Source organism: Salmo trutta, chromosome 31 (assembly GCF_901001165.1).
Source record: "Salmo trutta chromosome 31, fSalTru1.1, whole genome shotgun sequence".
Classification (NCBI taxonomy): domain Eukaryota; kingdom Metazoa; phylum Chordata; class Actinopteri; order Salmoniformes; family Salmonidae; genus Salmo; species Salmo trutta.
Window position 1 is genome coordinate 8705692 of NC_042987.1, and position 60948 is coordinate 8766639.

Here is a 60948-nt window from a genome sequence, read left to right on the forward strand (position 1 = left end):
TCTCTCTCTCTCTCTCTCTCTCTCTCTCTCTCTCTCTCTCTCTCTCTCTCTCTCTCTCTCTCTCTCTCTCTCTCTCTCTCTCTCTCCTCTCTCTCTCTCTCCTCTCTCTCTCTCTCTCTCTCTCCTCTCTCTCTCTCTCTCTCTCTCACACACACACAGCCAATCTGTCAACATATACTGTGTGTAACGACTCAAATTCATAAGAAGTACTATGGGCGAAAGCACAGACTTATTTTAACTTTGTCTATTTAACCCATTCTTCAATCTTGACTGTGATATATATTTTAGTTGACACGCCTGTGTGATGTGTCTGACATACATTAATAAAAATGTATTAACCCAGGACATGAGACTTACACTGATTTTAAACCTTTTGAACTGTAGGATTATTTTATGAGAGTTGTTATTTTCTGTTTCACTGTTGGTTAGTTAAAAAAGTGTGGAATCAGTTGTTTGGAATGGTAATAGTTATTGAGTATTTACCTAGCAGCCACCTTGCTGTTTTGTGATTGGTGGAATGTGAGTTTATTGAAAAAGAGAGAACAGGAAGTAGCAGAGTTTATACATGGCTGTATCTGTGTGCAGTTGATGATTTAAATATACAAATTATTAATCAGTCTCCATCCAGTTTATGTTCACGTAATCATCCATCCACCATTGAAAGAACCATCAAACTACAGAATTATAAGACTCTAAGTGCTATCAGGATGTTGAAGTCAACACAGAAGTAAAAAAAAAAAAAAAGTGAAGACCAATGTGCCAAACACACTATGAAAAAGTTATTGTTTTGTAATAAAACAATTGAAACATTTAAATGAGTTTATACAAAACTTTATTGCATTTGGTCATCCCCAAAATCGAAAGGGTTAGATCGTTGCATCCTTCCTCAGCGAAGTGACTGCCGAAAGCTGAAAACGGCTCCAGAGTTCCTCTGTGGAGATGGGAGAATCTTCCAGAAGGATAACCATCTCTGCATCACTCCACCAATCACGCCTTTATGGTAGAGTGGCCAGACAGAAGCCACTCCTCAATAAAAGGCACATGACAACCCACTTGGAGTTTACCAAAAGTTCCTAAAGACTCTCAGACCATGAGAGAGAAGATTCTCTGGTCTGATGAAACCAAGATTGAACTCTTTGCCCTGAATGCCAAGCTGGAGGAAATCTGGCACCATCCCTACGGTGAAGCATGGTGGTGGCAGCATCATGCTATGGGGATGTTTTTCAGCGGCAGTGACTGGGAGACTAGTCAGGATCGAGGGAAAGATGAACGGAGCAAAGTAAAGAGAGATCCTTGAAGAAAACCTGCTCCAGAGGGCTCAGGACTTCAGACTGGGGCAAAGGTTCACATTCCAACAGGACAACAACCCTAAGCACACAGACAAGACAACACAGGAGTGGCTTCGGGACAAGTCTCTGAATGTCCTTGAGTGGCCCAGCCAGATTCCGGACTTGAAGTCGATCGAACATCTCTGGAAAGACCTGAAAAACAGCAGCCAGCCATCCAACCTGACAGAGTTTGAGAGGATCTGCAGAGAAGAATGGGAGAAACTCCCCAAATACAGGTGTGCCAAGCTTGTAGCATCATACCCAAGAAGACTCTAGGCTGTAATCGGTGCCCAATGTGCTTTATCTAAGTAATAAGTAAAGGGTCTGTATACTTATGTAAATGTAACATTATTATAATTTTTTTCTATAAATTTGCCCAAAAATTCTTAAAACCTGTTTATCGCTTTGTCATTATGGGGTATTGTGTGTAAATTGTTGAGAGGAAAAAAACGATATAATATATTTTTTAATAAGGCTGTAACGTAGCAAAGTGTGGAAAAAGTCAAGGGTTCTGAATACTTTTCAAATGTACTGTACTATTATGAGTGGAGTTTACAGTACTTAACCCTCTAACCACAGTATCTGCCCGGGAGTTACTCCAATATTATACAAGTGTATGGTCCATAGGGCTTCTCCACTATGTGAGTGGAGTGTTAGTACTCTTCATACTCTTGTAAAGGAAAACAATAATATCAAGACTTACTGACACTGAGGGCTCCATGTTCCTGCTTGCAGTAAGCTTCAACCTGGATGCAGATAAATATCCTGCCTTGTAGAATTGAGTACCACAGTATGAGTCATAATACCCATAAAACCTAGTGGTAAAATTCGGAAATGGTTCCAATCGTTTTTCCACCATACATTTTTCCATAGGGGATTTTAGAACTACTTCATATAAGATCGGTGTTACATGTAGGCTTACCCTGGCGTGAAGCTTTAATAACTGCACAAATCTCTCTCGGACAAGGTAACTTTTATCAATATATTCACCTGTAATTATCCCCCCAAAAAAAGTAAATGCTAATTTGCCGCTAATGTGGCTATCATACAGAACTACACATCCTGTCACAAACTTTGACGTATCACTCAAGGCGCAGGGTGGGAAAAACCTCCACATTTCTCCATGCAAACTCTCATCAACAAGTAGCAAGTAACATAACAAGTAGATATTTTAGCCTTTTTAGTTTCTCGTGTAAATTGATATCATGTATTTCTCGTGTGTATTCTTGTTTAGCATTTTTCTAATTACCTAGCTAGCTATGTTAGCATTTTTTTATGACTATATATTTTTTATTACGCTGGCCTTTGTAGCTAACTAGCTAACCGGAGGTCTCTCTGTCGATCAGAATCAGGGAGGGTTCTGTGCTATGTACCTGACTGTAACCACTACTCTGATAAGCACACATGCATGTTATCGTTTTCTGACCTCTGTAAGGTTTTGCTGGAGCTGTGTGATAAGGTAAACCTGTTTGCTAGCTGCAAACAAGCTCTTTGGGTTAGGTCAAAGATCTGTGGTTAGCTAGATGCTTATGAACATTTGCTAGATAACCACTGACTGTAGTTGTGTACAACACACGTTACCTTCCTTGCAAGTAAAAAGAAAACCAGCATAGGCTAGCATGATGACTGTTGCGAACTTTTATTATTGACAAGTCCTTTGTGAGCTAGCCAGCTAGTTAACGTTAGCTCACGGTTTATGTAGTCCTACTTTTTCACGTGGTGACATGCTAGCTAACATTAACCCACCAGGGGAGGGATATAGCTAGCTAAATATCGAGCTAGCTAGTTATGCACCTTGGTTGGCTAATTGGCTACATTAGCTAGCTAATGTTGTACCATATCTCACCGTGGTGTAGTCAGACTTTCCCAACAGGCAGTGATATGCTAGTGAATATGACTCACGTTAGTGATTAGTGCTAACTATCTAACATTAAATATCCCTGCCCTGGTGGACTAGTTAGCATGTCACCAACAGTGGGGTCTGGGGAAAAGGTTGAATACACGAACGATGAGCTAACGTATCTAGCTAACTAAACGTTAGATAAATATCCCTGCCCTAGTGGGCTAACATTAGATAGCATGTCACCACGTAGAAAAGTTTGACTACACGAACGGTGAGCTAATGTTAACTAGCTGGCTAGCTCATAAAGGACTTGTGGGCTCAATGTTTTCCCATACAAAACACAAACGGTTTTGTTCCACAAGTGCATCTGTTGTACATGACTAAACAAACTGCCAAACATACCCTCGTAAAACTGACCATCCTACCGATCCTGGACTTCAGTGATGTCGTCTATAAAATAGCCTCCAACACTCTACTCAACAAACTGGATGCAGTCTATCACAGTGCCATCTGTTTTGTCACCAAAGCCCCATACACTACCCACCATTGCGACTTGTACGCTCTCGTTGGTTGGCCCTCGCTTCATACTCATCGCCAAACCCACTGGCTACAGGTTATCTACAAGTCTTTGCTAGGTAAAGTCCCCCCTTATCTCAGCTCACTGGTCACCATAGCAGCACCCACTCGTAGCACGCGCTCCAGCAGGTATATCTCACTGGTCACCCCCAAAGCCAATTCCTCCTTTCGTCGTCTTTCCTTCCAGTTCTCTGCTGCCAATGACTGGAACGAACTGCAAAAATCTCTGAAGCTGGAGACTCATATCTCCCTCACTAGCTTTAATCACCAGCTGTCAGAGCAGCTCACAGATCACTGCACCTGTACATATCCCATCTATAAACAGCCCATCTATCTACCTACCTCATCCCCATACTGTATTTATTTGTTTATCTTGCTCCTTTGCACCCCAGTATCTCTACTTGCACATTCATCTTCTGCACATCTACCATTCCAGTGTTTAATTGCTATATTGTAATTACTTCGCCACCATGGCCTATTTATTGCCTTACCTCATTTGCACTCACTGTATATAGACTTTTTGTTTTCTTTTGTTCTACTGTATTATTGACTATCTTTTGTTTATTCCATGTGTAACTCTGTGTTGTTGTATGTGTCGAATTGCTATGCTTTATCTTGGCCAGGTCGCAGTTGCAAATGAGAACTTGTTCTCAACTAGCCTACCTGGTTAAATAAAGGTGAAATTAAAAAGAAATGCTCTTTCCTTGTAGAATGTTGATGTCACGAGATGGATAAGTGGGTGGCGGGGCTGGTGTGATCAGACGCACCTGCAGCGAGTTGGCTAATCAGACAGGTAGCTGGGAATTGGCTGTAATTTTTAAAAGCCTGGTGTTTGGGCCTGGGCGTTGAGGGGAGAATGTCTCTCCTTGGGTCCCCTATGCAAGTGTTCATGTCTTGTCTGTTTTGGGTGATTGCGCGAGACCAAAAGTCTTACTGGTGAATTTGAGTGAGGATGTGGATGGCTGTGCTAACAAGGAACTGGGGCTGTGGAGTTGAGTAGGAATCTGAAAGCAGAGAACCGAGAGAGGCATTGGTACAACACACATCTAGGAGCTTTAGCTCCGCCAAGTAAGGGACGTGATTCTTCCTGTGTTCCCCTTACATTACTCTTTCTCTCTGGGCTGTTTTGCCACACAACTTTACGGCACTTTTGTTGGCAGGTTTTTATGCTGTCTGTATTCCTCTGTATTCCTCATCGGTGACGTCGTCAAGCAGAGTCTCAGACCGGGCTCGTTCCAGGAGAGGGAGCTGTGCTGATCTGGATATCGCCACAGATGCTTTTATTTTGGTTCTCGTCGGGTCCTAGACATCGAGAACCTATCCCCAACCTTTAGTAAGAATATTTAAAGATAAATACACAATGCAGATAACTAAAGATCAATGGAACTAGTTGTTTTTCAGTTCAACATCTGTTTAGAATCTGGGTAGGGGTTCCAGTCCGGGACTCATAGCTACATGTGGCAAGTTCTCATTGGTCCAAATTGTCTATTCATTGAGCATGAAATGGGATACTAGGTATTTGGCCATTGGCACAGTTTTACTGCAAGGAATTCTAATTGGTCAACCACAGGCTAGGTTTTGGTATAAACTACATCCTGTCTCTTTGTTCAGTGGAGAAACAACGAGAACGGGGAAGAATTCAAATCTACCATCCACTTTCCAACAACTTTGATTTGTTCTCTTTGAATAACTATATCTTTCTTTGGGGTCTGTGTTATTGAAGAATAATATCAACTGCTAACACTTTCTATATTTGTTTTGTCTGTCTTTCCCCCTCCCTATTTCGTCCCATAGCAGTAGAGTCCATTAGAGGAGTAGAGCAGGGCCAAGGGTGGGTCCCATATTATGTAAAGCACCAGAGCACGATTGTAGTGCCTTTCACCCTATTGTCTGTAGCGCCTTCTGTTAGAATACTTTTCTTGTTGCAGTGCCATATCAGAAAAATTCAGTGTGCAGTGTGTTGCAGTGTCACTTTTGCATGCCGACATATTACTTGAGGGAGTCAGGGGAGGGTAACCTACCTGAGGGGAGTGTAAGGGGTGCGTAACTGGTGGCAGTGAAGTCAGACACAGGAGAGCAGAACTAGGCAATAGCCGGAGCAGTTTAATTCCAAAACCAACGGCATAAAGAAATAACCGACATGGGTACAAAACCCGACGCGCACCAGTACACATGTGCACAAGCACTTACAAACAAACAATTCCACACAAAGACATGGGGGGAACAGAGGGTTAAATACACAACACTTAATGAGGGAAATGAGAACCAGGTGTGTAGGAAAACAAGACAAAATAAATGGAAAATGAAAAGTGGATCGACGATGGCTAGAAGACCGGTGATGCCGACCGCCGCCCAAACAAGGAGAGGAACTGACTTCGGTTGAAGTCGTGACATTACCCCACCCCTTGACGCGCGCCGACACCGGCCTCGAGGATGACCCGGAGGGCAAGGTGCAGGGCGATCCGGACGGAGACGGTGGAACTCCCGCAGCATTGAAGGGTCCAACACGTCCTCTACCGGAACCCAGCATCTCTCCTCCGGACCGTACCTCTCCCAGTCCACGAGGTACTAAAGGCCCCTCGCTAGACGCCTCAAATCCAATATGGATCGAACGGAGTACGCTGGGGCCCCCTCGATGTCCAGCGGGGGCGGAGGAACCTTCCGCACCTCAGACTCCTGGAGCGGGCCAGCCACCACAGGCCTGAGGAGAGACACATGGAACGAGGGGTTAATACGGTAATCAGGGGGAAGCTGTAACCTGTAACTCACCTCGTTCAGTCTCCTCAGGACTTTAAATGGCCCCAGAAACTGTGGACCCAGCTTCCCGGCAGGGCAGGCGGAGGGGCAGGTTTCGGGTCGAGAGCCAGACCCGGTGCGAACACTGGGGCCTCACTGCGGTAACGGTCTGCGCTGGCTTTCTGGCGCAGCACGGCGCGCTGAAGGTGAACATGAGCGGCGTCCCATGTCTCCTCCGCACGCCGGAACCAGTCGTCGACCGCAGGAGCCTCGGTCTGACTCTGATGCCAAGGAGCCAGAACCGGCTGATACCCCAGTATGCACTGGAAGGGGGAGAGGTTAGTGGAGGAGTGGCGGAGCGAGTTCTGGGCCATCTCTGCCCAGGGCACAAATGCCACCCACTCCCCCGGCCGGTCCTGGCAATAAGACCTCAGAAACCTACCCACATCCTGGTTAACTCTCTCCACCTGCCCGTTACTCTCGGGGTGAAAACCCGAGGCAAGGCTGATCAAGACGTTCCATGAACGCCCTCCAGACCCTTGAAGGGAACTGGGGACCCCGATCAGACACTATATCCTCAGGCACTCCGTAGTGCCGGAAGACGTGCGTAAACAAGGCCTCCGCAGTCTGTAGGGCCGTAGGGAGACCGGGCAGAGGAAGGAGACGGCAGGACTTAGAGAAATGATCCACAACAACCAGAATTGTGATGTTTCCCTGTGATGGGGGAGATCGATCAGGAAATCGATCGACAGGTGCGACCATGGCTGTTGTGGAACGGGTAAGGGGTGTAGCTTACCTCTGGGCAGGTGCCTAGGAGCCTTGCACTGGGCGCACACCGAGCAGGAGGAAACATAAACCCTCACGTCCTTGGCCAAAGTGGGCCACCAGTACTTCCCACTCAGACAGCGCACCATCCGACCAATGCCTGGATGACCAGAGGAAGGTGGCGTGTGGGCCCAATAGATCAGCCAATCATGGACAGCAGACGGAACGTACAGACGTCCAGCGGGACACTGGAGGGGAGCGGGCTCTGCACGTAACGCTTGCTCAATGTCCGCGTCCAGCTCCCATACTACTGATGCCACCAGGCAGGAGGCCGGGAGTATGGGGGTGGGATCCATGGGCCGCTCCTCTGTGTCATACAGCCGGGACAGTACTTCTGCCTTCATGTTCTGGGAACCTGGTCTGTAAGAAAGTGTGAAAACAAAACGGGTGAAAAACATGGCCCACCTTGCCTGGCGAGGGTTCAGTCTCCTCGCTGCCCGGATGTACTCCAGATTGCGGTGGTCAGTCCAGATGAGAAAAGGGTGTTTAGCCCCCTCAAGCCAATGACTCCACACCTTCAGAGCCTTGACGACAGCCAACAGCTCCCGGTCCCCCACGTCATAGTTTCGCTCCGCCGGGCTGAGCTTCCTCGAGAAGAAGGCACAGGGGCGGAGCTTCGGTGGTGTACCCGAGCGCTGAGAGAGCACGGCTCCTATCCCAGCCTCGGACGTGTCCACCTCCACTATGAACACCAAAGAGGGATCCGGATGGGCCAGCACGGGAGCCGAGATAAACAGAGCCCTCAGGTGACCAAAAGCCCTGTCTGCCTCAGCCGACCACTGCAAACGTACCGGTCCCCCCTTCAGCAGTGAGGTAATGGGAGCCGCTACCTGACCAAAACCCCGGATAAACCTCCGGTAGTAATTGGCAAACCCTAGAAACCGCTGTACCTCCTTTACCATGGTGGGAATCGGCCAATTATGCACGGCTGAAATGCGGTCACTCTCCATCTCCACCCCTGAGGTGGAAATGCGGTACCCTAGGAAGGAGACGGACTGTTGGAAGAACAGACATTTCTCAGCCTTAACGTACAGGTCATGCTCCAACAGTCGACCAAGCACCCTGCGCACCAGGGACACATGCTCGGCGCGTGTAGCGGAGTATATCAGAATGTCATCAATATACACCACTACACCCTGCCCGTGCAGGTCCCTGAAAATCTTGTCTACAAAGGCTTGGAATACTGATGGAGCATTCATCAACCCGTACGGCATGACGAGGTACTCATAATGCCCTGAGGTCGTACTGAACGCCGTCTTCCACTCATCTACCTCCCTGATACGCACCAGGTTGTAAGCGCTCCTGAGATCTAGTTTGGTGAAGAAGCGCGTCCCGTACATTGACTCAATCGCCGTGGCGATAAGAGGTAGTGGTAACTGTACCTCACCGTGATCTGATTTAGGCCTCGGTAGTCAATAGACGGGTGCAGACCTCCCTCCTTCTTCTTGACAAAAAAGAAACTCGAGGAGGCGGGTGAAGTGGAGGACAGAATGTACCCCTGACGCAGGGATTCAGAGACATTTGTTTCCATAGCCGCCGTCTCTGCCTGTGACAGGGGATACACATGACTCCTGGGAAGTGCAGTGTCTACCAGGAGATTTATCGCACAATCCCCCTGGTCTGGACTTTTCACCGTATTAGCACCAATGGAAACCCCTAAACACCTCCCTGAGCACTCTCACGACCACCCCGTGAGAGCCCTCTGTTGCCATGAAATGGAGGGGTCATGACGAGCTAACCAGGGAAGGCCTAGTACCATCGGAAACGCAGGAGAGTCAATGAGGAAGAGACTGATTCTCTCCTCGTGACCCCCCTGCGTCACCAAGCAGCGGGTGAAACTCCGTGAAGTCGTCCAACGCCGCATCTCCTTCTCCCCACACGGCGTTAGCCCACTCCAGAGCTCTGAGCCCTGAGAGGCATAAGATGAGGGCGGACACCCTCTCCCTTCCCGAGGGAGCCGGGTAAATGGTGCCCAGGAATAGGTCCAGCTGTAGCAGGAACCCCTGGCACTGTACCGCCGTCCCATCATACTCCCCGGGAAGAGCGAGACGCATCCCACTGGGACCGGGTACAGGAGGGACGAGTAGTGGGAACCCCTGTTGTGCTGGTGGAGGCGCTGGAGGGACTCCCTGTCTCTCCCAGCGGTCCACGGTCTGGATGACGTGGTCCATCGCGACGCCGAGATGTTGTAGCATTGCCGCGTGTTCTCTGACACGCTCCTCGACTCATACAACCAGGGTACCTGCTCCTGCTGACTCCATGGTGAGGTGTGGAATTCTGTAAGGGGTGCGTAACTGGTGGCAGTGAAGTCAGACACAGGAGAGCAGAACTAGGCAATAGCCGGAGCAGTTTAATTCAAAAACCAACAGCATAAAGAAATAACCGACATGGGTACAAAACCCGACGCGCACCAGTACACATGTGCACAAGCACTTACAAACAAACAATTCCACACAAAGACATGGGGGGAACAGAGGGTTAAATACACAACACTTAATGAGGGAAATGAGAACCAGGTGTGTAGGAAAACAAGACAAAACAAATGGAAAATGAAAAGTGGATCGACGATAGCTAGAAGACTGGTGACGGCGACCGCCGAACGCCGCCCGAACAAGGAGAGAAACCGACTTTGGTGGAAGTCGTGACAGGGAGGCTCTATTGTGTCGACACAGTCTGGGAAATCATGCAGTTTGCTGTGGGAGGTGGGGAAACGTGTCCGATCAATGTTAAAATAAAACTTACCTTGAGCATACTTCCATGTCCTGGTCTTCTGTGTTGGCGTTGTGTGCTGGTGTTACAAAGTGAAAATGTAGAGTTCCCATCAACCTCACGTGCGCTGCGCACAATGTAAATATCACAGAACACCGCAGTTCACAAGCAGAGTAGTGGGTGAAACCATTCACTTCAGAAAAAGGTGTGATATTAATAAAGTTTCCTTTCATTTTGTGTTATCGAATTCATACAAATATTTACTGCCATTGTAGTAAGTTTGGCAATATGAGAGGTCTCAAGACTTAATTTTTTCTTGATTTTCCTTCAAAGAACAACTAGTAGGTTGAGTGCTTCTCGACTATTTGGAAAGTTGGTCAACCTGTTCTTCAGTCTGAGAGAAATATTCTGAGAGCAGGTTAGTGTTTCCTTCCTCTGTACATAAAAACTGTTTAAAACTGTATAACACAATAGTGTCTTTTGAAAACTGGTTCATATATCCCAAAGTCAATAGTGAATGAGACTATGAAAATATTTATGTTGCCGTTAATATATTTCAAGCCTATTTCAGCAAGTTAACCAAGTGTTTGCTGTCTTAGCTAGCCATGTTAATGACGAGCTAATTAGAACCGTCAGTCAGTGCACTATAATGTCACGCTGACTATTGCTTCTTTAATGAAATATTAAGTGAATGTTATTTTCGTACTAGTGTCATGACTCTCCTGGTCTAGGATCCAAGGCCTCAGATCCAAGGCCTCAGTTTTATGACACCTCACGCCAATCGTAAATCTTATGCAGCAGAGAACCCTCTCCTGCTCTCTAGTATCAAGATTGGAATGTCTTTGTTGCAGAGATATTTTGCAACAATATTTCTAAGATAGGAACGTTAAAAATGGTCAGTGGGGATCTAAGGAATAATCATGTCATACTACTGGTCGTTTTTAAAAACTGTATGAACCAAATACTGTAACTTAGGAAGGAAACCCCCTTTGGCTGTTATGTTTCCATCCAATATGATGTTAATACAATATGAAGAATGATTAAACTTTTTTTGTAAAGATAAGAATGTGATTTTTGTTTTCTAACGAGATCATAGTTTTCTTGTCCGTTTCACATTAACTAAGCCACTCCCCGAATGAGGTCAGAAGAACATGTCAGTGTGATAGTACTGGCCTTTTCAACCAGAGTGCTTAAAAGGACTGCTAAGAATTAACATGCAGACCAGTAGACGTGAAGCATGAGCTAGACGTTACAAATCGTTGAAACTCCCAGACCATAAAGCGTGCAGCTGTGGCTACACGTTGAAATGGTTGGAAACTCTGAAACTCAAAACGAGGTGAAGAAGAGAAACTCACTAGACCAGAACATTTGACAGTCTGCAGCTGTGTGTGTAAAGTGATCTAGAACTTTGACTTGAGGAAAGAGGCAAGAAGTTCACCTCAGACAATCATGACTGCATCTAAGTAGCTGCTCTGAAAACACTCCACTACAAGACCAAGACAACTACGAAGGACATAGTGACCTCTGGTGGACAACCAGAGCCTTACACACATCAAGCCCTTCCCATAGAAGGATTGATTGGTTGCAACAGAGAGACGACGGACAAAGACATCTACACATAAATACATTACATTTCTTACCCAGATGGGCGGTGGTTCATGTGCAAGGTATTTGATTAATGTGAGAATAGTTATAGAATGTATCCACGATAAATGTCTCTTTCTCTATCTCTCTCTTCCCCCACCCCATCTCCATTGTGTAACAAGTTGTCATATCTTGTCAGTCCACTAGGGACTTTTGTCTCATGTAAGTGTGTATGTGTACTCTGTGTTATTATTTAGTTAGTTAGTAAATAAATAATGAAATCAATTTGTGTAGTACTGAATAATCAGAAAAGGCTGGGGTTGTTGCAGATCCAGGAAGGTTACGACTGTTCAGAATGAGACTGATATGAGGTAATGATTAATAAGTGACTGTTATCAATATATTACTTATATATCTTCTAGAGTTTATTTTGAGAGATGGTAACTCGTTAAACAACTTCTTCCGTGGTGCCCCAAATTCCAAATTAGTTAATTGTTACATGATTAATTGAATCTGGTAACAATTGAACATAGTAGGTAATGATTCACTAAATAACAGTCATCACATTAAGGAAAGTTACCTTAAAAGGTTTATATAAAAAGGGTTGTACTTGTGCTCTTTATGGATTGATTTCACTTCACATTAAGGGCATGATCATTACTGTTGCTCCTATCTAAAAGATATCTCGTGTCCTACCTAACCAGTGAACGTGTGGCTGTGACCGTCCTGTCAATGCCTGCCATTACGGTTTGATATCTTTTACTGCAGGTATGTCTTACTGTATTTTTGTTTTTTTCTAAACACAACGCATTTATACTATACGATCACTTTGTGCATTAAGTCTGAGAGAGATATTCTGAGAGCAGTGAACGTGTGGCTGTGACCGTCCTGTCAATGCCTGTCATCACTGTTTGATATCTTTTACTGCAGATGAAAACCAAGTCAACCTGAAGTGTGCCTTCCTTCTGGGTGGCTATATGAAGTAGGTTACACTGGAGAACATTGATCCTGTGTTGGATGGAGTAAAAACGGGTTCACACTAAACTGTATTGAACACATTGTATTGCTAAGACGCTCAAACGTAACTTAATAGCTACACTCACCGACACAGGATAGACTGTATACCTCATGCTCGCCCTGACCAGACCGGTAAGTTGCCCCTCTATAGCTGCACTTCTCCACATGTCCAGACTTATAGTGGTCTTCTCCCCTTTAAATGCTCTTATGCTCATCCTTGAAAAATGACATTATGCTCATCCTTGAAAAATGACATAAGGTCTGAAATAGACACCAAAGTCGACATACTGTACAAACAATTATCTAGGCTAAGTAAAACTAAATTATTTTTTGATCTACTGCTCTACTGCTCTGCTGGCGACGGAAGAAGTTCAACACTTTATTCTATTCATTTTCAATACAGCACATAGATTCATCTTGGATTGGGCACAGGTCTCTGATTGCGCTGTTGAACGGTATCTGAAGGTGTTGGCTAGAGAGGATGTGCAGGAGCTTCCTGCAGGACGTTGTAGTCTTGCTGAGGTCTTCTCTGTTGCTAATTTAGCATTTCAAATTGAGAGTAAATTGAGGCGAATATATTGTTAAATCTCACCTTGTCTGAGAGAGAATTACATGGTTTTCCACTGTGGGGCTCTATGGTGGCATCCAGCTCCACCAGGCTCCAAGAAATCAGATGAGAAACCTGCAGAGATTAACAAAAGAAAATGTTACCTGCATTTAGGATTCATGTCTGTAAATGACATCAATAGAGCTGATTTAAAAAATATGATATGTGTCATGGAGATTATAATCAATAATGAGGAGAGACAAGGTCAATCACCAATCAGGATATGACTTTATTCAAAACGTATGAATGAAGAGCAGGTCACACCACACACACAAGTGAATAGAGTGAGTGCTCTGCAATAATGAGGCTGGTCGACCCAACATTCTTGAGTGTTGGGCCGAGAGCTCTGACATACAAAGAATACAAAGATATTTTATAGTAAAGATACACCCTCTTAGTCTACATGACAAACAACAGATGTGTGGAAAGGTTCAAAAGGTTAGGATTTGTAAGAAAGAAATGAATAATTCACAGCAGATAAAGACTGTTCTCATGTATGGAACCCAGGGTTTGGCCCCCAAGATGAGGTTCTTCTTATCAGCTACTCATAACAGATCTCGTCCCTGGTACCTTACAGACACCAATTCAGTCTATGAAATGCAGGCTCAGTCAGACCGGAGACATCTCTCTCATATGCACCACTAATCATAGAATGGAATGTGGCTGGTTTTATCACATAGCCATCACTTAATCAGTTGCCAGCCCAAGCTTCAGAGGCTCCTCTCAGTTCACACAGACATAGATGAGAGAGTTCTAAAAACCCTATTCTATTGCATAAAACAACCACTCGATGCATAAACAGTATAAACATAATCTTGTAATTTTTCTATCACATATGCCAACCAAGTTTATTATATTATGGCACCACCTCTCATCTCACTAACAATTGCTATCTCGCCTTATTCCATAATGACATCATGCTCCTCCTTATTTTACTGGCTACACCTGCGAGTTACATCTGTAGGCTATAGCTAGATAGCTAATATAATATAGCTGGCGTGAAGTAGCTAGTCAACATGCACTGCTTCAGATGCACGCCACAATCTTTGCTTTACAAATGACAGATATACAGTTGAAGTCAGAAGTTTACATACACCTTAGCCAAATACATTTAAACTCAGTTTTTCACAATTCCTGATATTTAATCAGGGTAAAAATTCCCTGTCTTAGGTCAGTTAGGATCACCACTTTATTTTAAGAATGTGAAATGTCAGAATAATAGTAGAAAGCATGATTTATTTCAGCTTTTATTTCTTTCATCTCATTCCCAGTGGGTCAGAAGTTTACATACACTCAATTAGTATTTGGTAGCATTGCCTTTAAATTGTTTAACTTGGGTTAAACGTTCCGGGTAGCCTTCCACAAGCTTCCCACAATAAGTTGGGTGACTTTTGGCCCATTCCTCCAGACAGAGCTGGTGTAACTGAGTCCGGTTTGTAGGCCTCCTTGACCTGTCATTTGCCTGCTCCCTGTTTTTGTAATAAACTTTTGTTACTTAAAACTGTCTGCATCTGGGTCTTATCCTGAGGTCTGTTACTTAAGTAGTGCTTTAAAGTATGTTTTACTTAAGTACTTTATACCACTGCTCAGGGACTTGTCACTGTGCAAAGTTTATGTAAAACAATTATCTCTTATGGCTCCTAAAATCATCCCTCTCAAAATCACTTTCATAATTTGTCATATTTCATGCTCAATGCATTGGATGGAAACTTCGTACATGTTGTGGGTATACTTTCCAAATTACAGTATTTCCTTTCTAACATTTTTAATGACATCACAAAATAACAAACAACACAACATTAGTGTTCTTTAGCTCACCTCTGACCATTCCCCACATTCTATGTTAGAAATATTGTTCCAGTAGTTGCATTAGAATGTGTTAGAGTTTCAGCAGGAAAAGTCTGTGGAAACAAAATACATTCCTCTGGTGAACATTGAAGAGAGAGAGCTGAATGTTCTGTCCCTGATTAACAACAGGGTGTGAGTTGTTAACCCCACCAGTTCTTTCCTCCCCCCTCTGCGGGTGAGAGGGGGTCTGGTTGAAGTCATTAATTGCAAACCTGATCTGACCTATTTGGATTCTCACAGGACAGTCATGACAATATATTTGTATTTTATTAAAAGTGTATTTCTTGGCGTCCCGAGTGGCGCAACGGTCTGTATCACAACCAGCCGTGATCGGGAGTCCCATAGGGTGACGCACAATTCTCCCAGCATCGTCCGGGTTAGGGGAGGGTTTGGCCGGGGGGGCTTTACTTGGCTCATCGCGCTCTAGCAACTCCTTGTAGCGGGCCGGGCGCTTGCAGGCTGAGCTCGGTCGTCAGTTGAATGGTGTTTCCTCTGACACATTGGTGCGGCTGGCATTTAGGTTAAGCGGACAGGTGTTAATAAGCGCTGTTAGGCATGTCATGTTTTGGAGGACGCATGACTTGACCTTCGCCTCCCGAGCCCGTTGGGGAGTTGCAGCAATTTTTTATATATATTAAAAATTATATTTCTTTGTGTATTTTACCCCCTTTTTGTCCCCAATTTCGATATTCGATATTGACAGCTAGGTTGACACCGTAGCTGTCAACCTACCAGTATTTGTGTAAACTTTCAAAATAAATTCTGGTATAAGTAATACAATATTAAAATGAAATAAAATACTTTTTTAAAGGTGGTTGCAATGCTTTGAAAAACAGTTGAACTGCACTAGTGCTTAAAAAAAATCTATATTCCAAAAGTTTAGCATGTCTTTGCAGGGGAACTCTTATTTTGAAAACAAAGAAATCTGTGATCGTGCTGCCAGCATAATATCCTGCTGCTAGGAGAACGGTAATGCTCCAGTCCTTGAAGTGGCTATCGCGAGGTTAGCAGCATAGAATTACAATTAGTAGAACCGATATGCTCAAAGCAATGCTCCATGGTGGAATATAGAATTCCAGTTAGAACGTTCAAAGAATGTATGTATAGCCATTATCTGAATATTCTGTGCCATATGTTGAATTATGTGCATTTAAATGACAATTTATATTGGTCATATTATATGATGTATCTAAATATACAGATATGAGTTGATCAGCTAACAAAAGTACACCACCCAAAAATGTGTGGGGTAAAAGTTCTACCAAACCTATATCTATGATTGGCGCACACCTAGCTCTTGCTGTGGATGTGATGATGCGAAACAATGAAACGACACCCCAAAAATGGCCGAAAGTCACAAGTTTCTCTCCTCCTCCCACATACAGAATATATAATTAAATAGTATAGGCTAAAAACAAAATTGAATATGACGACAATAGGTTTTCCTTATTATTTTATACATAGAGATAGATGAATGCCTTTAAGTATAGGCTACACAATAAGTAGCCTAAAAGGCATAAATGCTTTTTCAGATGTTAGGATTTGTTTAGCTACACAGGCTGTCAGAGATAAAGCAGTATTCTAATGAATAGCTAGAAACGTATTGTTTCTTACATGATTCTTACAATGTGTATTACACAATTTATAAATATTCACTCGCTTTGTGTGTGTGTGTGTGTCAAATCAAATTTTATTGGTCACATACACGTGTTTAGCAGATGTTATTGCAGGGTGTAGCGAAATGCCTGTGTGTGTGTGTGTGTGTGTGTGTGTGTGTGTGTGTGTGTGTGTGTTTGTCGATGCTTGAATTCTGCTACTACACATAGTGAGTTGAAAACATGAGTTTTGTTGTATTGGAACATGTTAAAAGGCATCCTATAAAATGAAAGAGGTAAACATGAATGTAGCAGGAAGACAATGATATGATCTAAATGGAGAAAATGCTTTGTTCCAAATCTGGTGCAATGCATCAGCCTGCAGCTAGGCCTATATGTTATGTTGTGGTGAAGCTTTTGTGACATCACTGTGGAATTCACGCACACAGGGACACATGCACACACACATTATCTTTGGACTTGTTTGTGTTGTTTACAGGGTGAATTACTGAATCCTGTACACCCCAATGGAGTCGACCAGGTGAACTCAGGTCAATGGCACTGACTGAACAATAAGAAACTCACAGTGGGTTCCGCTGCCGAGGTCTGTCTCTGTAACAAAAACAGACGGGCCGTTTCTGATTCTGACAGCACGAAGTTATCATAGAGAAACGATCATCACACACACACACCTGACTAAGTAAAGACTCACTCTTGTGGCGGTGTGTTAGTGTGTGAGAGCCTACAGTATGTCTGGGAGTAGAGGAAAAGCATAAGATTCACAATCACTGAACTCACTGTTTTCTATCTTTGAATACATATCCGCAGGCTTGAATGAAACGTGAATTATTTCATGTTTTTTTTCTCTGAATGAGAGCTTGTTTTTTAAGTTTGGGGGAGAGAGTGTGTATGTTGGGGGGGCGGGTATTTTATCACTTGTTTCAGTTGCAAGTTACATCATGAAACGGGTTATATTTGGTGGAGAAAGTGAGTGAGGCACAGACACACATATGCACATGCACACACACACACACACACACACAACCGATATGCACCTGCTCAGTCATGGTAACCTGATTTTTAAATCATGAGATGAGTTTCCATGGTAACAGAACGATAACCCTTTACAGTCATTGTTACAGAGGAAGATTGAATAAATACAGTAGATTGAACAGAAGCGCACACGCTCTTTCTCTTCCCATCCACACACAATGAGCCGGAAAGAACATTACAGTTTATGCTGTATAAACATGACAGTCATTCCCTATAGAAATTTAGTTCACTAATGTTGAGAGAGAGCAAGAAAGAGAGACAGAGAGAGCGAGAGAGAGAGAGATCATAGACTACTGCTTGCTGCCATGTGATGAGAACCAGAGCCAGGGCATTCCAAGAGCATCAAATGTCCGCCAGTCTATAAGAAAGGCATAGAGAGAGGTGGCAGCCATTTTGAAAAGCAACTGCAGTGAGCAAGTGAATAGGGAACGTGGGGTCATCAGTATCTGGCCACGCTTGAGCGGAAGATCAAAGTACAACGCTTTCAAACCAACATAATTTCAACCTTTAACTCTTACCCCAACCCACAACTGTAAACAAATAGCTCATATACTTGCTCAACAGTTCTCTTGATATAACAGTTTAGCCATTCTAGCAGAAGTACAAAGCAATGAACTGAACAACAGTTGAGGTCCAATGTGTATCCACTAATTCCTTATTTTACATATCAATCACGTGTTATAACAAATGTACACAAACTCAAAGACATGTAACATCAGAAAGAGAGCATGATGACCCCAAAGTACAGATGCCTGTAACCTGATCTACCTTGGAATATAATGTTTATCCCAGACGTTTAATGTTGATGAGAGCCAGGGTTTACAGGGAATGACTCTCTAACTCCTTGATGAGAAAAAGCCAGGGTCAATCTGCTATTTTATATTAACCATTGGCTCCATCTAGCGGTACATGAGGCTATTCAAATGCAATTTTTCCATCCATGGAGCTAAATGGTTCTTGCTATCTGGGATCTTTGGGACGTCCCTTAAATATGGTTACGGTTAGTGTTTTAAGGCGGCTTTGGTTATGATCCTAGGGTAGCACTAATATGTGTGGAGGTTGTTCACAGATCTAGAATCAGATTATCCACCCGAATTCCAAATTTAACCAGGATGGGATAAACACAAAACTGACCTTAGATTAGCGTCTGGGTGGAAAGTATTCCTTACTTAGTATGATTGACATCATCCATTCATCATCATTGTTTGGGCCTGGGGAGCTGTCAGTTCTATCATCTACCTACCTAGTACTGTACCGTTAGCTAGCGATCTACTGTAACTCCACGCGATTTGGAGTTAATTTAAAGCATTGTTTATATAAAGTATATGCAACACTAGCTACTTTCATGTTATATTAGTTTAAAAACGTGATACGCGAGTTGATCATGTTTGATGGTCACCTTAAAACATACTGACTGTTTGTTCGCATGTAGCTAGCTTGCTAGCAGGGTTGGGGAGTAATGGGATACAAAAAACAAAAAAACTGTAACTGTAATCCGTTACGTTACCAGCAAATATATTGTAATCAGATTACAGATACTTTTGAAAAACTAGATTATTACTTTGAGGATACATTTTAAATTCAGAAAGGACGTTTGGGAAAAAAATATTTTACACTTCTCTGTTGTCTCAAATCAGCATTGAAAAAAGGCACAATTTTAAATTAGTTCAACGTGAGCGAGTCTGACCATAAATCAGAGATCACTATAATGACACAACTAATGTGTTTGATGGATCACGGGAAAAGAGCAGGAATAGGCTTTTGTAGGATACAGCCCAAGCTATGTCTTCCAATGGAGCGACTGATGTTGGCATCCAAATATTATCCAACTTGAATAAACGCTTGGAGGTAAAGGATGACAGCAGTGGTGTAGTACGGACATCACTTATTATTAATATCTACATAGCGCATTGATGTGAATCACACTGCTGCTCTCTCATTTAGCTATTTCGGCCTTACGGATTGTGGTTTGTTGTGGATGGCTGTTCACAAATCTAAATGTGTGTTTGAACCCAATAATGGATGAATTCAATAAGTTTAAGCTGCCTATCGATCATTGTTTTTGAAACCAGTGGACAGCCAGTGAAAAATGCAATCTTGCAACAGCAGCATAGTGTGGATCCCAGCCTAAAAGTGAGTATTTTATTGCTCAATCTAATTCATGCTGATAAAATAAATAAATCCATTGGCCTAATACCCTGACTACACCGCTCGCGTCGCGTCGTGTGCGCGAGCGTTGCAAAATAAATGTAGGAATCTATGTTATTCAATTATTGCACGCACACTGCTGGCGCGCATCAACTAGGACCTTGTGCATTTCAGGTAAAATAACAACCTAACGTTTATATCCCAGGACAAATTAGCTAGCAACAGCAAGCTAGCTAAATAGGACAAATTAGCTAGCAAGTGCAAGCTAGCTAGCTAAATTGCCATACATGTTTAATGCTTTTCGACCTGTCCCCAAATTAATGTAATTGGTTCAGAGTTTGTTTTGATATTTTACGTGTCGTGATCGCGTTTGGTGTGGGGGGACAAAATAAATTTATACGGACCCAAACCGCCTGCGCCATTGTGCATACATTTATTTTGTTCCCCCACACCAAACGCGATCACGACACGCAGGTTAAAATATCGAAACAAACTCTGAACCAATGACATTTGAGAAACAGACGCCTCACAAGTCCTTAACTGGCAGCTTCATTAAATAGTACCCGCAAAACACCAGTCTCAATGTCAACAGTGAAGAGGCGATTCCGGGATACTGGCCTTCTAGGCAGAGTTGCAAAGAAAAAGCCATATCTCAGACTGGCCAATAAAAAAAAAAGATTAAGATGGGCAAAAGAACACAGACAATGGCCTCTTCACTGTTGACGTTGAGATTGGTGTTTCGCGGGTACTATTTAATGAAGCTGCCAGTTGAGGACTTTTTTATTTTTTATTTTATTTCACCTTTATTTAACCAGGTAGGCAAGTTGAGAACAAGTTCTCATTTACAATTGCGACCTGGCCAAGATGAAGCAAAGCAGTTCGACAACATACAACGACACAGAGTTACACATGGAGTAGAACAACATACAATCAATGATGCAGTAGAAAAAATTAAGACTATATACAATGTGAGCAAATGATGTGAGATAAGGGAGGTAAAGGCAAAAAAATGCCATGGTGGCAAAGTAAATAAAGTATAGCAAGAAAAACACTGGAAAGGTAGATTTGTAGTTTGAAGAAAGTTCAAAGTTAAAATATAAATAATATGGTGCAAAGGAGCAAAATAAATAAATACAGTAGGGGAAAAGGTAGTAGATTGGGCTAAATTATAGATGGGCTATGTACAGGTGCAGTGATCTGTGAGCTGCTCTGACAGCTGGTGCTTAAAGCTAGTGAGGGAGATAAGTGTTTCCAGTTTCAAAGATTTTTGTAGTTCGTTCCAGTCATTGGCAGCAGAGAACTGGAAGGAGAGACGACCAAAGGAGGAGTTGGCTTTAGGGGTGACCAGGGAGATATACCTGCTGGAGCGCGTGCTACAGGTGGGTGCTGCTATGGTGACCAGTGAGCGGAGATAAGGGGGGACTTTACCTAGCAGGGTCTTGTAGATGACCTGGAGCCAATGTGTTTGGCGACGATTATGAAGCGAAGGCCAGCCAACGAGAGCGTACAGGTCGCAGTGGTGGGTAGTATATGGGGCTTTGGTGACAAAACGGATGGCACTGTGATAGACTGCATCCAGCTTGTTGAGTAGGGTATTGGAGGCTATTTTGTAAATGACATCGCCGAAGTCGAGGATTGGTAGGATGGTCAGTTTTACGAGGGTATGTTTGGCAGCATGAGTGAAGGATGCTTTGTTGCGAAATAGGAAGCCAATTCTAGATTTAACTTTGGATTGGAGATGATTGATGTGAGTCTGGAAGGAGAGTTTACAGTCTAACCAGACACCTAGGTATTTGTAGTTGTCCACAAATTCTAAGTTAGAACCGTCCAGAGAAGTTATGCTGGACGGGCGGGCAGGTGCAGGCAGCGATCGGTTGAAGAGCATGCATTTAGTTTTACTTGTGTTTAGGAGCAGTTGGAGACCACGGAAGGAGAGTTGAATGGCATTGAAGCTCGTCTGGAGGGTTGTTAACACAGTGTCCAAAGAAGGGCCAGAAGTATACAGAATGGTGTCGTCTGCGTAGAGGTGGATCAGAGATTCACCAGCAGCAAGAGCGACATCATTTATGTATACAGAGAAAAGAGTTGGCCCAAGAATTGAACCCTGTGGTACCCCCATAGAGACTGCCAGAGGTCCAGACAGTAGGCCCTCCGATTTGACACACTGAACTCTGTCAGAGAAGTAGTTGGTGAACCAGGCGACACAATCGTTTGAGAAACCAAGGCTACTGAGTCTGCCGATGAGGATGTGGTGATTAACAGAGTCAAAAGCTTTGGCCAGGTCAATGAATACGGCAGCACAGTATTGTTTCTTATCGATGGCGGTTACGATGTCGTTTAGGACCTTGAGCGTGGCTGAGGTGCACCCATGACCAGCTCTGAAACCAGATTGCATAGCGGAGAGGGTGCGGTGGGATTCGAAATAGTCGGTAATCTGTTTGTTGACTTGGCTTTCGAAGACCTTAGAAAGGCAGGGTAGGATGGATATAGGTCTGTAGCAATTTGGGTCAAGAGTGTCACCTCCTTTGAAGAGGGGGATGACAGCAGCTGCTTTCCAATCTATGGGAATCTCAGACGACACGAAAGAGAGGTTGAACAGGCTAGTAATAGGGGTTGCAATAATTTCGGCAGATAATTTTAGAAAGAAAGGGTCCAGATTGTCAAGCCCAGCTGATTTGTAGGGGTCCAGATTTTGCAGCTCTTTCAGAACATCAGCTGAATGGATTTGGGAGAAGGAGAAATGGGGGAGGCTTGGGCGAGTAGCTGTGGGGGGTGCAGTGCTGTTGAATGCAGTAGGGGTAGTTAGGTGGAAAGCATGGCCAGCCGTAGAAAAATGCTTATTGAAATTCTCAATTATAGTTGGCTTATCGGTGGTGACAGAGTTTCCTATCCTCAGTGCAGTGGGCAGTTGGGAGGAGGTGTTCTTATTCTCCATGGACTTTACAATGTCCCAGAACTTTTTAGAGTTGGAGTTGCACGAAGCAAATTTCTGTTTGAAAAAGCTAGCCATGGCGTTTCTAACTGCCTGTGTGTATTGGTTTCTAACTTCCCTAAAAAGTTGCATATCGCGGGGGCAGTTCGATGCTAATGCAGAACGCCACAGGATATTTTTGTGTTGGTTAAGGGCAGTCAGGTCTGGGGAGAACCAAGGGCTATATCTGTTCCTGGTTCTAAATTTCTTGAAAGGGGCATGCTTATTTAAGATGGAGAGGAAGGCATTTAAAAAAAATAACCAGGCATCCTCTACTGACGGGATGAGGTCAATATCCTTCCAGGATACCAGGGCCAGGTCGATTAGAAAGGCTTGCTCGTTGAAATGTTTCAGGGAGCGTTTGACAGTGATGAGTGGAGGTCGTTTGACCGCTGACCCATTACGGGTGCAGGCAATGAGGCAGTGATCGCTGAGATCTTGGTTGAAAACAGCAGAAGTGTATTTAGAGGGCACGTTGGTTAGGATGATATCTATGAGGGTGCCAGTGTTTGCAGCTTTGGGGTTGTACCTGGTGGGTTCATTAATAATTTGTGTGAGATTGAGGGCATCAAGCTTGGATTGTAGAATGGCTGGGGTGTTAAGCATGTCCCAGTTTAGGTCACCTAGTAGCACGATCTCTGAAGATAGATGGGGGGCAATCAGTTCACATATGGTGTCCAGAGCACAGCTAGGGGCCGAGGGGGGTCTATAGCAGGCGGCAACGGTGAGAGACTTGTTTTTGGAGAGGTGGATTTTTAAAAGTAGAAGTTCAAATTGTTTGGGTACAGACCTGGATAGCAGGACAGAACTCTGTAGGCTATCTCTGCAGTAGATTGCAACACCGCCCCCTTTGGTCGTTCTATCTTGTCTGAAAACGTTGTAGTTAGGGATGAAGATTTCACCGTTTTTGGTGGACTTCCTAAGCCAAGATTCAGACACGGCTAGGACATCCGGGTTGGCAGAGTGTGCTAAAGCAGTGAATAAAACAAACTTAGGGAGGAGGCTTCTAATGTTAACATGCATGAAACCAAGGTTATTACGGTTACAGAAGTCATCAAAAGAGAGCGCCTGGGGAGTAGGAGTGGAGCCAGGCACTGCAGGGCCTGGATTCACCTCTACATCCCCAGAGGAGCAGAGAAGAATAAGTATGAGGGTACGGCTAAAAGCTATAAGAATTGGTCGTCTGTGACGTCCAGAATAGAGAGAAAAAGGAGCGGTTTCTGGGGGCGATAAAATAGCTTCAAGGTATAATGTACAGACAAAGGTATGGTGGGATGTGAGTACAGAGGAGGTAAACCTAGGCATTTAGTGATTATGAGAGAGATATTGTCTCTAGAAACATCATTGAAACCAGAAGATGTCATAGCATGTGTGGGTGGAGGAACTGAAAGGTTGGATAAGGTATAATGAGCAGGGCTAGAGGCTCTACAGTGAAATAAGCCAATAAACACTAACCAGAACAGCAATGGACAATGCATATTGACATTAAGGAGAGGCATGCTTAGCCGAGGCGTCTGTTTCTCAAACTAGACATTTTAATGTACTTGTCCTCTTGCTCAGTTGTGCCCCGGGGCCTCCCACTCCTGATTCTATTCTGGTTAGAGACAGTTTGCACTGTTCTGTGAAGGGAGTAGTACACAGCATTGCATGAGATCTTCAGTTTCTTGGCAATGTCTCGCATGGAATAGCCTTCATTTCTCAGAACAAGAATAGACTGATGAGTTTCAGAAGAAAGCTCTTTGATTCTGGCCATTTTGAGCCTGTAATCAAACCCACAAATGCTGATGCTCCAGATACTCAACTAGTCTAAAGGCCAATTGTATTGCTTCTTTAATCAGGACAACAGTTTTCAGCTGTGCTAACATAATTGCAAAAGGGTTTTCTAATGATCAATTAGCCTTTTAAAATGATAAACTTGGATTAGCCAACACAATGTGCCATTGGAACCATTGGAACCATTGGTTGCTGATAATGGGCCTCTGTACGCCTATGTAGATATTGCAAAAAAAATCTGCCGTTTCCAGCTACAATAGTCATTTACAACATTAACAATGTCTACACTGTATTTCTGATCAATTTGATGTTGTTTTAATTTGAAAAAAAGTGCTTTTCTTTCAAAAACAAAGACATTTCTAAGTGCCCCAAATTTTGAACGGTAGTGTGTGTGTTATATATATATATATATATATATATATATATATCTCCATTGATTCTTGAAGAATATACCTTAAGTGCCTCATGAACTTAGTTCAACTGTTACACTCCATGAGAACCCAAAATATAAACTTGTTTTTCTCTGATAAGAGAATTATCTAATAAAGGTAAATGAATCAATAAACCATGATGAATTATTAGTCATACAGCAGGGTTAATGAATAATCAATGTAATGATCAATGTAGGGATCGATTAGTCTGATTAGTTCCGGAAAGTCCAGGAACCACTGGAGAGTTAAAGAAATGTGTGTATGCAATTAGTATAGAGAGATAGAGAAGCAGATGGTCAAGGGAGTAAAACCTCAGAGAGTTCCTAACCTTGAAGGAAAGGAACAGGCTGAGCCAGAAGGTGATAAACAGTGTGAGAAGTTTATGGGGGTTGCAGGTCACCAACAGATTGTGTGTAAATGCATGTGCGTAAGTAAGCAAGAACTATATAATGACTGTTTTGTTATCCTGACGCCAGAACGTTCTCTGAATAAAGCTACAGAAACCTTTTGCAGAAAGCTGAGTCCTTGCCTAATTATTTTAACCCATTGTCTTACAAACCTTGGGCATTAGTCAAGGCGAATTGATTATTGATTATTATCATCAAGATATAAAATTCTTATAACATTCTCCAATGTTTGTAAATGTAAACAAACACTGTATAGCCTCATATCATGGTAAAAAAAAACATGTTGATATCCTGGATGGTCAGTCCTTGCATCCATAGCTCTGTCTAATCTGAGAGTGGTTACATTTCTCCAGGCAGCCATTTTGTTTTTGTTGTCTGTGGATTTGCCCTTTAAACAGCTGCATATTATCAGGATATCAAAGTGTCACCAACAAAAAGTTAAGCAATAGGCCTATAGCAAAAAACTTTTTTTCACATGTAAATAGCACTTTTCAGTAGTGCTCAAAGCATGCCATTCCATGAGCGCAGCATTTATTTTTCAACTCGAATCAATGAGCCCAATCAGTCCTCCATGACAACAAAATCATGAACAGCAGAGAAGGGCTGGCTAATATATCCATAGTTTTGGGGTCATGCTCAGGTAAAACAATTTGGCTAATCTATACTTCCATATTTCCAAGTCCTATTCTTGAAGATCTCAGGGGTATAACATTTATTGGAATGACTGGTATTCTGGTTTTTAATGTAAAGATATAATTTATTTGTATTATCAAATGTAGTAACGATGGGTTAGAAGAAGCCTACATAACCAACCAATAAAATGACATTTAACATTCATATGACCAACTATGTCAACTTTAACATTGATTTATCCTGCAATAATGTCGTTCAATTGGTAACATACATTTTTGTATTTTTCTAATGCCTCTTAAGGGGGAAGTAATTTAAAAGTAACTGATTACGTTAGAGTTTGGGTAATCCAAAAGTTACGTTACTGATTACAGTTTTGGACAGGTAACTAGTAACCGTAACAGATTACATTTAGAAAGTAACCTACACAACCCTGCTTGCTAGCTAGCTACGGTTAGCTGTCAGTGTCACTTTCAGACTTATCGTCAGTTAGCTGTAATAGCTAACGCCCTTCCCTTGCAATAATGGCAAGGAGATTATTGCCTTGTGGATAAATTGATTACTATTTTACAATGAAATGGCGTTCAAATGAAGAGTTGCATCTTTCAATGCAGTCAGTGCGCTCTGTTGCTGGCTAGCTTGGCATCGAGCAGGACTCAGATGTTGACTGTTTGCCAGAGTGCAAGCTCCTGCTCTCGTGGAATCAGATGGTCATACTGAGATGTGATGTGACAATCATTCAACGTCCCACTCAACCCGTTTCCAATAAACCACCTAATTAATTTGGTGTTCAGTGAACTGTTAATAACAAACCTTTGATTAATGTTGTAATTTCATGATTCTATCTGCTGCATGAATCAACGGACAAAAAGTAGGCCTACATTAATCAATACGAAATGTATGGGTTATTTCTATCCCGCGCTGTGCCCATGATAAGATCTGACCGAAATCGTTTGTTCAACATAACAACCCAGCTAAACATAGGCGTAGCATATTATTTTCCATGTCACACACAGATAAAAGACACATTGTCATGAACAGTTATCCCATTGTGTTCACATGGTTACAGTGTGATACCACCAGCAGCTAGATCTTCAAAACTCATATTGACTTCTCTTGTTCCCTCTCTCCCGCTCTCTCTTGTAGCATGGCGGATAAACAGGATAAGAGTGAGCTGAAAGCAGAGCTGGAGAGGAAGAAACAGCGCCTGGCCCAGATCAGAGAGGAAAAGAAGAGAAAAGAGGAAGAGAAGAACAAGAAGAAGGATGTAAGTAGAGAGAAGAGAAGTAAAACATGCTAATGGCTGGCTTGATGCAGAGGAGTTGTGGGGGCTCACATCCCTGTAACATTCATCTGTATGCAGATTAAATGTATGTATTCTACTGCCCCTACGGCGGACCAGGCTATGTTAGAGATTCAGTCTGATTTAGCCGCCTCGCTGAAAGCCCTGGTTGATTTAAAATGGTTAGTTATTGCTGCAAAAACTAAATCAAATCAAATGTATTTATATAGCCCTTCTTACATCAGCTGATATCTCAAAGTGCTGTACAGAAACCCAACCTAAAACCCCAAACAGCAAGCAATGCAGGTGTAGAAGCACGGTGGCTAGGAAAAACTCCCTAGAAAGGCAAAAACCTAGGAAGAAACCTAGAGAGGAACCAGGCTATGAGGGGTGGCCAGTCCTCTTCTGGCTGTGCCGGGTGGAGATTATAACAGCACATGGCCTAGATGTTCAAATGTTCATAAATGACCAGCATTGTCAAATAATAATAATCATAGTAGTTGTCGAGGGTGCAACAAGTCACAAGAGTAAGTGTCAGTTGGCTTTTTCATAGCCGATCTTTGAGAGTATCTCTACCGCTCCTGCTGTCTCTAGAGAGTTGAAAACAGCAGGTCTGGGACAGGTAGCACGTCCGGTGAACCGGTCAGGGTTCCATAGCTGCAGGCAGAACAGTTGGAACTGGAACAGCAGCACGGCCAGGTGAACTGGGGACAGCAAGGAGTCATCAAGCCAGGTAGTCCTGAGGCATGGTCCTAGGGCCATGTCTAAATGTGTGTTGTTTTCTAATTCTCATAGAAATATTTCAGATGGTTTACACATTTATGCATTGGATGGTTCTCTCATCGAGCAGGTTGCTGCCTATAAATATCTGGGTATTTAGATTTACAAAAATGTTATGTTAAAACCTCTTACATCTAGACGTTCCGCTAGCGGAACACCTGCTCCAATATCCAATGATGGGCGTGGCGCGAAATACAAACTCCTCGAAAATCCGAAAACTTTTTCTAACATATGACTATTTTACACCATTTTAAAGATAAGACTCTCCTTTATCTAACCACACTGTCCGATTTCAAAAAGGCTTTACAGCGAAAGCAAAACATTAGATTGTCAGCAGAGTACCCAGCCAGAAATAATCAGACACCCATTTTTCAAGCTAGCATATAATGTCACAAAAAACAAAACCACAGCTAAATGCAGCACTAACCTTTGATGCTCTTCATCAGATGACACTCCTAGGACATTATGTTATACAATACATGCATGTTTTGTTCAATCAAGTTCATATTTATATCAAAAACCAGCTTTTTACATTAGCATGTGACGTTCAGAACTAGCATTCCCACCGAACACTTCCGGTGAATTTACTAAATTACTCACGATAAACGTTCACAAAAAACATAAATTATTTTAAGAATTATAGATACAGAACTCCTTTATGCAATCGCGGTGTCCGATTTTAAAATAGCTTTTCGGTGAAAGCACATTTTGCAATATTCTGAGTAGATAGCCCGGCCATCATGGCTAGCTATTTTGACACCCACCAAGTTTGGTACTCACCAAACTCAGAATTACTATAAGAAAAATTGGATTACCTTTGCTGTTCTTCGTCAGAATGCACTCCCAGGACTTCTACTTCATCACCCAATGTTGTTTTGGTTCCAAATAATCCATAGTTATATCCAAATAGCGGCGTTTTGTTCATGCGTTCAAGACACTATCCGAAGGGTAACGAAGGGTGACGCGCCCGGCGCGTATCGTGACAAAACGTTTCAAAATATTCCATTACCGTACTTCGAAGCATGTCAAATGCTGTTTAAAATCTATTTTTATGCGATTTTTCTCGTAAAAAAGCGATAATATTCCGACCAGGAGTCGTTGTTTTCGTTCAAAGACTGAAAATGTAAACATGGAGTCGTCTCGTGCACGCGCGTACCAGTCTCATTGTTCTCAGATCGACCACTTACCAAATGCGCTACTGTTTTTCAGCCAGAGACAGCAAAGTCATCATTCAACATTCTGGCGCCTTCTGGGAGCCTATGGGAGCAGTAGAAAGTGTTACGTTACAGCAGAGATCCCCTGTTTTGGATAGAGATGGCAAAGAAGGCCAAGAAATGGTCAGACAGGGTACTTCCTGTACAGATTCTTCTCAGGTTTTTGCCTGCCATTTGAGTTCTGTTATACTCACAGACACCATTCAAACAGTTTTAGGAACTTTGGAGTGTTTTCTATCCAAAGCTAATAATTATATGCATATTCTAGTTTCTGGGCAGGAGTAATAACCAGATTAAATCATGTACGTTTTTTATCCGGCCGTGAAAATACTGCTCCCTATCCATAACAAGTTAAAAAAACATATGGATGAGCTAGCTACCCACTGGGCGCACACATTGGTTGAATCAATGTCATTTCAATGACATTACTTTGAACCAACGTGAAATAGACGTTGAATTGACGTTTGTGCCTAGTGGGTAGTTAAGAAGCTGAGATTTAAAGTAGACTTCTTTTATAGAAATAAAGTCATCAAAAAAAGAAACGTCCTCTCACTGTCAACTGCGTTTATTTTCAGCAAACTTAACATGTGTAAATATTTGTATAAACATAACAAGATTCAACAACTGAGACATAAACTGAACAAGTTCCACAGACATGTGACTAACAGAAACGGAATAATGTGTCCATGAACAAAGGGGGGGGGGGGTCAAAATCAAAAGTAACAGTCAGTATCCGGTGTGGACACCAGCTACATTAAGTACTGCAGTGCCTCTCCTCCTCATGGACTACACCAGATTTGCCAGTTCTTGCTGTGAGATGTTATCCCACTCTTCCACCAAGGCACCTGCAAGTTCCCGGACATTTCTGGGGGGAACGGCCCTAGCCCTCACCCTCCGACCCAACAGATCCCAGACGTGCTCAATGGGATTAAGATCCGGGCTCTTCGCTGGCCATGACAGAACACTGACATTCCTGTCTTGCAGGAAATCACGCACAGAGCGAGCAGTATGGCTGGTGGCATTGTCATGCTGGAGGGTCATGTCAGGATGCGCCTGCAGGAAGGGTACCACATGAGGGAGGAGGATGTCTTCCCTGTAACGCACAGCGTTGAGATTGCCTGCAATGACAACAAGCTCAGTCCGATGATGTTGTGACACACTGCCCCAGACCATGACGTACCCTCCACCTCCAAATTGATCCCACTCCAGATTACAGGCCTCGGTATAACGCTCATTCCTTCAACGATAAACGCGAATCCGACCATCACCCCTGGTGAGACAAAACCGTGACTCGTCAGTGAAGAGCACTTTTTGCCAGTCCTGTCTGGTCCAGCAACGGTGGGTTTGTGCCCATAGGCGACGTTGTTGCCGGTGATATCTGCCTTACAACAGGCCTACAAGCCCTCAGTCCAGCCTCTCTCAGCCTATTGCGGCCAGTCGGAGCACTGATGGAGGGATTGTGCGTTCCTGGTGTAACTCGGGCAGTTGTTGTTGCCATCCTGTACCTGTCCTGCAGGTGTGAGTTTCAGATGTACCGATCCTGTGCAGGTGTTGTTACACTGGGTCTGCCACTGCGAGGATGATCAGCTGTCCGTCCTGTCTCCCTGTAGCCTGTCTTAGGCATCTCACAGTACGGACATTGCAATTTATTGCCCTGGCCACATCTCCAGTCCTCATGCCTCCTTGCAGCATGCCTAAGGCACGTTCACGCAGATGAGCAGTGACCCTGGGCATCTTTCTTTTGGTGTTTTTCAGAGTCAGTAGAAAGGCCTCTTTAGTGTCCTAATTTTTCATAACTGTGACCTTAATTGCCTACCGTCTGTAAGCTGTTAGTGTCTTAACGACCGTTCCACAGGTGCATGTTCATTAATTGTTTATGGTTCATTGAACAAGCATAGGAAAAAGTGTTTACATTGAAGATCTGTGAAGTTATTTGTATTTTTACAAATTATCTTTGAAAGACGGGGTCCTGAAAAAGGGACATTTCTTTTTTTGCTGAGTTTAGATCATGCCTCTCCATAAACAGCAGGAAGCAGGTTGTACAGGCAACCTTCCTGCCAGTTCTTGATTATGGTGACACCATTCATCAGAATGCAGCAGCCGCTACTCTAAAACCCTTGGGTGCAGTGTACCATAGCGCGCTTCGCTTTAATCACAGTTGACAGGTTTAATCATCACCACAGCGTCCTGTATCAGAAGGTCAGCTGGACCTCTCTAAATTCCCCTAGATCACTTCATTTTCCCCCTTTTTGTTTACATAAGCTCTGCTGCACAAGCTTCTAACATATCTCACTTCTCTGTTAATGTATAAAAATAAGAGTCCCCAAGCCCGCTTGCAGGGTTAGTTAACACTTGAAGTCCCCCGTGTCTCTACCAACCTAGGTAAATCAGCATTTAGTCTTAACACCCCCTATGTTTGGAATAATTTACAATCCTCGTTACGTCTTGAATCCCTGGTGACAGTAGGGCACTTTAGAACGCTGATGAGGAATGAATTCACTGAAGTTTGCTAGTTTTTTTGGTTGATTGTAATCATTTTTGTGTTGTGAAACATATTGTATCTTCTGTATCTTGTAGTTCTTTTTTGTTGTTGCTGTTTTATTGTATCATCATGTTGATTTGTGAATTGTTTGTTCACAGGGCACTATTGAGAATGAGACCCTTGTCTCAATTGGGCTCCCCTGAATAAATATAAGTAAAAATAAATAGTATATTATTATTAGAGTGTCATGTAATAGCCTATGCAGTATTTATACTTGGTTATATTGTATTTATTACGTGATCTTTTTCCCTGTCTCTCCAATTCAACGGATCCCTCTCACGCTACCTCTCTCCTTTTCTACCCATTCTCCCTCTCCCCCCTTCCACTCTCTCCCCCTGTAGGGGTCTGACTCGAAGCGGGAAGGGGAAGGGGGTGGAGTAGGTGCAGCAGATGACTCTTCTGACCTGGAGAAGAAGAGGAGAGAGGCTGAGGCTCTGCTGCAGAGCATGGGGATCACCCCTGATATACCCAACAGTAAAGACACACACACACTCACGTACACACTCTTCTGTTTTTTAACAAGCATTTTTGCATGAAGCCTCAGCGTGCCACTTATCCCCTACTTTTTCTTCTCTTTTCTTCTCTCCCGTCATTTACTACTAACCAACTGACATTCTTATTCACACACTCATTCACTCCCTCATTCTTTGACCCCACACACACTCACACAGCCCAGCTTCTGAGGGTAATAACAGAGGATACGTGTCTGTTTCACAATCTAGTCACTACCCTTATGTCTCCCTCAGCCAAGTCAGTGGGCAGCGAGTCTGGAAGCCAGGACTCTGGAGATGGAAACTCTAGGTCTGTATGCGTGTTTGTGTATTTGTGATTAAGTACTTGTATGCTCAGTGTATGTTACTAATTAACCTGCCAGCTTTCTCTCTTCCTGCTCTCTCTCTCTCTCCTTCTCTCTCCCTGCTCTCTCTCTCTCCCTGCTCGCTCTCTCTCTCCCTGCTCGCTCTCTCTCTCCCTGCTCGCTCTCTCTCTCCCTGCTCGCTCTCTCTCTCTCCCTGCCTGCCTGCTCTCTCTCCCTGCCTGCTCTCTCTCTCTCTCTCTCTTCCTGCTCTCTCTCTCTCTCTCTCTCTTCCTGCTCTCTCTCTCTCCCTGCTCTCTCTCTCTCTCTTCCTGCTCTCTCTCTCTCTTCCTGCTCTCTCTCTCTCTTCCTGCTCTCTCTCTCTCTTCCTGCTCTCTCTCTCTCTCTTCCTGCTCTCTCTCTCTCTCTTCCTGCTCTCTCTCTCTCTCTCTTCCTGCTCTCTCTCTCTCTGCTGCCCCCTGGTGGTGTGATGTGGCTGTATCAGGACGTTACCCTGGGATCCTGACCCCTCTACTCTGCAGCTGCACTCTGACTCTGAACTACTGGGGTTCACCTCTTTCTTATTCTATAAGACACATTCCCCTACTTGGGCAGTGGTTTTGCTCCTCTCTTCTGTTCCTCTTGGTCATTTCTTTGGTGGGCCTGAATGGCCCTTGTTAGCATCATACACATTGCTGTCTGCTAGCACATGTACAGTGTTTGTCTTTGTAATGGTGTGTTTGGATGTGGAGTGTGAGAGTGTTTGTATAATGGTGTGGCTGTGTTTTTAAGTATTGGTATGTGTCTCTCTGACTCTGTGTGTGTGTCTCCTGTCCAGGCGAGGTTTTAGGCTTGGCATGGCAAAGGTGACCCAGGTGGATTTCCCTCCAAAACAGATGGTGTCCTACTCCAAGGAGACACAGACCCCCGCCGATACACAAACACACACCCAGGATAAACCAGGTAAACTTTGTGTTTTATGGGTTAGCTGCAAATCTACAAACTTTGAATGTTTTAATGTACGTTGTGTTGTTGTGAGCATGATTTTGTGCTTTTGTGTGTGTGCGTGTGTAGCAGAGGAGGAGGAAGAAGAGGAGGAGGAGATGGTCGATCCCAAGCCAGCAGAGGACTCCAAGGAGGAGAAAGCTGATGAGGAGGAGAAGCAGGAAGAAGGTGAGATTGACTTTACCCTCCTGCCTCTGTAAGTTGACTAGCCATGGCCTACACCACTTCCAATATTCATGAGTGTGTGTGTGTGTGTGTGTGTAGTCCCTCCCAAGGAGCTGACTGAAGAGGAGAAGATGCACCTGCTCAACTCTGAGGAGTTCATGACCTTCTTCGATCGAGGGAGCAGGATTGTAGAGCGGGCTCTCTCTGAGCGAGTGGACGTCTGCTTCGACTACAGTGGCCGAGACCTGGAGGACAAGGAGGGGTGAGACACACACACCTGAACACACAACTATAGAGAGTGTATGTTCTTATTTCTCTCTCTCGCTCTCTCTTTCTTTCAATCTTTCTTTCTCCCTTTCCAGTGAGATGCAGGCGGGGGCTAAGATGTCTCTGAGTAGGGTGTTCTCTGACGAGCGCTGGTCCAAGAACAGAGTGGTCACCTGTCTGGACTGGTCTCCTCAGGTAGGAGAGTGTGTGATGATTCGGATTAGGGCCCATCTTTTAAAGAGTTACATAATCTCTTGTGTTGGACTCTGTTAGAGTCATGCAAATCTGTGCATTTGACTCCTGATACACTTCTGTTTTACCCCTGTTGACTGCTGTTTGACTGCTGTTTGATTCAGTACCCTGAGCTGCTGGTGGCCTCCTACAACAACAATGAAGATGCTCCACATGAGCCGGACGGAGTGGCTCTGGTTTGGAATATGAAGTATAAGAAGACCACACCTGAATACACCTTCCACTGCCAGGTACACACACACACACACACACACACACACACACACACATCCCACTTCTCTGTGAATATAATTCTCTTCTCTGTGTCTCTTCCCCAGTCTCCGGTGATGTCAGCGGCGTTCGCCAGGTTCCATCCTAACCTGATTGTGGGTGGGACTTACTCAGGCCAGATCGTCCTGTGGGACAACAGGAGCAACAAAAGAACATCTGTACAGAGAACTCCCCTGTCTGCATCCGCTCACACGGTAACTCATATACACTACAAAGGAACGTTGCTGACGGGTGTATAAAGTCAAGCACACCGCCGTGCAATCTCCATAGACAAACATTGGCAGTAGAATAACCTTACTGAAGAACTCAGTGACTTTCAACATGGCACCTTCATAGGATGCCACCTTTCCAACAAGTCAGTTCGTCAAATTTCTTCCCTGCTAGAGCTACCCCGGTCAACTGTAAGCGCTGTTATTGTGAAATGGGAACGTCTAGGAGCAACAACGGCTCAGCTGCAAAGTAGTAAGCCACACAAGCTCACAGAATGGGACCAGTCAGTGCTAAAGGACATAGCGTGTAAAAATCGTCTGTCCTCGGTTGCAACTAGGGCTGTTGCGGTGACCGTATTACTGCTACACCAGCGGTCACGAGTCATGAAGGCAGTCAAACTCCACATGACAATTTAGTCACGGTAATTAGGCTTCTCCAAGCTCTGATATTGCTGACGGTCATTAGCAGCCTACCAAACTTGCTAACTGCCTGGTACTCAGCACTCTATTGTCCCTCTAATCACTCTGACATCAATGCAAATGTATTCGAAAATCAAATCAAACACTTCATGAGAACCCATGAGATCATGTTGCACACATTTCTGTAGGCTAAAAAAGAGAGAGTGATGGCCTCTATTAAAGAGGAGGATTCTATCAGTTTTCTATAGGCAAGGCCTATTATACACTGCTCAAAAAAATAAAGGGAACACTTAAACAACACAATGTAACTCCAAGTCAATCACACTTCTGTGAAATCAAACTGTCCACTCAGGAAGCAACACTGATTGACAATACATTTCACATGCTGTTGTGCAAATGGAATAGACAACAGGTGGAAATTATAGGCAATTAGCAAGACACCCCCAATAAAGGAGTGGTTCTGCAGGTGGTGACCACAGACCACTTCTCAGTTTCTATGCTTCCTGGGTGATGTTTTGGTCAATTTTGAATGCTGGCGGTGCTTTCACTCTAGTGGTAGCATGAGACGGAGTGTACAACCCACACAAGTGGCTCAGGTAGTGCAGCTCATCCAGGATGGCACATCAATGCGAGCTGTGGCAAGAAGGTTTGCTGTGTCTGTCAGCGTAGTGTCCAGAGCATGGAGGCGCTACCAGGAGACAGGCCAGTACATCAGGAGACGTGGAGGAGGCCATAGGAGGGCAACAACCCAGCAGCAGGACCGCTACCTCCGCCTTTGTGCAAGGAGGAGCACTGCCAGAGCCCTGCAAAATGACCTCCAGCAGGCCACAAATGTGCATGTGTCTGCTCAAACGGTCAGAAACAGACTCCATGAGGGTGGTATGAGGGCCCGACGTCCACAGGTGGGGGTTGTGCTTACAGCCCAACACCGTGCAGGACGTTTGGCATTTGCCAGAGAAGACCAAGATTGGCAAATTCGCCACTGGCGCCCTGTGCTCTTCACAGATGAAAGCAGGTTCACACTGAGCACGTGACAGAGTCTGGAGACGCCGTGGAGAACGTTCTGCTGCCTGCAACATCCTCCAGCATGACCGGTTTGGCGGTGGGTCAGTCATGGTGTGGGGTGGCATTTCTTTGGGGGGGCCGCACAGCCCTCCATGTGCTCGCCAGAGGTAGCCTGACTGCCATTAGGTACCGAGATGAGATCCTCAGACCCCTTGTGAGACCATATGCTGGTGCGGTTGGCCCTGGGTTCCTCCTAATGCAAGACAATGCTAGACCTCATGTGGCTGGAGTGTGTCAGCAGTTCCTGCAAGAGGAAGGCATTGATGCTATGGACTGGCCCGCCCGTTCCCCAGACCTGAATCCAATTGAGCACATCTGGGACATCATGTCTCGCTCCATCCACCAACGCCACGTTGCACCACAGACTGTCCAGGAGTTGGCGGATGCTTTAGTCCAGGTCTGGAAGGAGATCCCTCAGGAGACCATCCGCCAGCTCATCAGGAGCATGCCCAGGTGTTGTAGGGAGGTCATACAGGCACGTGGAGGCCACACACACTACTGAGCCTCATTTTGACTTGTTTTAAGGACATTACATCAAAGTTGGATCTGCCTGTAGTGTGGTTTTCCACTTTAATTTTGAGTGTGACTCCAAATCCAGACCTCCATGGGTTGATAAATTGGATTTCCATTGATTATTTTTGTGTGATTTTGTTGTCAACACATTCAACTATGTAAAGAAAAAAGTATTTAATAAGGTCATTTCTTTCATTCAGATCTAGGATGTGTTGTTTAAGTGTTCCCTTTATTTTTTGAGCAGTATATTTTTTTCTTGACTTTCCTAATATTAAGCAAATATTAAGCACATTGCTTATCTTTACAACAGGAGTATAGCCTACCTGGCTGGAATGACAATTAACCACAGGAAAAGCTTCCTCCATTCCCTATTTAAGTGTAGAGATTACATGTATTTTTTCCCCTGCCCCTGTTGAGACAATATAATGGTCCATTCTAAATCAAAGCGAATTTCACACACATATTATTTAGTACATGCAAAGACAAGATTAAATCAAGAATAGTCTTATGGGTGACAATATTAGCCTCACTTGTGAATGATGTCCAGTTTAAGGCAAGAAACAATGCCTTTTTTTAATCATAGTCGCACACCTCATGTAGCCTAGCCCATAGGCCTATATGTTTTGATAAGGTTTGTATCACAACTAAAGTGGCCGGATATTGGTGTGGAAGAACTTAACTGGTCTGCACAGAGCCCTGACCTCAACCCCATCGAACACCTTTGGGATGAATTGGAAAGGCGACTCCGAGCCAGGCCTAATCGCCCAACATCAGTGCCCAACCTCACTAATGCTCTTGTGGCTGAATGGAAGCAAGTCCCCGCAGTAATGTCCCAACATCTAGTGGAAAGCCTTCCCAGAAGAGTAGAGGCTGTTACAGCAGTAAAAGGGGGACCAACTCCATACGAATGAGATGTTCATATACTTTTGGCCACGTAGTCAACATTTAGCACTCAATAGCTTTCCAATTGTGAAAATGTTTCGATATTATTTTACGGGGTACAAGCTACTATCAGCTAAATATAGACTGGACTGTGTCATGTTAGCTAAATGGAAACATCCCCCATTTGTGTCCTGTGATATTCAGCACCCGGTGTACTGTGTGAACATGGTCGGGACCCAAAACGCTCACAACCTCATCAGCATCTCTACTGACGGAAAGATGTGTTCTTGGAACCTAGACATGCTGTCTCAACCACAGGTACAACTGCAGTGTGCGTTTGTGTTCTAGGACATTGCGAAGTTAGTGTTTTGGCAGTCTTAATGCTGTCTGTGTGTGTGTGTGTGTGTGAGAGATACAGGACAGTCTGGAGCTGGTGTTTAAGCAGTCTAAGGCAGTATCAGTGACCTCCATGGCGTTTCCTCTGGGTGATGTCAACAACTTTGTGGTTGGGAGTGAAGATGGATCAGTCTACACCGCCTGCCGCCACGGGAGGTGTGTGTGTGTTCATAACTTTGCGGACATCACTTTGTGGCCAACACCAATATGTGTGTGGGTTCTAACAGTGTGTGTGTGTCTGTTACAGTAAGGCAGGCATCAGTGATGTGTTTGAGGGACACCACGGTCCAGTCACTGGACTGAGCTGTCACAGTGCCGGGGGTCCTGTGGATTTCTCCCATCTCTTCATCTCTGCTTCCTTCGACTGGACCGTTAAGCTGTGGACCACCAAGGTAACACATACATACGCACGTCTTCTTCTGGGAGCCCTCGTAGTAGAGTATGATCTCCCTCCAGGTGTCGTGGGGTCTGGCTGGCCCTGGGTCCGGAGGTGGCTGAGGCAGGTTGATCCGTGATCTGCAGCTTCTGTGGCAGTAATGGTTCGTTCTGTGTCCCGGGCGCTGTTGTTACTGGCACCGGTTACTGTGCTTCGCTGCGACACACTTACCCTTTCTCCCCTTTGTCTCTCTGTAGAGTACCCGTCCTCTGTATTTGTTTGAGGACAGCTGTGATTACGTGTATGATGTCATGTGGTCTCCCACACACCCCGCCCTCTTCGCCTGTGTGGATGGATCAGGACGGCTGGACCTGTGGAACCTCAACAACGACACGGAGGTACACACACATTTATACGCAACAGTGCAAAACAACAGATATGCATATGAACAATGCAACATTGTGTGTGTCCTAGGTGCCCAGTGCCAGTGTGGTTGTGGATGGGTCTCCTGCTCTGAACCGTGTGCGCTGGGCTCACTCAGGGAGAGAAATCGCTACAGGAGACTCAGACGGGCAGGTGCTGGTCTACGACGTAGGAGAGGTGAGATTCATCCCCGAAGCTCTTGATATACTGTACATGTCATACCTGTGTGTAACCCATGTGTGTATATTCTCTCGTTTCCACAGCAAATCTGTGTGCCCAAGGCAGATGAGTGGACCCGTTTCGTGCGCACGCTCGTGGAGATCAACGAGAACCGAGACGAAGGAGACGAGCTCGCCGCGCAGCGCCTACTCGCCTGATCACCATGGCTACTTTGGGGACCACGCCCCTCTTGCTTCCAAATCCTCCCTCTGGTTGGAGCAGGTGTGATGTCTATCCCTCAGGGTTGTAGAATGTCAGTGTTCTGTCCACAGCTCCTCCAACTCAAGTGCTTTTCTAAATATGCAAAACGTACCTTTTCCAGACGTATGTATGTTCCCTATGGGCTGACGATGTGTGTTTAACTGATGGTGAAGAACAGAAAAAGATCACCCATGCTATGCACATTCCAACCTTCATAGACAAGGACAGCCATGTCCTCAGGTTTTAGCAACAATTTTATTTATCCATGCTTTTATAAATCACATTCGGTTGCACATATTTTAAACATCACATTTATGCAGATAGCGTTACTAATATCCCTTAAACCTTAATTTAAAAAGCCTTTTTTTCCCTCTCCCAACTAAAAATATTCTCCACAGCAAGTTATGAACCAAAGTTAACTTTTTCTTTGAAAATGTAATGTACCTGTAGGGGTCTTAATAGAAAAACAGTTTTGGTCTCCTTCCTGAAAGCATGAATAATGAAGTCTTCCCTCATACGAAGATGTGGACCCAAGCAGAGCCATAGATACAGTACAGTGCCTCCGGAAAGTATTCAGACCCCTTGACTTTATCCACATTTTGATACGTTACAGCATTATTCTAAAATGTATTAAATAAATACCAATCCTCAGCAATCTACACACAACCAAAAACAGGTTTAGATATTTTTGCAAAAATAAAACAGAAATACCTTAATTACATTAGTATTCAGACCCTTTCTTATGAGACTCGAAATTGAGCTCAGGTTCATCCTGTTTCCATTGATCATCCTTGAGCTGTTTCTACAACTTGATTGGAGTCCACCTGTGGTACATTTAATTGATTGGACATGATTTGGAAAGGCGCACGTGTCTATATAAGGTCCCATAGTTGACAGTGCATGTCAGAGCAAAAACCAAGCCATGAGGTCGAAGGAATTGTCCGTAGAGCGCCGAGACAGGATTGTGTCAAGGCACAGATCTGGGAAAGGGTACAAAAAAAAAATGTCTGCAGCATTGAAGGTCCCCAAGAACACAGTGGCCTCCGTCATTCTTAAATGGAAGTTTGGAACCACCAAGACTCTTCCTAGAGCTGGCCGCCCGGCCAAACTGAGCAATCGGGGGGAGCAGATTCTCTGGTCTGATAAAACCAAGATTGAACTCTTTGGCCTGAATGCCAAGCACCACGTCTGGAGAAAACCTGGCAACATCCCTACGGTGAAGCATGGTGGCAGCATCATCCTGTTGGGATGTTTTTCAGTGACAGGGATACTAGTCAGGATCGAGGGAAAGATTAACTGAGCAAAGTACAAAGAGATCCTTGATGAAAACCTGCTCCAGAGCACTCAGGGACCTCAGCCAGGGGCGAAGGTTCACCATCCAACAGGACAACAACCCTAAGCTCACAGCCAAGACAACGCAGAAGTGGCTTCGGGACAAGTCTCTGAATGTCCTTGACTGGACCAGCCAGAGCCCAGACTTGAACATCTCTGGAGAGACCTGAAAATAGCTGTGCAGCAATGCTCCCCATCCAACCTGACAGAGCTTGAGTGGATCTGCAGAGAAAAATGGAAGAAACTCAGAATACAGATGTGCCAAACTTGTAGCGTCATACAATACTTGATGCTATAATCGCTGCCAAAGGTGCTTCGGGACAAGTCTCTGTAAAGGGTCTGAATACTTATTACATTTACATATTTCCATTAATAAATTTGCTAAAATTTCTACATTCGTTTTTGCTTTGTCATTATGGGGTATTGTGTGTAGATTGAGGGGGGGGGACAATTTAATCGATTTTAGAATAAGGCTATAACATAAGGGGCCAGAACACTGCCAAACTCTCCATGTACAGTGCCTTCGGAAACTATCCTCCATGTTGGCACCGAAGGCACCACATTCCAACAAGACTTTTGTCAGAACATTGTCCATTATAATTCTCTGTTGGAGTTTACCAAACTCTGTATAGATATGGTGTGTATCTAATTACATTTTATGATAGAAAAATGGGTTACATTTTATCTGTATGACAAAGTGACCAAGTCTAGTTTTCCACCAAAACTATTGGTTAGATTTTGCTTGGCCATTTTTGCTGTTCATTCTCCTTGAAATACATTTTTTTCAGGTGTGAAATTAAACTAAAATGATTTATTTCAATAAAATACACCGAATGAATTTAAGTTACCTAATCCTTTGCCCATGATTCTCCTCAATAAACAGTTTGAAAAGGTCTGTACATCAGTAAGAGTGATTCTCAAGAGACGAAGGCTCAACGTCAATCTAACGTAACTCCAACATTAGTCACGTTGCTTTTGAACGTTACTGAAACGTTTCGCTATCATGGGGTTGCTCTAATATTACCATAACATTGTTCTCCAATGTTACATTAATATTGCTCTAACATCAGTAATAATGTTCCTCTCCAGCTGTGTCACGTCTCTGTACAGCAGATCTACAATATGTACAGTAACTTCCTGTGCAAGGCCCACTCAGAGTAAAGCCTTACACATGCCCTCCAATCAAATATCTCCCACACACTGCCCAATCATAGTAGCCCCCCCCCAAAATTATCAGATAGATAGATAGATAAATAGATATAAATATATAAGAGAGAGCGAGAGAGAGATACTTTCAAACCACTGGTTTCATATGGAAAGAAAAAAAAGGAGAGGTGCATGTAGCCACTGGAGATACAACAGTAGTGTTCAGGTTAATGCCTGCTTCAACAATGGACCTACAGTCAGCTCTCCAGGACCAGGGTTAGAGCACTAGAGTAGACCCTGGGGTGTTTGTGTTTATAGCTGTGCACATGGCCCCTAGGAGTGTACGTGTGCATTTCGGTGTACACGGCCCCTCAAAATGAGTGTGTTGACCAGTAAGCATGTCTGTCTAAGTGCATAGCCTCTAGAGTGGTGGTGGCAGGCAGTTAGAGGCCAGTCTTTAGGGGGACGGCAGCCTCCTCTTGAGGGGGGCAGAAGAGGGGTCAACGGGGTCAGGGTGAATGGAGACCACTCCAGAGGACTTAAACTTGGGCAGGTGGAGGCCAAACTTGTTCTCCACGCCAGCGAAGGTGGCCGCGGCCAGACGGTAGCCTCCGACGTGGTCAGCACTGACCGGAGGAAGCTCAGCGATACGAGATTTAGGAGTGGGCTCAGACCCTGCCAGACGACTGGAGAAAGAGGGAAATGAGACATTGGAGCTTAACTAACAATGGCATCTTGGGTTATAACAGTGGGGAGTGTGTGTGTGCGCGCGCGCGTGTACTCACTGTTCTCCGAAGTCCACAGATAACCACCTCTGTAGAAGCTCATAGGTCACCAGAGTTACTCCAAACTGAGGAGAGGATCGACACATACGAGCTGGGGGGGAAGAGAGCGAGACAGAGAAAGTGAATTCCCATTTGTGTAGTCACTGATACACAAACACCACAACACACACCTCCTGCTCCCTTCCACAGTGCTCCAAATCCCTCCTCCTGCGCAATTTTCCTGAAACAGTCCATGACTCCAGTGTAGGTAGTATGTCCCGCCCTCGCTGATACCTGCAAGCGCGTCTTGATGACATCAGCAGGTGTCACCAGGGAGGCAGCAGGGATGCCTGGGAAATGGAGTTAGAAAGGGTGTCACTTGAGGCCATGACTGTATTTTGACAATCAAATCAAGTAGAATGGGTCTGTGAAGCGTGTGTACCTCCGATGGCTCCAGAAGCTAGCAGCTGTAACGGGCCTATTCTACCCTGCTCGTCGGCAAACTGAGCCTTGGTGTGGGCGTACACTGGGAAGAAGATGGCTGAGAACGGGATGTCTCTCAATAAACATGCTTTAGCGCCCTACACACACGTAAATAAAAAAGACATTACTTTCAATCAAAAGGCCTTTTGTTTACCAAAATACAAGAACAATGACACCAGACGTAATGGCCACACACGCCTACCTTGTAGAGGCCGAACAAGCCAAGGTCTCGGATGACACTGAGGGCGCCAATTCTGGGTCCTGTTGTGATCTCTCCTGCCACCTGCAGTCTGATCTTAACTATCTCCAGCGGGTTAGTAAAGACCACCTGGGAACCCCCTGCCTGCAAAGAGAGAGACATAAGGTGAAATGAGTGTGAAAGACATGGAGGGAGGGAGGCTACCACAGCTTCCCATTCAGGTAGAACAGAATGGGACGCATTTAGAGTTGGGAAGTTTGACAGGTTTGGTCGTCGGCCATACTCACACAGGCTCCGGCCAGCACCTCAGCAGCGAAGGGAATGGTGTCGTCTTTACCAGTGAACTTATCTCTCACAAAGTCATTCATCTACAGGGAGAACAGAGAGAGAGATAATTATCAAATAAATACTACAGAGAGAATAGTCAGGCATGTCTTAAACAGAATACGTGTTATCTTAAGGTGCACATCCATAGTCGTTGGCTGAGTGGAGGGGGAGGAGTTAGACTCACCGTAAGTTTGATTGCCTTCTCTGGAGCCACGCCTATGAGCTGGGGAAGAAGACCTGCAGGGCAGCATGGGAGATTGAGTCCACATATGACATGAACCATGTCTCATGACGACTACAGTTTCTTAGGGGAGAAGGGAGGAGAAAAGAGTACGAGGATGAAGGAAAGGTGAGAATTAAAGAACAAAGGAAGAAGAGAAGGATGGAGGCCTGTTTAGTGATGCAGTGTGGATGAGCCAACAATAAATGGCCGTCTTGCAGTCCTTTTTCCATCAACAGAAGAGACAGCAGAAACGCAAGGGCAGTGCAGAAAGGCAAAAATAGCAGGCAATTTTTAAAAAAGAGGACCAGGAGAAAAGAAATAGGGACGGGAAGGATGGAAAGAGGTAAAGAGCAGAAGAGCAGAAGAGAAGGAAAACAGCAGCCAAGAGGGGAAGAAAAAAAGAGCAGGAGAGCAACCAAGAACGCACAGTGTCCGTCCGTACCTCTGTAGAAGCCAAAGAAGCCTTCGTAGCGCAGCACCTTCTTGGCACAGTCAAAGCTGTTCTTGTACATGAGCTCTCCTACGAACGAGCCTGTACTCCTCTGGTTCTGCATCCTGGTCTTCACCAGGTCTATCGGATACACTGCCGTGGCTCCCGTAGCTAGAGACACACACCTAAGTGTGCTATTGAAACTAGGCAAAACTTTTTTCTTTTAAACCAAGTACCTCACCCCCAGTCCTTTACCTCACCCCCAGTCCCTTACCTCCAGCGATGGAGCCCAAGCTGAACCGGTAGGCCGACTCTGCGGCCTGCAGCAGTACGGATCTGGAACCATCACCCTGGCTCTGCTACAGAGAGGAGAGTTTGACCCACATGCACACTCGCACACTCACACGAAGTCACACACACGCACGTCTCTTACCTGTTTTTGTAACTCGGCCAGGTGATAGGGCAGCGCTCCCTCCTCCAGCGGGGCTATCCTCTCAATGTCAGCAAAGTTCAGACACCTGAGACAACACAGCGTCATTACAACAACACTCTGAACAAGTGTGTATTCAATGCGAGGCTTTTAGAGCAGTGTATGTTTACCCAGAGTGGGAGTGTAGGCCTGATAGCTGGTACAGGATGTCAATCTCCATGGGAGAGACCTGGCCAAACCTGTTGGCAGCATGGGCAAACTCCTCTAGAGAGAGATGGGTTAATAGTCTGCATAACACATGCTGTGCATCCACACATACTACAGAGAGAGACAGAGAGAGAGAGAGAGAGAGAGAGAGAGAGAGAGAGAGCTTGCCAATGCTCTCTTCCAACATGACAGTTCTCCTGCTGGCAGCTAACAGACGACTGGCAAAGTGGGATCACGCTACTCCTCTCACACGTCTGGAGCACTTCTGACCTGCGTGTGTGTGTGTAAGGGTATACGATGGGAATGTGTGTGTGGGTATACGTAAGGGCCTGTATAGGCAAGGTGCACTCATGTTACCTTTAGTGACCTGTGCGTCCTTGCGGGTCCCGGCCAGCGTGCTATAGATCTTGCGGATCAGCTCCATGTTGTTGAGCAGAGAGTTGAAGGCGTTGAAGTAGGAGAAGCTGACCATGTGAGAGGTGCTGCCCCGCGCAGCCTGGCAGGACAATCGCACCGAGGAAGGGGTTAGAACAGGGATGCCCTGTTTGTAAACACGCAGACTCTCTTATCCCACACACAGTCATACACTCCCTCTTACCGAAACCAGGTTTTCCTCCACAAACAGTGTAAGCATGTGGTGTCGGATTGTGGCCATGATGTCACTGAAGTCCACGGCAGAGATGGTGCCGCTCTTGTTCTTGTCCTTCTGGGCAAAGGCCTGGCGTGCATGCTCCAACTGCAACTCCTGTAGGTAGAGAAGAGCGTGTGCAGTGCTTCCACTAGGATATTTTTCAACAGTGGTGGCAAAGTTAACGTGGGGCGTGGTAGCGGGCGAGGCCACTGGCATAGTTTGAGATGGCCTCTTGGCCGGAGACAAAATGTGGCCGTTTAATAAAGCTACATTTCCTACACATTTGCCACGGGGCGGAGAACACACTGAGCTTTAAAGCAAATTTCCTGCAATTATACACATCATGCCGTGTTGTTATGCTATCTGAATGTCACACGGGCAATATGTCACCGCGTGAGCGCCACGGAGCGTGTGCGTGCATGACTGGGTGTATACCTGTAGAAACTGGGTGAACTCGAGGTAGCCGAGGCATTTCTTGCGGTCGTGTCCAAAGTGCAGGCAGATGAACTCACAGTCCCAGTTAAAGGGGATGTGGTGGTGCACAGTGGTCTGGGTGAAGATGTCCCGCACATTCTCTGTTCAAGGGATGGACAGATCAAGAGAGCCATAGAATTAGAATGAGCAGAATGGACATTCCCAGTCATTGCAACGTTATGTGACGGGGAGGAACGGCAGCCATATTAGTTGTGCCGTTTTAAAACGTCTTCACATCATCTCGCACTTTCTGTGCATCCGTGAACACCGGGACAATATCGGTTCTGCTCATTCTATGACAGACCAGCGTTAACCTATATTCAGATGTCAGATTAAAACAGTGGCCTTTAGGCTGAGTTACTGTACTAACAAACCATAATTGGTTCCCTTTAGGCGTGCCATGCACACGCACTAAAAAGTGTTTGAAAGTGAGTGTGTGTGTGTATATATATATAAGAGAGCGTATTAGTGTGCCAAGTCTCAAAGCATAATCCTATTAAAAAATAAGAATAAATAAAGATTCTCTGGTACTTGTCTACTTTTTAGCTAGTAGTTCTGAAAGAAGCGGTCACGAGCTAGAAGTGGTCCCTGAAAATTGCATACTACGTCACATATGTGCATTCGTTTGCGGGCTGGAAGCAGGTAACACCACCGCCCCAACATACACACAGTCACGTACGTACCAAAGGAGACGTCTCCAGTGCCCGTCTTGTTAAACAGCTGGAAGACTACGATAAAGAGAGCGTCCGGAACACACAGCACCGACTCAAAGGCCAAGAACTCCTGGAATGAGATCAGCCTGTGTGTGTGTGTTTTTGTGGAGAAAGAGGCAACGTTAAAACAATACGCGCGATGCCATGAAGGACAAAGCTTCAGATACACGAGATCCAATCAGAGGGAGAAAGGTTCAGCTTTTACTGAAACATCAGAAAAATGTAGGGAGAGATTAGGCCGTGCACTATTTCTTCAAATGACTCCATGCATTTCAAATAGTGTAAACCAATTATAATGGATTTCAAGTCATTTCTCTAGACTTAAGTGAAAAGTAAAAGACTCATTGGGGATTCGCTGCTTGCAGGTTGTTACTTTTAACCAGCGCTGAATGACAGACGTGTGCTTCATGCCCCTGCAAGACACACACTTTTATCCATTACATGACTGACCTAGGTTACAACTTGTTGACCCTTGTAGCTAAACAATGAGTGAAACTTCACTTACTATTTTTACTGTTTACATTTAACCTTTTTTTAGCTAGGCAAGTCAGTTAAGAACAAATTCTTATTTTCAATGACAGCCTACCGGGGAACAGTGGGTTACCTGCCTTGTACAGGGGCAGAACGACAGATTTTTTTTGTCAGCTCGGGGATTCGATCCAGCAACCTTTGGATTACTGGCCCAACGCTCTAACCAATAGGCTACCTGCCACTCAAAAGATTCGTTCCCTGACCAGGAATCGAACCCGGGCCGCGGCGGTGAGAGCGCCGAATCCTACCCACTAGAAAAGGCACACCTGTTACTTTGAGACATTTGACCTTGAAGGAGTAAATGTTTTCAGAATAACATGAATCATTAACTATTTAAGTCTCTCATAAGAGTGGATTAAGTGCATTGAAAGGGCTTGTGCAGTGTGTGTGTGTGTGTGTGTGTGTGTGTGTGTGTATAATCTAATCTATTAGCGCCCGTTAAGGCAGCTTCTTGTTCTTAGACCAAATAACATCCTAATTAACTGATCTAAGCATCACCATTGTATATGTGTGGTTATGAGACCTCCATCATTCCCTACTGCAGGAGCCTTCTGCACAATGAAAACAATCTCCCATGGTTGATGTGGAGAGGGAGCACGACAGGAGACAGAAATAGAATGAGAGGGAGACAGAAGGCTAAGCATGATCAACTGTTAACCATGTACTTGGTGGAGACAGGATAAAGGGAGAGAGAAAGATAGCGAAAGAGATGGATGAGCGAGATAGCGGGTTAACGTAGGCACCCGTCCTTGGTTGTGTCGGCTACACCGGCGACGAGCTGGACCGTTTTGGGGTTGTGGTGGATGTGTGTGTGCAGGCCCAGGTACTTCTGCACAAAGTCCCCCGGGGTCATCAACTTCTCGCCATCTGCATCCACAACACTGGCATGCTGGGGGTGGGGGGGTTACGACAGAAACAGCGTCACTTTGGGTTTCCTGCTAAACACTGACATACTGAGGTGGATTAAGACAGAAAGGATCCTTGACCTTGCCCATCACACTGGCATGCTAAGGTGGTTGAGTGTGATGAGGCTCTTATTACTTCTGCCAGAGTAGACATGCAATAAGGACATTGATTTTGTTACGGCAGCGAATAACTGAAATGTCTACGAACAAGCCATGAACAATCAATAAAATAGGCTATCACTCTAAATATAACTAAAAAAGGTAATTATGAATGACTTGTCCTGCTGCCAGCTCACGGTGGACTATTATTTATAAAGGATTCCGTGTCCAATCCCTTAGACAAGGAATTTTACTGAGTATGTTTTTTTTTGTCTCTTTATGTAAACTCTCCAACACTTTGTGAGCCATCTTTAGACAGGTGGGCTTTACATGAACGTCTTCACCAGCTTTGTTAACCCACACGAGGCACTGACTGCACTCAAAAGAGTGAGGGCGTGTCGTTCAAGCACAACATCATGAAACTACAGTACACAACTGAGAACACACTATAGAAGAGCCTTCGCTCAGGTTCCCACTCAGGACCTTCAGCATGGACCTCACTGTATAGCCTAATGTACAGTCTGCTGCCCCACACTCATCTTGCAAGGTGAGACATACAGTTCGGACACACCTACCTCATTCCAGGGTACATTGTATAATAATAGTGAAGACATCAAAACTACAAAATAACACATATGGAATCATGTAGTAACCCAAAAAAAGTGTTAGACAAATGAAAATTATATTTGAGATTCTTCAAAGTAGCCACCCTTTGCCTTGACAGCTTTTGCACATGCTTGGCATTCTCAAGCCTGCTTCATGAGGTAGTCACCTGGAATGCATTTCAATTAACAGGTGTGTCTTGTTAAAAGTTAATTTGTGGAATTAATGCATTTGAGCCAATCAGTTGTGTTGTGACAAGGTAGGGGTGGTATACAGAAGAACAGCTCAAATAAGCAAAGAGAAATGACAGTCCATCATTACTTTAACTTCTCTGGGAAAGGGAGGCCGTATTGAGTAGCTTGGATGAATGAGGTGCCCAGAGTAAACTGCCTGCTACTCAGGCCCAAAAGAATATGCATATAATTAGTAGATTTGGATAGAAAACACTCGGAAGTTTCTAAAACTGTTTGAATGATGTCTGTGAGTATAACAGAACTCATGGCAGGCAAAAACCTGAGAACAAATCCAACCAGGAAGTGGGAAATCTGAGGTTTGTAGTTTTTCAAGTGATTGCCTATCCAATATACTGTGTCTGTGGGGTCATATTGCACTTCCTAAGGCTTCCACTAGATGTCAACAGTCTTTAGAACGTTGTTTCAGGCTTCTACAGTAAATGGGAAGAGAATGAGAGCTATTGGAATCAGGTGTCTGGCAGTAGGCCATCTTCCCAGTCACGCACACAGGCGTGAGCATGAGCTCCCTTCTCTTTCCTTTATGAAGACAAAGGAATTGTCCAGTTGGAAAATTATTGAAGACTTATGATAAAAACATCCTAAAGATTGATTCTATACATCGTTTGACATGTTTCTATGAACTGTAATGTAACTATTTAGACTTTTTGTCTGGACTTAACTCACGCTCTTGTGAATTTGGAATGCTGGACTAAATGCGAACAAAAAGGAGGTATTTGGACATAAAGATGAACTTTATCGAAACAAAAACATTTGTGAAACTGGGATTCCTGGGAGTGTATTCCGATGAAGATCAAAGGTAAGTGAATATGTGTAATGCTATTTCTGACTTTTGACTCCACAACATGGCGGGTATCTGTGGTTCGCACTTAGTGGGACCATAATTTGTTTTTCAACAGGACAATGACCCAAAACACACATCCAGGCTGTGTAAGGGCTATTTGACCAAGGAGAGTGATGGAGTGTTGCATCAGATGACCTGGCTTCCACAAATCACCTGACCTCAACCCAATTTAGATGGTTTGGGATGAGTTGGACCGCAGAGTGAAGGAAAAGCAGCCAACAAGTGCTCAGCATATGTGGGAACACCTTAAAGACTGTTGGAAAAGCATTCCTCATGAAGCCGGTTGAGAGAATGCCAAGATTGTGCAAAGAGTGGCTACTTTGACAAATCGAAAATATATTTCAATTTTTTGGGGTTACATGATTCCATGTGTAATTTCATAGTTTGTCTTCTATTATTCTACAATGTAGAAAATAGTAAAAATAAATAAAAACCATTGAATTAAGTTTCAACTTTTGACTGGTAGTGTGTGTGTGTGTGTGTGTGTGTGTGTGTGTGTGTGTGTGTGTGTGTGTGTGTGTGGTGCTCGACTTGTACTGAAATGGGTGTCAGTACTCATTTTGGGTTTATATTTAGGTGTAGGAGCTCCACAATACTTTTGAGCTAATATTCTGTAAGAGTATCAGGAGTTCAAGCAGCAGAACATTTTGAGATTCCGGTATTCAACTCCGGCGAACTTCTGCCCAAATCAAGCACTGTGCGTGGTAGGTTGATTCAGTCACACAGCTCCTCACAAGACACCCGCACGATAAATGACGTCAGACCTCTAATTAGTTCACCCTAGCCCAAAATCTTGCCACAATGAAATGAACTATACAGCATGCATAAAGGTGAAGGACAACGAGAGATGTTCTTACCTTCTGAAAAATAACCTTCAGCTCGTTCGGGTCCGCTCGTTTGGTGGATCGCACCTGCCAAGCAATACGAATAATAGTATAACGTTAAGGTAACGTTTCTCAAACTCGGTGCACGTTTAGGTTCTTGCCTCACAGCTGATTCAAATAACCAAGGAATCGTCTAGCTTTGATCATTTGAATCAGCTGTGTGATGTTAAGGAAATAAAACATGCACCGAGTTTGGGGAAACGCTGTTAACGCATCATGACGTTGTGCAGGGAAAACACAGTGAACATATTTATATAGCTCAATTCAAACACATCAGCAGTTTTGCTTGATGACAACTAACGTTATCAGTAATAAATAGTATCTAGCTGGTGACAATTGGATAAAACAACTGAAATGCCTTGAAGTTGTCCTTGCAATTAGAAATAACAAATTAAAATATTTCGAAAGCAAGCAGAGGACTTGAAAGATTGCTATCATACGAGACAGATAATTACTTGTCAAAACGAATGCTAATGAAAAAAACATCACACAAGCTATTATTAATGTGTAGGCGAGTTGACCATGAAAAACAGTGCTTCTAACTAACGAAAGTATTTAACTGTTTTCCAAGTTGTGTTGCTAGTCTACTCAGATGAAGACACAAACCATTCCAATGACTCTTTGGGTTTAAAACCGCAAAGAACAGATCCGACAAGTGGGTAGTTGAGTGATGCGGTTGTCATTATTGTACAATATTGCCAGTATGTAGTATTGCAACGTAATTAAAAAGATACGGCTGTGCTAGCCTTATCGCTAACTGGTTTGTGGCTGTTCATTCAAGGTCAGAGACCGGGCGTTAGCGCAGTCAAATGATCCCTGAAGCTATGCACAACGAAACAGATAAAACATGTAGACTACATTAAAAACTATTTCTATAACGTAAAGCAAGCAATGCCGAAGTCACCTCGACCGCCATACTGGTTTTGACGTCACGTATAGTCGCTGGCGCAAACGCTTTCACTGGAGAATTCCAAAAAAATTAAATTAAAAAGCGAACTCCGGTGCAATTTGAGACGATTGCAACAAACCCGCTAGTCTAGTGCAGTGTGTCCCATCTGTCTTTTTGTACAAAAAAAAAGAGGTGTGTTAGCTGTAGTAATCGTGTGCCAACATTCCACGGTTTGAGCATTCTGTAGATGTTGTAAGGATACGTCTTTTTGCACAGGTTTGAAATCGGAGCCTGAAAACAGACCAACTCACTGACCACAATTCAGATCAATTGACCAATTAACCTGGCCACACAAATCGTTTTGAGTTTGGGAAAACGAATAATAAACCAGGTGTATAGACCTATAGGCTACACGTCAACCAGTTATTTAATGACCTGTAGGCTCTCTCAGACTGAAACTCACGCAGCCTGGTAGACTGGAAACCCTGAAGCAGTAATCCAGTAATAGCCATACCAACTCTACATTTCAAAATGCAAAATAAATCTTTCTCTAGAAACACGGCAAACCTTGACCCAATATCTAATCATTCAGTCAAAACACCAGCACATGTTTTCTATCCAAGAGGAACATATAGTCAATCATAGCACAATGACTTTCAAAATACTAACAGTTGGTGGCATTACAAAAACTGCTTTACTTTCATGTTTCAGTTCTACATGCAGACAATAGACAATATGAAATCCATAGCTTTTTATAAATCGGTTACCTTTTACTGTAAACCACTCTCCATTTTTTGGTTGAGTGTCGAATGTGTGCATTTTTAGCAACATACTATCTAAAAGTGAATGAGTCATATTTACTTCATAGAATGTACAGTAGAAAAAAAACAGTAAGTGACGGAATTGCTGCAGTAAAAGCTTTATTAGCAAGATGAAATTGCTGCCAGTGATCAACAAAAAATCCAACATACATTGCATTTGGTTCCAAATGTGTAAAAATAAAACACAATTACACAGAAGGGAAAAAACACAAAAATGCTCGCCATGCACCTTGTGTAGAAAGGCTTGGCATGCTTTATCCACCCCTGAAAGTCTTCAGCTGAGATGTCTCTGCAGACGGCTTCCATTGCATCCAGGAGGGTCATTTGGTCATGTGGCCGATGATCATACACTTTCCTCCTCCAGGCAGAAAAACATTCCTCAATGGGGTTGAGGAAAGGCGAGTGGGGGGGGGGGGCATTTTTGGATGGGCTGCAAACCAGTTTGTGAATGGTGGAATGCTACATTGTCCCATGCAATCACAAATGTCCTCATGTTTCCTCCCACCTGTTCCCTTTCTGCTTCTGGCACCAGGTGTTGGTGGAGGTCATCTAAAAACAAAAGAAGGAGCTCAGTGTTGTAGGAACCAATCTGGCATTTCTGCAGGGCCAAACCAGCACTCGAGATTGCAGCACACATTGTGATATTTGCTCCTCTCTGACCCGGCACATCAACTGTGGCCTTTTTCCCGATGATGTTTCTTCCCCACCGATGGGTTTTTGAAAGGTTAAACCCTGCCTCGTCTACATAAATTATTTAATGTGGGGTCTGATTAGCCTCCAACTCCATGACTCTCTGAAAGAAATCAAACACTATGTCTAAATGCTTTTCAGTATGTACTACTGTATGTACTGTAACCCATGTTTACATGTAGCATAGTGTACTACTGTATGTACTGTAACCCATGTTAACATGTAGCATAGTGTACTACTGTATGTACTGTAACCCATGTTAACATGTAGAGTAGCATAGTGTCCTACTGTATGTACTGTAACCCATGTTTACATGTAGCATAGTGTACTACTGTATGTACTGTAACCCATGTTAACATGTAGAGTAGCATAGTGTCCTACTGTATGTACTGTAACCCATGTTTACATGTAGAGTGGCATAGTGTCCTACTGTATGTACTGTAACCCATGTTTACATGTAGCATAGTGTACTACTGTATGTACTGTAACCCATGTTTACATGTAGAGTAGCATAGTGTACTACTGTATGTACTGTAACCCATGTTAACATGTAGAGTAGCATAGTGTCCTACTGTATGTACTGTAACCCATGTTTACATGTAGAGTAGCATAGTGTCCTACTGTATGTACTGTAACCCATGTTTACATGTAGAGTAGCATAGTGTCCTACTGTATGTACTGTAACCCATGTTTACATGTAGAGTAGCATAGTGTCCTACTGTATGTACTGTAACCCATGTTTACATGTAGAGTAGCATAGTGTCCTACTGTATGTACTGTAACCCATGTTTACATGTAGAGTAGCATAGTGTCCTACTGTATGTACTGTAACCCATGTTAACATGTAGAGTAGCATAGTGTCCTACTGTATGTACTGTAACCCATGTTTACATGTAGAGTAGCATAGTGTCCTACTGTATGTACTGTAACCCATGTTTACATGTAGAGTAGCATAGTGTCCTACTGTATGTACTGTTACCCATGTTTACATGTAGAGTAGCATAGTGTCCTACTGTATGTACTGTAACCCATGTTTACATGTAGAGTAGCATAGTGTCCTACTGTATGTACTGTAACCCATGTTTACATGTAGAGTAGCATAGTGTCCTACTGTATGTACTGTAACCCATGTTTACATGTAGAGTAGCATAGTGTCCTACTGTATGTACTGTAACCCATGTTTACATGTAGAGTAGCATAGTGTCCTACTGTATGTACTGTAATCCATGTTTACATGTAGAGTAGCATAGTGTCCTACTGTATGTACTGTAATCCATGTTTACATGTAGAGTAGCATAGTGTCCTACTGTATGTACTGTAACCCATGTTTACATGTAGAGTAGCATAGTGTCCTACTGTATGTACTGTAACCCATGTTTACATGTAGAGTAGCATAGTGTCCTACTGTATGTACTGTAACCCATGTTTACATGTAGAGTAGCATAGTGTCCTACTGTATGTACTCTAACCCATGTTTACATGTAGAGTAGCATAGTGTCCTACTGTATGTACTGTAACCCATGATTACATGTAGAGTAGCATAGTGTCCTACTGTATGTACTGTAACCCATGTTTACATGTAGAGTAGCATAGTGTCCTACTGTATGTACTGTAACCCATGTTTATATGTAGAGTAGCAGTGTCCTACTGTATGTACTGTAACCCATGTTTAGCTGTAGAGTAGCATAGTGTCCTACTGTATGTACTGTAACCCATGTTTACATGTAGAGTAGCATAGTGTCCTACTGTATGTACTGTAACCCATGTTTACATGTAGCGTAGCATAGTGTCCTACTGTAACCCATGTTTACATGTAGAGTAGCATAGTGTAAAACTCACTATAGAACAAGACATATTGGATAGACATACCTGGACGTATTGGTGCCGGAGTTCCTTGACCCGTTCACTGTTCCTTTCAAAAGGAACTGTGTGCAACTGTTTCATTCGAACTCTGTGTTTGGTCAGAGTCCGATCAATGGTAGTCAGGTAGATGCTTTCCACATTGTGAAATACCAGGTTGTCCTCTACAATTCTGGTCTGAATTTCTCTCAGTTTTATTGCATTGTCAGCAATGACCAATCCTACAATGGCATGCTCTTGGTTTTCACCGAGGAGCTTTCCTCTTCCCCCAGAGGGAGGAAGACATTGTCACGGGTGTCGTAAGGTTTAGATCAAGACGCAGCGGGGAAATGTACACTCATCTTCTTTTTTTTATTGGTGACGAAGGAAAACACAAATAACGTCTACCAAAAATAAACAAACTGGACAGTCTCGTCATGCACACAGCTAAACAAGAACAATCTCCCACAAAACACCATGAAAAACACATACCTATTTATAGGACCTTCAATCAGAGGCAACGATAGCCAGCTGCTTCCAATTGAAGGCCCAACCCCAATTAACTAAACATAGAACTACAAAAGACTAGCTAGAACATAGAAATATACTAACATAGAACAATAACCAAAACCCTGGACTAATAAATCAAATACCCCTCTACATAAACAACCACACATACACAAACACACCCTGAACCACATAAAACAAACACCCCCTGCCACGTCCTGACCAAACTACAATAACAAATAACCCCTATACTGGTCAGGACGTGACAGACGTTGCGTTCTTTAGAGAAACAAAAATACAACATATGTATTCGCATTGGGACTGGTGGCCTACAGTTACTGTGGGACATAGCAACAGTAATGATAGAAGAAGCCCTTGTGAAATGCATTACTTACATGTTGGTTTTTTGAAAATTCTGGATAATGGAAGCGGGTTGACTATTTGAGATTAGGCTGGACTCTTTCACCAGCCTCTCTCAGTGGTAGACCATGGTATTCGGCTGGACTCTTTCACCAGTCTCTCTCAGTGATAGACCATGGTATTAGGCTGGACTCTTTCACCAGTCTCTCTCAGTGATAGACCATGGTTTATCACATGGTCTATGATGGTGGCTCTTATTTCATCAGTGACAACAGCTCTTACTCTCCTTTGAACACCACCACGCATTCTTACTCCTCTCCCCCTACCTCTCCTTCTCCCTTGTCCTGGTCCGACTACTCCTCTGCCTGGTCCAGCTACTCCTCTGCCTGGTCCAACTACTCCTCTCCCTGGTCCAGCTACTCCTCTCCCTGGTCCAGCTACTCCTCTGCCTGGTCCAGCTACTCCTCTGCCTGGTCCAGCTACTCCTCTGCCTGGTCCAGCTACTCCTCTGCCTGGTCCAGCTACTCCTCTGCCTGGTCCAGCTACTCCTCTGCCTGGTCCAGCTACTCCTCTCCCTGGTCCAACTACTCCTCTGCCTGGTCCAACTACTCCTCTCCCTGGTCCAACTACTCCTCTCCCGGGTCCAGCTACTCCTCTCCCTGGTCCAGCTACTCCTCTCCCTGGTCCAGCTACTCCTCTGCTTGGTCCAGCTACTCCTCTGCCTGGTCCACCTACTCCTCTCCCTGGTACAGCTACTCCTCTGCCTGGTCCAGCTACTCCTCTGCCTGGTCCACCTACTCCTCTGCTTGGTCCAGCTACACCTCTGCCTGGTCCACCTACTCCTCTGCCTGGTCCAGCTACTCCTCTGCCTGGTCCAGCTACTCCTCTGCCTGGTAGAGCTACTCCTCTCACTGGTCCACCTACTCCTCTCCCTGGTCCAGCTACTCCTCTGCCTGGTCCAGCTACTCCTCTGCCTGGTAGAGCTACACCTCTGCCTGGTCCACCTACACCTCTGCCTGGTCCACCTACTCCTCTGCCTGGTCCAGCTACTCCTCTGCCTGGTACAGCTACTCCTCTGCCTGGTAGAGCTACTCCTCTGCCTGGTAGAGCTACTCCTCTGCCTGGTCCACCTACTCCTCTCACTGGTCCACCTACTCCTCTCACTGGTCCACCTACTCCTCTCACTGGTCCACCTACTCCTCTGCTTGGTCCAGTGACTCCTCTGCCTAGTCCAACTACTCCTCTCTCTGGTCCAACTACTCCTCTGCCTGGTCCAGCTACTCCTCTCCCTGGTCCACCTACTCCTCTCCCTGGTACAGCTACTCCTCTTACTGGTCCACCTACTCCTCTGCTTGGTCCAGCTACTCCTCTGCCTGGTCCAACTACTCCTCTCCCTGGTACAGCTACTCCTCTCACTGGTCCACCTACTCCTCTGCTTGGTCCAGCTACTCCTCTCCCTGGTCCAACTACTCCTCTGCCTGGTACAGCTACTCCTCTACCTGGTCCAACTACTCCTCTCCCTGGTCCAACTACTCCTCTCCCTGGTCCAACTATTCCTCTCCCTGGTCCAACTATTCCTCTCCCTGGTCCAACTATTCCTCTCCCTGGTCTAACTACTCCTCTCCCTGGTCCAACTATTCCTCTCCCTTGCCCAGACATTTTTTTTCTCTCTCTGCTCCTCTGTGTTGTTCTGTATCCAGATTGAACAAAATCAATCCAGAGTCCCCTTTTCACTGTGTATGTTCATGTAATTGAAATAACTTCAACATCTGGCTATGTCTTCGATTGAGATTAGAATCAGCTTACAGTAAATCAGTTATTTCTCAATGTTTCAATGATCTGTTAATTCAAAAATGCTTATCAACTGTTTCAATATAGCTTTATAGCTTTTGAGCTGCTGTTGTTGCAGAAGTAGAGGCTTTATATTATATTGAAGGTTTTGAACATTAGGTCTTCATTTCTGGAATGCTGTGTGCAAGCATTTGTAAATAAGACAAGAAAGATCCATACTTTTGGTATTGTGTAAGCTTGTATGTAAAGAAAATGTAAGCATTTTAGAAACCTGTTGCATTTTCTGTAAAAACAACATAAATTGTGTTAATGATATGGTCCACAACAGAAAGATGTTGTGCTAATTGTGTTTTGAAAATGTGACTACAGATTGGAGAAAAGGATGTTAGCGATTGTAAAAAAAAAAAAAAATCTAAAAAGGTGTGGCATCACCACGAGCTGCCAGAACAGCTTCAAAAGTGCCATGGCATAGATTCTACAAGTATACCTAAACCATGCCAGGAAAATGCACCCCACACCATAACGTATGCCTATAGGGAATACAGAATACACCTGAACTACATTTTTTTTGGTGTGACCAGGTTATTTGATCAATTGATCTGAATAGCGGTCAGTGAGTTAGTGGTCTATTTTCATGCTCACATTTCAAACCCGTGCAATAAACGTATCATTACATCACCCATGGAATGCTCAAACCGTGGAATGTTGTCACGCGATCACTACAGCTAAATTAACACACGACACACCCCAACTTTTAGCACAAAAAGACAGATGGGACACGCTACACTAGACTAGTGGGTTTGATGCAATCGTCTCAAATTGCACCGCATACAAATACAAATAAATCTGCAACACGAAAACCAGCCCCAATCAACCATAGAAATATAATCCATTGATGGCACTTCCCATTCAAATCAGGACTGGCATCCATTGCTAGTGTACCCATTAGTTTAACAGTCAAATTGCCAGGGTAAGAGGTTACAAAACCCTTTTATGGATTATAAATCTATGGCCACAAGGAACAAGCTGTAGCCTATATTTGGCACACATGCTGCCCAAACTGCGGCCTTCTCGACTGCATGTAACTGCCAAAATAAAGGAAACACGAGTAAACAAGGGATACAAAGTATATGTTATGGAGTGTGGGATTCATTCTCCTGGAATGGTTTATGTCTACTTGTAGAATCTATGCCAAGGCACTTTGAAGCTGTTCTGGCAGCTCGTGGTGATGCAACACCATTTTAAGACACTTTAGTTTGGTGTTTCCTTAATTTTGGCAGATACATGTATGTGCTTGTGATAAAATTTCATCCAGTTATTTTTATAAACTATTGATCATCTGTTGCTAAATTTTGCTCTCTGCTGTATTTTGAACATTGAGAGCGGGCTCCTGTAGTTGGATAAAAAAACAATTATACATTTTATAAATATATATATATTTTTTTTTTGCCTCTTGGGCCGTCTACGGGCTTGGGCCCTGCCCGACGTCAACCAATCATTTAATGACCTGTAGGCTCTCTCTGAGACTGAAACCCTGAAGCAATAATCCAATAATTAGCCTAATCCAAATGCTGTAATCCTATACCTTGTGAAGGCCATTTCAACTAAATATTCTGTTTGCTAGATTGTCTATAGTACCTCATTTCAAATTCCAAGTTTTTCACATCCCATTGTTCACCAGGTTGAATAAAAATCATAAACCAAATTTGAAACACTGTGTGTAAACTTTCCCCCTTTCTGTCGATCTGACAGTTTAAAACTGACTCTCTCGCTTTCTTTCTCTGTCTTTCTCTCTGTCTTTCGCTCTCTCTCTTTCTCTCTCTCTCTTTCTCTCTCTCTCTCTCTCTCTCTCTCTCTCTCTCTCTCTCTCTCTCTCTCTCTCTCTCTTTCTCTCTCTCTCTCAATTTCAATTCAATTGATTGGCATGACTTAACAATGTACACATTGCCAAAGCTTACTTTGGACATTTAAAATATTAACATAATTAATAATAATCAATATTGTCAACATTGTCAACAGGAACAACAATAACCAAGGGTCAAAATAACCAGAACAACCAGAACGATAACAATAAGCATAGAGGACATGTGGAGGTTGGTTGGTCTGTCAGACACTCCCTCATTTTATGGCAGGCAGCAATGTAGTGCGCTGCCAACCCACAGCTCTCTGCATCCTCCCCCAACAGGACGGGTAGCCTATCCTCATCAGAGAGGTCTTTGAAACCTTGAATAAAGGTTTCACATTTGGGGAAATGACACTCTCTAATTGTTTTATATTTTTTACATTTTGTCAGGAAATGCAGTTCCGTCTCAGGTTCTGCTGTGGTGCCGTGGTTGCACAGCCTTTCCTCTAGAGGGAGCCATGTTTTCATGTGTCTACCCTTCTCAATGGCAAGGCTGTGCTCACTGAGCCTGTACTTTGTCAAGGTTTTTCTAAGGTTTTGATCAAGAACCATGTTCAAATTGTTTGCCACGATGTACTGTCGATTTAGGGCCAGGTAGCACTGCATTTTGCTTTGTGCTTGTGTTTCCCAATAAGTAATGTAGTTTTGTTTTGACTGTGTTGTAATTTGGTTTATTCTGATTGATTGGATGTTCTGGCCCTGAGACTTCAGTGTGTTAGCAGAACAGGTTTGTGAACTCAGCCCCAGGACCAGCTGGATGAGGGGACTATTTTCTGTGCTCAGCTCTTGGCATTGCAGGGCTTGGTAATGATATGAGAGGGGGTCACTGTTTCCAAAACTTAATTGCTCTTTTTAAAATATTTTTTTACTAGTGGATATTGGCCTAATTCTGCCCTGCATGCATTGTTTGTAGTTTTCCTTACAGAACTCTAAATGCAGGGTTTCAATGGGGTGTTTGTCCCATTGGGTGAAATCTTGTTTTGCAAGTGGACCCCACACCTCACTGCCACAAAGTGCAATTGGTTCAATGACACATTCAATTCGTTTTAGACACATTTTAATAGGTATTTCCATTTGAATTAGTTTTTTAATGTCGTTGCGTGCTTTCTCTCTCAGTTCATTCACTGCATTATTAAGGTGTCCATTTGAGCTTATTTTTAAACCTAAGTAATTACAGTGTGTGCAGTACTCTATATATTTTGTACCAATTGAGAACTTTTGTCTAATTCCCTGAGATCTGGGTCTTCTCTGGAAAATTATTTTAGTATTTTGGGGGTTTACTGCCAGGGCCCAGGTGCTGTAGGTGACAGCAGGCAT

At 44.0% G+C, this 60948-nt stretch overlaps 2 protein-coding genes across 5 annotated transcripts; one reads left to right on the plus strand and one right to left on the minus strand.

The window, feature by feature from the left end:
* Positions 1–27133: 27133 nt before the first annotated feature.
* On the plus strand, positions 27134–39822 carry LOC115169441 (cytoplasmic dynein 1 intermediate chain 2-like). 2 transcript variants are annotated; one of them, XM_029725059.1, is made up of 15 exons: positions 27134–27348; positions 32241–32373; positions 32646–32700; positions 33531–33655; positions 33767–33865; positions 33962–34124; positions 34225–34324; positions 34486–34611; positions 34699–34845; positions 37945–38058; positions 38159–38292; positions 38384–38528; positions 38770–38910; positions 38987–39112; positions 39199–39822. In XM_029725059.1, exons 1-15 carry the CDS (start codon positions 27229–27231, stop codon positions 39310–39312), a joined length of 1842 nt encoding a protein of 613 aa, XP_029580919.1. In that variant the 5' UTR covers positions 27134–27228; the 3' UTR covers positions 39313–39822. The 2 variants fall into 2 exon arrangements, with proteins under 2 accessions (XP_029580919.1, XP_029580920.1); XM_029725060.1 differs by having other exon boundaries at positions 33770–33865.
* Positions 39823–41465: 1643 nt separating this feature from the next.
* On the minus strand, positions 41466–51972 carry LOC115169442 (calcium-binding mitochondrial carrier protein Aralar1). Of its 3 annotated transcripts, none has more exons than XM_029725062.1 (18): positions 51736–51972; positions 50805–50858; positions 47989–48134; positions 46685–46800; positions 45963–46102; positions 45495–45641; positions 45254–45392; positions 44860–44953; positions 44693–44777; positions 44534–44615; positions 44272–44430; positions 43791–43843; positions 43567–43647; positions 43283–43423; positions 43040–43178; positions 42789–42947; positions 42619–42709; positions 41466–42519 (listed from the first exon to the last, which is right to left on the minus strand). In XM_029725062.1, exons 1-18 carry the CDS (start codon positions 51745–51747, stop codon positions 42291–42293), a joined length of 2067 nt encoding a protein of 688 aa, XP_029580922.1. In that variant the 5' UTR covers positions 51748–51972; the 3' UTR covers positions 41466–42290. The 3 variants fall into 3 exon arrangements, 2 of the variants coding, with proteins under 2 accessions (XP_029580922.1, XP_029580921.1); XM_029725061.1 differs by having other exon boundaries at positions 44534–44618; XR_003870865.1 differs by having other exon boundaries at positions 42428–42519; positions 42892–42947; positions 44534–44618.
* Between the last annotated feature and the right edge of the window lie 8976 nt (positions 51973–60948).

What these genes read in the sequence shown, in the direction of transcription:
- LOC115169441 (XM_029725059.1), top strand. Translation starts at nt 27,229, where the DNA reads ATGGCGGATAAACAGGATAAGAGTGAGCTGAAAGCAGAGCTGGAGAGG. An exon ending in GACCTGGAGGACAAGGAGGG is followed by an intron (nt 34,125 to 34,224) that starts GTGAGACACACA and finishes CTCCCTTTCCAG; the next exon opens with TGAGATGCAGGCGGGGGCTA. An exon ending in ACCTCAACAACGACACGGAG is followed by an intron (nt 38,911 to 38,986) that starts GTACACACACAT and finishes TGTGTGTCCTAG; the next exon opens with GTGCCCAGTGCCAGTGTGGT.
- LOC115169442 (XM_029725061.1), bottom strand. An exon ending in TGGAGGAAAACCTGGTTTCG is followed by an intron (nt 45,393 to 45,494) that starts GTAAGAGGGAGT and finishes TTGTCCTGCCAG; the next exon opens with GCTGCGCGGGGCAGCACCTC. An exon ending in TCTGTGGACTTCGGAGAACA is followed by an intron (nt 42,520 to 42,618) that starts GTGAGTACACGC and finishes CTCTTTCTCCAG; the next exon opens with TCGTCTGGCAGGGTCTGAGC.